This window comes from Canis aureus, chromosome 15 (assembly GCF_053574225.1).
Source record: "Canis aureus isolate CA01 chromosome 15, VMU_Caureus_v.1.0, whole genome shotgun sequence".
Lineage (NCBI taxonomy): Eukaryota > Metazoa > Chordata > Mammalia > Carnivora > Canidae > Canis > Canis aureus.
Window position 1 is genome coordinate 17856540 of NC_135625.1, and position 72089 is coordinate 17928628.

The following is a 72089-nucleotide window of genomic DNA, read 5'->3' on the forward strand; positions in this document are numbered from 1 at the left end:
GACCTTAATTGGGATAAAACAGAACACACCCAGAGAAAGTGAATTAAACCTAATCGGGAAAGTTTATTCACAGTTTGCATTTTATAATAGAAGATGATTTTAAAATAGTGATCATGGCATTTCAAAATGATTTCTATTCATTTTTAATTTCTTAATATTGAATAGCATATAGGAAAGTAAATGTCAGTGGGCTCTATAGGAGCTTAAACTTGGTGAAGTAATAATCCTGTTGGTAAGCAGCTTATTATGAAAAATACAAGTCAAAAAAAGGCAGAGCAAACAGAGACATCAATATGTTTTCCTCGAGTTTAGAATTATTATTTATTTTAGAAGTTTGAGTCAATTTCATTATTCTGTCTCCTTCTTGGTAGTCAATTTATTGTTTAGGGCTCTCTCGATTAAACCCTGTCACTTCAGGGGAAGTTCAAGAGAATAGTGCATTATTGATATTACAGAAACAGTTGTTACTGATCAATACATTTTGAACCACATACGGGTATATCTTTAAGGACATAATTCATCAAAAACAGGCTTACTGGGCCTCTTCATGCTATTTTCATTGATTTTTCCTTTTGTGGGAAGACATGGTAGATAGTCTATGTGTGACATAAGAGTTATATTCAAAATAAAGAAGTCAGTTGCTCAAAAAAATGCTCCGTTACAAAGAAAAAAAAATCAAGTGTAAGGATTTTAAAGGAGAAATAAAATTGAATTTAAGTTACTATTCTCACATTTTAATATCCTGTGCAGAAAATGTAATTGAATTACTTACATTTTTTTAAAAAAAGTTTACACATAAGGAATACCAAATTCAAAGTGTGAATTCCATTCTTGACTTACTGTATGAAATGGAGGTAGAAAATTACTTTTATTTAGTTTCTCATTGCCACTGCATAGCTTTCTTTTAAATTTAAAATCAAGTATAAGTATACATTGCTTTATGCTGTGTTCTACATATTTGTCTGTTAAGGCAAATTTTAAAAGAACAATTGAAATTCACATTGTAGGGCACCTGGATGGTTCAGTGGTTGAGCATCTGCCTTTGGCTCAGGGTGTGATCCCAGGGTCCTGGGATCGAGTCCCACATCGGGGACCCTGCATGGAGCCTGCTTCTCCCTCTGCCTATGTCTCTGCCTCTCTCTGTGTGTCTCTCATGAGTAAATACATAAAATCTAAAAAAAAAAAAAATTTTTTTTTCTAAATTGCAGTTTAAATGTTCCTCCATTGGTGAGTGGATACATAAATCAAATATATCCATCTAATGAAACATTGGTCATTGGTCATAATAAAAAGTAATGAGTTGCCAATACACATGACAAGGAGTAAATATTTATGGAAAACAACACACTAGAGTAATGTATCAGATGGCTAGGACTGATGAGGTTTTGGGATGAATGAGTGGGGGAGATCAGGTGATCAGTAAAGCCCTAAATGAAGACTGGACTAGAAGAGAGATAACCTCTAAAGTGGCAGATTGGACATTCGATGGCTATTTGAGTCAGTTGTCACATGTAGCTGTATACACAGCCTCTATTTTCCTCACAAACAGGATTTCTTTATGGCAATCCCAGAAGATGGGTCCAACAATGGTGGATTGCACTTTTAATGAAAAAAATTAGAATAATTGGCTATTTGGTCAAGTATTGGGGTTAAAATGCAGAATGTGGCCAACATATCTGGATTTCAGAAAATAAACAAAAAAACCACTTTTTGAAAAGCGAATAAACCTCACTTATAGATCAGCTCTTTCCCACTACTTCTTCTGCTGAGCTCTACTTATCTGTCTCATAAAACAATTTAAGATATGTCCTCTTTACCCCTCATTTAAGATTCTCTACAAATACTGAAAAGAATACAGTATCTTGATTTTATGCTAACATTATACATGAGAATGCAGGTTTGTAAGATGAGAAGGTTATTATTCTCTTAATAAATCAATTATTTGCTGTACACAAGGGTTCATTTAGGAGACTTTACAATGTGAATTTCTTTTCTTTTTTTAAGATTCTATTTATTTATCCATCAGAGACACAGAGAGGTAGAGACATCTGGAATTAAGATACTATTAACTATTTGAGAACAAGTGTTCATATAGACCTACACTTTTATTTCTCTTTGGTAAATATCTTGAAACTGGGATTTCTACGTAAAATATATATTTACTTTTAAGACATTGACAAATGGGGATCCCTGGGTAGCTCAGCAGTTTAGCGCCTACCTTTGGCCCAGGGTGTGATCCTGGAGTCCCAGGATCGAATCCCATATAGGACTCCTTGCATGGAGCCTGCTTCTCCCTCTGCCTGTGTCTCTGCTTCTCTCCTTCTCTCTTGTCTCTCATGAATAAATACATAAAAATCTTAAAAAAAAGAAAAGACATTGACAAATGGTTTTCCAAAGTGCTCATAGCATATTGCATTTGCATGACCAGTATATGAGACTTTGATTTGTACCGTATTTCCACCAAAACTTGGTACTACCAGTTCTTTCCATTTACGTCACTGAGGTGGTTATGTAGTGGTATCTCATCGAAATTTCAATTTGCATATCTGTAGTGGCTAGTGACATCAAACATTTTGTATGTGCTTATTGGATACTGGGATATCTTCTTTTATTTATTTTTTTAAGGAATTTTTTATTTATAAGAGAGAGAAAGAGAGAGAGACAGAGGAAGAAAGGAGAGAAACTTTAGCAGACTCCATGCTGAGCGCAGAGACTGATGTGGGGCTCAATTTCACGACCCTGAGATCATGACCTGAGCCAAAACCAAGAGAGTCCATTGCTTCACCAACTGTGCCCCTCAGGCACTACTGGAATATCTTCTTTTATAAAGCATCTATGTGTTCAAATATTTTGTCCTTTTAAAAATATAGTTATTTATCTTATTATTGAGTACTTTGTGTGTTCTGAGTAAATCTTTTGTCAGATATATGTTCTGCAAATATCTTTTCCCAGTGCATGACTTACCTTTTCATTTTCTTGATAGTGCCTTCTGAAAAGCACACATTTTAAATCTGAAGTAGAGTTTATCAATTTTTTCCATGATTCGGGATTTTTTGTATCCTATTAGAAAATCTTTGTCTAAAGTCACAAACATTTATGCCTCTGTTTCCTTTTAGACGTTACATAATTTTGGTTTTTATATTCAGATTTCTGATTTATTTCAGTTTTTACATATGGACATCCAATTGTCCCTGCACCATATATTCAAAAGTCATCTTTTCCTCACTGAATTACCTGGAACTTTGCCAAAAACCAATCACGTATATAAAAGTGGGTCTATTTATAGACTATTCTGTTCTGTCAATCTTTATCTTTATGCCAATAGCACATATTGTCTTAATTACTGTAGCTTTATAGCAAGTCTTGGAAATCACGTAATGCAAATCCTCCAACTTTGTTTTACTCTTTGGAAATTATTTTAGCTACTGTAGTTCCCTTGCATTGCCGTGTATACATTACAGCCTTTCAAACTCAAAAACCTGTTTGAATTTTGATTGGAATTGCATTGAAAAAATAAATCAATCTTGGGAGAATTGAGCCCGTAGCAGGATTAAATTTCTTTTCTTATTTGGCTCTTACATTCAGCAATATTTTGGAGTTTTCAGTATGAAGATCTTAGACATATTATTTTTTATTTATCTCTGCATATTTTATGATACTGATGCTATTTTAAGTGACATTTATTGTAGATTTTTATTTTCCAAATGTTTGTTGCTCATACCTAGGAATATAGTTGATATCTGTGTACTGATACTGTGTTCTGTGACATTGTGAAACTCATTTATTAGTTTTAGGAATTGTTTTGTGTATTCTGTAGTACAAATGAATAATCATTTCATCTGTAAATAAAGACAGTTGTATTTATTGCTTCCCATTTATGTTCTTCAGTACAAATCTGAATAGAGATGGAGAAAGCAGACAACAGTGCCTTTTTTTACTGATCTTAGGGATAAAGCATTCAGGCTTCTACCAGTAATAGGATTTATCTCTAGGTTTGTCATAAACAACGTATATCTGGGGTGTTGCTTTTTTATACAGTCTCACAATCTCTGTCTTTTAATTGGAGTCTATTTTTATTTATGTATTTATAGTTTAGGAAATATATATTTATACTTAATGCCATTATTGAAATGATCTGGTAAAAAGTTCCTAATTTATTTTTCCATCTGACCAGATGTTGTTTTCATCTTTTTTCCTGCTTTAATTTAGGTTAAAGGAGTATTTTTAGTATTCCATTTTATCTCTACTGTAGGCTTATTAGCTAGCTATCATCCTTTGTTTCTTTGTTTTTTAAGTGGTTGCTCCAGGGCTTACAGTATACACCTTTAAATTATCACAGACAACTTTTCAGCAGCATTCTTCTGCTTCATGTATACTGGGGAAAATGTGCAACTTCTACCTTTATTTCTTCTCTCATAGTTACCTTCTGTGCTAATGCTATCATACTTTTTACTTTTAAGTGTTATAAACTCCACAATACACTATGACAATGTTTTATTTTCAAGGGTTAACTACCTTCTAGAGAGACTGAAGGAAAGAAAACCAGATTGCTACTTACCTAAATACCATTTCCGGAAATGTTCTATCTCTGAACATCCAAATTTATCTTTTACCACTCTCCTTTTGTTTGAAAAGCATCCTTTACTGTAATTTGCAGTGCATATCTGCTGATGATGAATTCTCTCAGATTTTGTTTATCTGACAAAAGGTTTTATTTGACCAATGTTTGAAAAATGTTCTCACTAAATATAGAACTCTATGCTGACGTTTTTCTTGTGATTTAAGGATGTTGCTCATTTTTGGACTGTCATTACACTTCTATTGCAGTCATTTATGACAGTCTATTGCCATTCTTCCTCTATACCTGATGTATCTTTTTTTTCCTCTGGCTACTTTTAAGCTTTTTTTTTCCCATTCTTTATCATTGCTGTTGAGCAATTTGGTTATACTGTCCCCTGGTGTGTTCTTATTTGCATTTATTCTGTTTAAAATTTATTGATCTTCTTTGGTTTGAGGGATTATGGTTTTCATCAAATTTGGAAATATGTTAGAAATTTTAGGTATAATTTCTTCACGTTTGGTGTTTTGTTTTTTGTTTGTTTTTGTTTTTGTTTTTGTCCAGCTCCTCCTTTTCTAGAATTACCTAACAATTACATAAATTAGTTTGATGTTTTCCCACAGGTTATTAGTGCTCTCTTGATTTTTTTTCCCTCTGTCTTTTTTTCTCCACTTTATTTTGGATTATTTCCATTGCTATGTTTTTAGGGTCAGTCATCTTTCTCCGACACATAAAAAAAAAGCCATATATCTTTTAATGATACATTAAAGTGTATCATTTACTATTAAATTTATTCAGTTTACTTTTTTGCTTTAGATATTTTATCTTTAGAAGTCTCATTTCATTTTTTATAAGTCCCATTTCAGTTTCTTTTCATGATTTTCATATTTCTTCTCAAAATTCATAAGTTTATAGAGCATTTTATAGTGGCTGCTTTAATGCTCATTCCCATCTTTCATCTGAATTTGTTCCTTCAATTGTTGGATTTCTCTCCTAGTTATGACTCATATTTCCTGGTTGTTTTGCATGTCTACTAATTTTGGGTTGCATGGTAGACATTATTACATTTTTTGAATCTGAATCTTGTTTCATTCCTTTATAACAAAAGTATTGGACCATGTTCTCACATGCAGTTAGACTACTTGGATTTAGTTTGAGCCTTTCAATGCCTCCTTTTAAGATTTGCTAGAGAGGGTCCAGAGCATCTTTAGGACTAACGGAACCTCAATATTAAAATGCTACTTGATTTGAGAAATCTACAAAATTGTCCATATGTTATGATAACTTTCCATTCTAGTTGATGCCAACACAAACTCCTCTTAAACTTGTCTAATCTCTGGGTATCTCCAGTGGTAGTACTGTTTGTTTGTCTGTTTTCCAATAGTTCTTCCTCCAGCTTCAGGCAGTTTCTCCTTATGCATAGACAGAATAAAGATTCAAGGGAGTGGGACCCATCTACAGATCTCCAGAGTCCTCTCCAACACTCTGCTCTGTGTGTTATAGCTGCCCTGGACTCTATAAACTCATTCTGTGTCTCCTCTCCTTACTGCAGTGGCTGGACTTTTTTAGAATTCCTCCTTCTGTGCTGTGGCTTGGAAACTGCCTCCAGGCAGTAAATTGGGACAGTCTTGAGAATCATCTCATTACTTGTCTTAGGGATCAGAATCGTATGCTTCCCATCATACAATATCTGAAAACTATTATTTCAAGTATTGTGTCTGGTTTTATCATTAAGACAGGATGCTCTATCTTGTTCATTTTACTCGAATATTCTCAGAAGCAGAAAATTTTCTTTTCTTCTTTTATTTTTCTACTCCTTATTCTTATTCTTTTTTTGGGGGGGGGACGCATATTTCATGTGTCATTCCTACCAGGAAGCTACCACTGATTGCATTTCTCAAACTGAGTGCATCTCCATTCACAGTGATCCTATTTGTTATGACACTTATTTTACCTTGCATACTGAGTGTTGGCATCCTTTTGTGCCTCGCAAAATGGTCACCTTTGAGTATGTGGACTGGATCTTCTTCCATTTCCATGTCCTCATACAAGCACTTTACCAGTATTGGATTAAATCAATCAACTTTACTACTCCATAACAAACAGCTTGAATTTCTCTGCCCTGTTCACATATTACAAATATTTCTCACCTTGATTTTCTAGACTATCCATAATATGGACTATTCCAGTATCTGACCTTTTTCTGTAAGAGCCTCATTGCTTAGCAATGCTGTAGGGCTCAACATTTATAAAACTGCACAACCCACTTGCCTCTAGGCTTTTCCTAGGAAAATAGAATATCTTCTATTGGTAGAATTATAGAATATCCTCTTCCATCAACCCTACCAATAAAAACTCTGTCCTTCTTTTAACATACATATCAAACTCTCCATCTTCTTTGATTTTTCTGCTTGACCACCATTTTTAACTCCTTGGAAATTTATTCATACTTGTCATGTTGCCTACTTTATCTTTCCTATTTGATTTGATTCTATCCATTCCTCTCTATTCCATAGTATTCTGTGTATTTCCTATTTAAGACTATTTTATGTTTCATAACATTATTCTATGTTTAGATTAATCATACCCACAACCCAACCTAATTTTCCCAGTCTTATTCAACTAGGTTTTTTCTTTTCTTTTTAGAATAGAAGCAATGCATTTCTTCTTAAAAAAAAAAAAAAAAAAAAAAGCTTCTCTAAAAATACTGGGCATTCTATAATTATTTAATCAAAAATGGAAATAATAAAAGATTTTGGTTGTAATTATAAGTAGCAAATATTTTAATCTAATAACTTTATGAGGTATAATTCATGTACAAAATTCACCTTTCTAAATTGTACAATTTAGTACTTTTTAGTATGTTCACATTTTTAGCCACTCCCCACCCCAAATACGTCATAATTATTAGCAGTCACTTACTATCGTCTCCCTAGTTTCTGGGAGACTTTCTGTCTGCTTTCTGAGTCTACTTTCTGTTTCTGGATTTGCCTATTCTGTACAGTTTATACAAAGTTAATTATAGAACGTGTGGCTTTTTGTGACTTCTTTCACTTAGTATAATGTTTCCATAAAATTTCCAAGGTTTATCCATGTTGTAGCACATATTCCTTGTTAATTCCTTTTTATGGGCAAATAATATTCCCTTATATGAATATACCCTGGTTCGTTTAATCATTCATAAAGTGATGCACGTTTGGATTGTTTATACTTTTTGGTTATCATAAATAATTCTGCTGTGAACATTTGTGTATAAGTTTTTTTGTGTAAACATGTCTTCATGTCTCTAAAGTATATGCCTAGGAGTAGAACTGCTGGATCAATGGCAACTCACTGTTTAACTTTTTAAAAACTGTCAAAGTTCTTTAAAAGTAGTTATGTTATTTCACTATCCAACAAGCACCCTAGTTCACCAACAATTGTTATTATTTACCTTTTTTATTGTAGCAAATTCTAGTTGATTTGAAATGGTATTTAATGGTTGGTTTGATTTATATTTTCCTTGTAGATATTTAAATTGAGTACTTTTTCCTGCTTATTGGCCAACTACATATCTCCCTTTAAGAAAAATCTATTCACATTATTTACATTTTATTTTTAGGCTCTTTGTTGTTGATTTGTAAGAGTTATTTACGTATGCTGGATAAAATTTATCAGATATATGATTTGAAAAGGACTTATATCATTCTGTGAGTTGTCTTTTCACCTTCTTGATAGTCTTTGTTGAAGTAGAAATATTTTTAAGTTTTTAAAATTCCAGTTAATCTATTCTGTCATTTGGATTTTTGGGTGTCATAGCTAAGAAACCACTGTCTGACCCAAGCAAATTTTCTCCTATATTTTCTGCTAAAAATTTTACAGTTTTTAACCCTTACATTTGTGACTTTGATCCATTTTGAGTAATTTTTGTATGTAGTTTGAATAAGGATTTAATAACTTTGTTCTTTAAAGATAGGTTTTTCCAAAGAATGAAAATTTTGTGCCCATTTTTTAAAAAGAAGTTATTATTCTATTATCATGTTCTTTATTTTTTTTAAGAATTTTATGTATTGGGCAGCCCAGATTGCCCAGCAGTTTAGCACCACCTTCAGTCCAGGGTATGATGATCCTGGAGTCCCGGGATCTAGTCCCATGTCAGGCTCCCTGCATGGAGCCTGCTTCTTCCTCTGCCTGTGTCTCTGCCTCTCTCTCTCTCTCTCTCTCATAAATTAAAAAAAAAAAAAAGAATTTTATGTATTTATTTGACAGAGTGTGAGAGACAGAGCACGAGTTTGGTGAGGGGGAGAGAGTGAGGGACATGCAGACTCCCCTGGACCCAGGATCATGACCCAAGCCAAAGGCAGGTGCTCAACCAACTAGGACACCCAGGCACCCCAATTATCATGTTCTCTAGTAGGATCAACACATACGTGTGTTGAGGGAGAAAGAAAAACTGAACAAAAACTTGATGGACTCACATATTTATGACAGCTTCTGTATTTTTTTTATTTAGATATATTTTACTGAATAATACATGTCTCAGAGTTATCAACTGAGTGTTATGTTGCCTATGATTGCTTAAAAGCAAAGAGTACTTCTTAGAAATTATATTTTTATCAATTTCCCTTAAACTCCATTCCTCTGAAAATACATCATCCCAAAATGATAGTTGGAGGAAGCCAAACCCCTGAAATGAATAACTTTAGAATTACACACACACATACACACATATAGAAATATTTATATAAATGTTATATTTCTTTACTAGCAAGATTCTAGATACTATAAAAATTATGCTTTAAAAAGTAAGATGTTACAGGCATGTATTTTAAAAGATCACCAGGGGTGATATACCACTGCCCTGGAATAGTTCTGCAGTTTCTCCTCCCTCCACTTCAGTGTAGCACTTTCAGTGAGTGCTGAAGAGAGGAGAGTTCAGGGAAGAAAATGACAAGGACTGGGCCACAGAAGATGGCCATAAGCGCCTTCTAAATTGCCTTATTTTGAAACTCCACAGTTGACTCCACACTTCACCTTCAGATGGTGAATCAGATACAGCCTACATGCTATGGCTTATTCCAGGCAATCACACTCTTGACATCTGTGTCACCATGTGGGAGGACTGTGCTCATGTGGAAGAAGGTTCATTCTCATAGAATTTAAGGGTGGTGTTGCTATAAGGAAACCACATGCCACAGTGTGATGGCATCATGCTGTGTGAGCCGCCTACACTTTTCAGGAACTGATTGTGTGTATGCAATTTATTCTTTGAGAATCCATTATTATAATACAAGAAATTGTTGGAAAGGTAGAAGGAAGAACACATCACAGTCAGATTATAATAACTATTTAGACTATTTAAAATCACTCAGCTTGTTCTATATTAGAAAAACAAGCCCTCTACAATTATGTAGTTTATACATTTTATCTGGCTTTCTGATTTCATACTTGAGACAGAACATGTTATTACATATTTTAATGTTGATGTTTAGGAAAACAGTTGTTCAAAATGTGAAATATTGCCCCCAAACATTTATCGACTGAAGCAAAATATTTCTCTCAAATTGTTTAGGTTTCTTACACAAATTTTGAATATGTTGGTATATTATTTTATCCAATCCTTTTAAGAAATATCCCTGATTCATTCAGTAGTTCCTCCTTGCTACTCTCAAAATTCGTCATTGGCATTCTTAATTTAGATTTACATTATCATCTTCTTCAAGGTGTACATCTCTTACACCACAAATGCAGTATGATATATATCTCATTACTACACTGATTGCCTCCTTTTACTGGATTAAAAAAAAAAAATGAAGGGGCATGCCAAACAAACTGGGTAAAAAAAAAATACACCAAATTACAAAGTTCCTGTTAAGTAAGTAAGTAAGTAAATAAATAAATAAATAAATAAATAAGAGTGAGGGATAAAGGAAATGAGCATTAAGTATACAAGAACATTGTAAATCCAGGATCTGAGACAAAAGGAACAGGGGAAATAGCAAGGAATAAAAGAAGTTGGGGACTCACTGGCATTGACACAATTTTTAAATGTGATGCAAGTGACTCTTTGGTGTTAAAGAAAGAAAAATTAGTGATCTCTGTTTTGTTAGCTAACAATGACCGTTATTTTCAGTACTCTTATCACATTCAAGGAAGAAGATTGATCCTACATTATATATTTTCAAGATTTTCCTGGCTAGATAATTTAAAATTTACAGCCGGGAAAATTTTTTTAATTTAAAATTTGAATTTCTATTTCAAGTTCTATCATCAAGTGTATTTAACCAAATATAATGTGAAATCAAAACACGCACACACACACACAAAGGCAAAGTATTTCCTTAGTTAGACCACTCATTTTATTTCTTTCTCTTATTTCTCATTTACATGTTATCTTTATCCCAAATGTGCTTGAATTTTCTGCATTTCCCTTTACATAGTAAAGGACAAACACAGAGTGGTTTCTATTTCTGTATGCATCATCCCCAGATGGGAATTCCAGTCAACTTAAGTCACAACTGATCATGCATGTTTGGCCACCATCTGTAAAGTACTCTCTTAAACCCCTTCATCTTTGATTCCCTTCCCCTTCTTTTGCAACTACATTTATGTAGTATAACACATTAGTGCTGGAGCTTTTCTCCAGCTAGTATGCCTAGGATCTACAGCAGAAAAATGAAATCTCAGATCTGTTTCTCACTCTATCTTGCTGCCAAGTTCTTGAGGTGGATGCCTATCTTTTTATCATTCCAACCTAAGTTTCAACTTTTTATAAATGTTTGAGTTTTGCCAGCACTTTGCCTTTGGACTCACTGATTTAACATGCTTTTCACATGATATCCTCAGCTTTCCTTACAAATACAGCTTTTGGAAATGTCACTACATTTTCCTAACTTCTTTTGAATCCAGTGGACCCATTTGCCTCCTCTATGTAAATTTGCCTTTTGCTTCCTTTTGGTATATCAGCTTGTAAATCTAAGATGTCAAGTTGGATATCAGAAATTTTTTTTTAGTACATACATGAATTAATCACTAACTCTGTTAAATTGATAAATGGTTGACCTACAGGTGTCAGATCTAAAAATCTACCATAAAATGTTAAAAAGTTATTTTTTTTTAGTCAAGTGGCTCTTAATTGTCATGCAAAAACTTTTCCATTAGTTTACTCCAGGTGTATCATGAATTTTGATTTGGAGTGATACAATGTTATGCTTCCTGACATAGCAGTACAATATAAGCTTAGAATACATTACACCCTCATAATCAGATTTACTCAATCCTTTATATTTTCCCCCTTTCCATATATAATATGATTTGTGATTATGTCTACTTTTATCAATTATTATGGCAATTAGGAAACAGTCTAACTGGTTCAAATATCTTGTTTGGAAAGAAATGTAGGTACTTTACAGTCAATCAACTTTGAAGATATTTATTCATTAAAATCTTGTTCTGTTCTTAGAAATTGGGTTTAGACATAGTTTTGAATAGCATTAGACTTCAGTAAATAAGTAAGTCATGGCTCATGGCCAGAATAGTAAAACTGACAGAAAAATTGTTAGTAATTCCTAAACATCTGTAGTTTTACATGAATGTAACAAAATACCAATTCCAGAAAATTGTTGTGAGTAGTTAAATGAAAAACTAATTTCTTGGTCCTTTTTCTGTTACTTTAAAATAATAATTTATATATTTTCCTTTAACTGTCTTCTCATCCAAAAATGAACAAGTTCATAAAATTAGACTTCATTAAGTTGTTATGCTTGGGACTTGCTATCTTTACACTATACTCTTAGAAAAACTACTTCATTATAACCCCAGAGTCATTTTATGACATGTACACTATGAGAAAACAGAACCTCCATGATGTCTTATTATTAAGTTCGATTATTATGCACAGCATGCTATATTACTGCAGTAGATCTGATTCATCTCAGAACATAGCACATGGGATAATGAAATGTTTTCCTTCCCAAGATGTTAACTGTGTCTTCTTTCTGCCAATTCATAGTGTAAGATGTACTACTAATTGAGAAAAATGAAGGTAGCTTCACCAATGAGAGATTATAAAAATTATTTTAAATAAGCTATTTACCAATGTATTAAATAAATTATTTTGAGATCAAGTCAGGAGTCCTCAACCATATAATAAATTACCTCGTAAGAAAGAAAATAATTTAAAATATGCTTGGTTAGTTTTAGTTTGTTGGGTCTTTGTAGAGAATTGATGTTGAGGAAAGAGTATACCTAGGTGGTTTTTTCAAAGCTCTTTAAATTTTTTTCAGCCTTTATACACATAAATGCATATATATAAAACCAAAGTATTTGTTTCATACCACATAAATACTTGATGGTAACTGCTTGTACTATTTTGCTACCACTATGGTAGGGAAGCCGGGGTGTTGAAATAGGCCTGTAGGGTTGCTCTGTGAGTCAATGACAAACTTCCAAAAATATGTGTTCCCTAAGTCATTTCAGTCCTAGAGCTGTAAAACAGCATGTTCCCATAGTGATGGGAGCTTCCTGACGTATTTCTGGCTCCAGATTTCCATTCAAGTTTAGGGACCAAGTATTTCCTCTGTTAAAGAGCTGGGATTTAAACCTCTTTAGCCTTATCCTCTTTAGAAATACTCTAAATGAATCAGCCCATAGTAATAAGATCTGTCCAAAATACTTGTTATTGCCACTTTTTGTTCATCCTTAATTGCTTATAATTATTGACTTAGAAAAACAAATTCTGGCATCAGCATGTATATAAAATATGCCTACCAAATCATGATGCTATAGGTCATAAGGTGAAAAGTTCTATCAAATACCAATAATTTTACCCCTTGGTATGAAATAACTAATTTACCCAGTTGTTAACATGTCTTTGAGTATTTTTCATTTATTGCATAATTTTCTTGTTTTCTTGTTGATTAAAGAAAATAGACATCATTTAAAAGAGGTCCCATGAGCACTATGAGAACCAAAGCATTGCATGCTGATTTTTCAAGATATCCATTCCCTGACTAGCATAAAAAACTGCCTTATTAGCTTCCATACTGTTAATTTTAAAAGAAATTTCAGCAATGAATCTTTTTCTTAATATTAATAAAAATACTATCTGAAAAAAAGAAAAAAAAAGGAAACTGGAGTCCAGTGGAAACTACATCCACTTTGTTAGAAATTATCACATTCCTGGTTTTCTTTTATTATTATTAGTAGTAGTAGGAGTACTAGTACTAGTAGTAGTAGTAGTAGTAGTATCATCATTTTAATATTTCAGTTAAAGCATTATTTTGCAGCAATATATACAGAGATTCAGGAACTGGAATGACTCACTTTCCTTTGGGTGTAGAACTGGTAGTGGTAGGGGCTGCTGAGCTGGGCATTTAAATATAGCTCTGGTGAAATGAAGACAAACAAACAAATAAACAAAACTGTGGATTTGGTTTGTAGACATCTGGGTTCAAGCCTTAGATGCTAAGGTTGTTTAAGTCCCTAACCTCATCCAGCTTCAAACGTATATAGGAGGTGGTGCCCTCTAAGCCTAAAATGATTTTTTTTTATTTTTGAGGCTGTTGTTCACCTGCCCAGACATCTGTCTAAAAATCTGATATGCACAAGAGTTGGCTTATTTTTCCTTTGTCATTGATGTATAAGAGGAGGTGAGAGGCTATTGGACCCTGCTTGAGGAAGATGAGGGTGGAAATGAAGAGAGAACAAAAGGCATGTAATGCGGTAGTCGTATTCTAGCAGAAGGGGAAACAGCCCTTCAGACAGGAAATTCAAGTGACTGGAGAAGTTAGGGGCTTGGAGACAAAGTATGACATGTATGGGAAAGGGATTTGATCTTTTGTTCAACACAGGACATGAAGTCACTTGGGTAGACTAGAGCTGAGGAATGGGGGAGCACCAAAGGATGCCCCAGGCACAGAGCCTATTTCCAGGCCTCTCCATGCATGAGGAACCAGAACAGATGCCAATGAGACAGTTGGAGGCTGGGGGTAGGGCTAGGGAATCTTCCAGACATGGATGTGGGAGGTGAACATAAGTCCTTGTTCTTGGAGTTATTTAGGGCAGAGGGATTGTTTTTGTTTCTCATGTTTTGAGTAGTAGTGAAGCATAATCACTAAAAGCAAAGCATGGGCCCTGGATCCAGCCTGCCTGGCTTAAATCTGGGCTCTTATAGTTACTAAGTATGTACACCCTGGGAAGTTACCTATGCTCTCTGGGCCTCTGTGTAATAGTACCTACTTCCATAGGCTTGTTATGAGAATTAGGTGAGTTAATATATTTTAGAACAGTACTTCCACAAATCCTGGTCATAATAGTAGAGATAGTTTTGAATTTGGCTGATCTAATTTTGCTTAATTCTCCTTGTCATAGACATCCTCCTATCAGCCATGAAATATAACAGGCCCATGCCAAGAATTCAAGAATAGATATAAATAATATTTTAATGAAATACTTTTAAAAGCCAAAATTAATGTAAAAAAATCTATAATGGACAAAATATTAAATTTCAAAAGGCAACAAAATATTAAAATTGAAGGCAAGGATCCGTCAGCTTATTTATGTAGGTGCTTGTCACAGTTACAGATCATGCTACAATAATTGTGTCTCAAAGCCATCATTCTTGAATACATGTTGGACCATAGTGACAAAGGATCACTAGAAAGATAAGACATGCCTATCGGTTGCTCATTTTCAACTTATCTTTCTAACCCTGTAGCCATTTAACCCAATTGTACTTATGTAGTTATGTGTATGTGTGTGTATATATATATATCACTAGAATATTATGATAGATTCGGTTTTTAAAATTCAGTTTAAAATACAGTTCAATTTTTACAGCTTTTAAAATACTGTGATAAGTTCAATTTTAAAAGGGTTTTGCCAGTTAATTCTGATGTACCATGAAAGACTAGAAAATAATTCTAAAAAAAAAAAAAAAGGAAAAAGAAAATAATTCTAAGAAACATACCAAAAAGTTTGAATCATCCATCCAGCAAATATATATTGAGTGGCTACTCCATGCCGGATTCTGAATATGATAATGAAAGTTTTGATCTCTCTGTGCAGCGATTTTTAACTTTCTTCCTTGCATGGAAATCCAATACGCAAAGCTGATGAATTTTGAGTTGCTCTGGTTGAATGGGACACAGGGTGCCAATTGCCTGCCCTTGCCTTCCTAACATATAGCCTTCCACCTAGAGCCGTGGGTATTCAAGAGACCCTTGACTCCAAGGGTTTGAAAGAGTTTTAAACACGTGACTGTGCAATAAATATCTTAAAGTGAATAACAATGTAGTCCTCAAAAGACAGGGGAAAAATACAATTTCCTTAGGAATATTTTATCGGAGACTATAATGATCATTGTAAAATCATAAACTTTATATTTACACTTCTAATTTATAGTATATAATGAATACTGTAAAATTATACAATGACTATTATAAAAATATACTTTGTGTAGCAAAAGCTAATCTATTCTCTGGGAATTTTGCCCTGAATGAGGCACCGACTCATACCTGAATATCTTCTGATACCAGTGAATCGCAGCCTCTATTCCCTCTTTGGCGGAGCATTGGGAAGTTTTGTTTGGTGTCTTTATTTGGGCCCATGTAGACCATCAGGCTCCAATGTAACAAAGTCATGCAAATGAATTCTCTGTCTCTGCATTTATTAGCTGGTGCTCTTCCATGTGAAAACACTGTGAAGACAGGAAAGGAGTTCTGGGGGTTTTATTGAGCAATTGCTGTTAATTGACTGAAAGTGTGAGAATCAAGAATTCCGAAATCTGTTCCTTTGCTCTCTGGAGACAGTGGGGACGTCTATAGAATATTTTTGCCTCTGTGGCATATTTGAGATGTGAGACACATTAACAATGAGAAGAGTTCCGGGTCAGAATCACTCTGCATCATAGATGCCATTATCTGCTGATTTAGCGCAGCTGAAAACTGCTGAAAAATAATCCTTTTGTGTGCCCTTGTCAGTGACTTCAGCCTAGAGTTATAGAAAATCAGCTCCACCTGAGTCAGATAATCATTACAAAATGAATTTTGTTCTTGACTCAATGGAAGTAATTGGGGGGAAATATTTGATAGGCAAGACAGAGATTAGCTTCAGTTAAAGCTCTCGAGTACATAAAGTACTAAGTGCCGCTAATAATTGAGCCGGTGCTGGCATGGGCAAATTATCCTTCAAACTGAATGTGGGTGATCACTGAAAATGCATCGCTGCCCCCCAAAGCTCGCCGCTCTCCTTTCCCTGCACCCTGGCGAGGGGCACTTGGTTCATCCCGGCGAGGTCTCCCCTTGCAGCGCGGAGCTGATTCCCCTGCAGGTGGTGCGGTTCCAGCGGGGAAGCCAGGATGGGGCTGACTGTTCCCTGGGGAGGGACATCCTGTAAAAACACCAAGGTTGAGAACTGTCATATTCACAGCAGTAGGTGCATTTTCCTCAGAAATTAATGGAGCAAGCTGGGCAAAAATGTTTTTAAGCTACATCTTCCCTAGAGTAAGATGCAAATTCAAAGCTCTTTTGAAGCCCTGGAATGAAAGTTAAAGATAAGACTTTTTAGTTTTTTGACATTGATAATATAGGCAACCCTGGCACAACGAATGTGAAATGGAAATGCCTTAGATAAGTGGGGTAGATGTTATTCAGGCTGGCTCAGGATGCAGCCACAAATCCTTTCTGAGCCTGTTTACCTGTGCCACTTTTAATATATGATTATTGGGACTTTACTTGTATACGTCGTCTTCCAGTGAGCCACAGACAAGCAGTTCGATCAGATCATGCTGGTATATTTTTAGGGTGTAATAAATACATTCACTGAGTGCCTTTAACCCTGAAAATAACATCGGTGAGAGAAGCAGTAGCAGCCTTTGGAAGTTCTCTGTTCAGTGTTCTGCAGGGTGAGGGAGGTGGAAACAGCATTACTTTTCACTGCACAGCATGCAATAATCTTAAATTATACATCCCATTCAAGAAAGGGAAGAGAGAATTATGTGCTAAACTTAAAAGAATATACAGCTCTTTCTTAAAGAATGTGTCCGTAAATGTTTTGAATGAGTTTGTGACAGCCACAGTGAAGGTTTCTGAGGCTCCAAAACTACCTCTTCTATTCGTGTAATTTAAGTAAAGGAAAAATCTAATACAGAAGCCCTGTCCACCTTGGATGTTTGTGCATAAGGACAGTTCTCTGACTGGAACCTGGGCAGTCCTTTCCAGAAAGACATATTTGTCCAGCACCTTCTGGAAACACACACTCTAGGTACACATGCATCATCACATTGATCTGAAAAGCGCCAGAGACCCTTGTGTGTTTTTCTTTTTTTTTTTTTTTTTTTTTTTAGATTTATTTATTTATTCATGATAGACATAGAGAGAGAGAAAGAGGCAGAGACACAGGAGGAGGGAGAAGCAGGCTCCATGCACCGGGAGCCTGATATGGGATTCGATCCCGGGTCTCCAGGATCGCGCCCTGGGCCAAAGGCAGGCGCCAAACCGCTGCGCCACCCAGGGATCCCTGTTTTTCTTTTAAGATTTTATTTATTCATGAGAGACACACACACAGAGAGAGAAGCAGAGACACAGGCAGAGGGAGAAGCAGGCTCCCCATGGGGAGCTCGATGTGGGACTCGATCCCAGGACCCAGGATCACGCCCTGAGCTGAAGGCAGACGCTCAACCACTGAGCTACCCGGTTACCCTGGGACCCTTGTGTTTTTTGCTTCACTTTACGAACCAGGAATTGTGGCTTGCTGAGGTTAGGTAATTTGCCTAAGAGAAAAGAGGAAAACCGGACTAATTTTTTCCTGTTTGTATGTTTTGCATTAATTCATTCATCTATCCATTTAATCTCGTATGCAAAGAATATTTCTCGAGTTACTACTATGTGTCAGTCACACATACCTCCCAACCACTGGCTAGTTTTGTGGTGCTCAGTAAATCCCCAAATTCTTCTGTGATCTAGTTATCTCAAATGAGAACTTCAGAGGAGAAAATGCCCTGGAAATTGGAAGCTTGAATAAGTGATGTTTTAAGATCCCTTCTAAGCTGTTTTTGTATTTCCTTTTTTTTCTCTATTGACTTACTAATATTTACACCTCTAAGATCTGTGTCTCAGTTCTGTTTATTTTGTACTTGAAAGTTCCGGAAAAATTCAGAATAAATTAGGTCACTATCCTTTTTATATTTTTCTGATGAATACACACACACACACACACACACACACGCACACACACATGCATACACATCATGGCTAGCTAGCTAAGTGACTTTTCCCATATCCATATATTCAAGGCCAGACAAAATATGACCTGGCTATTGCTCCCAGGTGGAGCCTTTGTTTGAAAAAGAATTGCCTTATATACATAAAATATTTTTATCAGAACTTAAAATTTTCAGTCACCAAATTGCTGCCAGCAACCAAAAAATATTCGGATCCAACTAATTGGAAAGCATCGGAGCATGAGCATCTGGGTATGATTCATTATCTCTGATGATGTTTCCAATTACTCATATGTATTTATACATTCTGAATCATGTGAGTACTTACAAGGAAAAAAACAGGAGCCCACAATTTTGGTTTTATGTGTTTGAGTGAGGGTTAAGAGATTTCTAAGTGGCCTAACCAATCCTCTGCCCTTTGCAGGAGGACAGGGTAGTCTATTTAAATCATTAATGGTGGAATAAGATTTGCAGCTTGCTCTTATACATGAGCAATGAACTGGATTATATTAAAAGTTGTCTCCAAACATTCCATAAAAATTATAATCATATCAATTAAATGCTAGTGGCAAATATTTCAATTATCCTTAATGGGACAGAGCTTATAAATGAGCATATTGGGAGACTACTGGTATTTTATGTGTAACCATTCTCTTCAAAAAGCAACAATTATAGTTTCACTCATGAAAATCAGCCCATAAAATATAAATGTGCTACAAGCTTGGAGTTTATTTTAATGTAGCATTATCATACGGTATTGTAATAATCTTACTATTTCTCTCTGAAAAGGCTATAAAAACAAACATTTAAAACCATAAATTGGTGTGGTCTTTTATTAAAATGTCATCTCTAAGTAGACTCAGAATTTCTTTTCTAATTTTACTGCCTCTCCTTGCTGCCTGATAGATACAGCAAGTTGATTATGAACCTATTGTCACACCACGCTGCATTGGCCAACAGCAAAGATCACAATAGAAGTTCTGAACTTCCATTCTATCCATTTACATTTGCAAGACTCGAGTTAATTTTTTTTTTTTTTAATCATTGCTTTTAAAAGTACACTGGCCATTTCCAATCCGTCACTTTCAGTGAAGACAGAGAAGTTTATTAATTCTCTCGGTAAAAGAGCATTCCCTCTCTTCAACGTACTTTCTTTAGATATATCAAGAGATTTAAATTTAGATATCTGAAGCTCCCGCTAGATGACACGTTATTAAAACATCTGCCTTTCCATAAGCCATTCTGTTCCTTGCCATTCCACATGTCCTTTCTACTTCACCAGACAAAATTGCCCAATCTAAATTTCAGCTCAAGTGTTTGATGGTTTTCACGCTGAGCTCAAACTGTTAATGCTTCCCTGAGAGAATAGAATTGAAACGGGATTTAATCTAAAATAACAAAATAGAATAAAGGTTTTACATATAAATAAGTAATGCCCTGCACATTCTTATGCAAGTTTTTCTTTTCTAGATTTTGAATGTTGTAGGGTGAAATGACAAATTGCAGAGATTCAGAAATTGACCCGATTGCAAAGAGCACTCAAAATAAATGAACACCCTGTGTTGTCTGCCGTCCAATTAATGCACTTTGTTGAAGCCAAATTTAAAATTATTTTTAAAAGCTATTCCTAATATTAACTTTTAATTTCATATGGTTATTTTAAACAGTGACATTTTCAAATATCATGTTAGGTAACCATTATGAACATCTTGGAAAATGCTAATTGGTAGATAATACCTTTCCTGGTAGACATGTCACAAAAGACTTAACTTGCAACTGTGCATTCCCTTGTAGAACCCATACTTCAAGTGACTACGCATCACAAAGCAAATAACAGATTACCTATACATAGCACGGCTGCAAAAACTAGAAGCAGGATTTTGGAGAGAAACCCTGTGGTCTTTGCCAGAAGGAATTTAAAAACCTGTCTTTTAATAGAGTGGTCATAGCACCAGAGTGATCTGTCTGTCCAGCCCTCCTTTCTCTTAAAAAAGAGCCCACTGTTCCACTCTCACAAATGTGATCTCTCTCAGTTAAAAATAGGGAGAAATTGTAGTACCGTATGGAAAATGTTAATAGGAGCCATTTAAACATAAAATCATGATTTGTACTACTTTGTTGATACTGAAAAGATAAATCTCTTTTGACCTGTTTTCTATATGTATGTGTGTGTATATGTGTATGTGCATATTTATATATATTTGTTTTATAAACAGATTTTAAATGTACAAAAATTTTACATTTTAGGATGTAAGTTGAGTTCTTCAGCCATAGTGTGAGAAGAACAAACTGCTTTTAATCACCTCACAGGACAGATGTAAGACTGAAAGGGAGACAGAAGATTTTGAAAGTGCTATGTAAAATTTTAAACTCTAGGCCATTGTACAATTTCAGCTATTCCTTAGCAATCACATTATATATAGGTATGGTTAATTAACATCACTATGTGATCATATGAATAAATTTAAGTTACAGATAATCCCAATATTCTTGAAGGATTGGCTGTGAGTTTAACCACAATTACACTATACAGAAACCGAGCTGAACTCCTTTGCTGAATTGCTAAGAAAACCACTATATTTGTGTAAAATGTTTACTTTTCCCTTCTCTTCTCTACTATCCCTATGAAATAAAAACATATATGTTTAATTGAGATTAACACCTGAAAATAGTTGCTCAGGCACAAGGCCATTGAGAGCATAGAGCTTGTGTTTCTGTTTCAATGTGTCATTATTAGGAAAATGTTGAACAAGCTCAACTTGGGAAAGATTAAAGTCAACCATTAAATGAAGAAGTGGATTCATCTTTTATTGACATTTTTGTTGGCATGGTGTTTGATGTTAACCAAACATAAAATTCTATGTTAATTTAAGCATATTGAGCATTTTCATGCAGACCATATAATTGTAATATACATAATTAAGACATTTTATTTTCAAATTAACTGTTGATACTATTCTAGAATAGACATCCACTGTTGATGAATTGGCTGTATTATTGAGATAGCCAATGGTTTCAGGTCTTTCTGCTAAAATTAACATACCAGTATAAAGATAGAGAAACCATGAAACTTTCTAGTATGAGTTTAAAAGTCAAATGAAAGTTAAGATTTATATTGCATGGTTCATGGATGTTGGCAGCGTTATCCTGAGGATAAAAAATGGTGAGGGAAATCATTGTGATTTGAAAGTAAAAGTGACTCTTTAGAGTTGGAAATATTTTTTCTTTTTTATTAAGTTGGAGATTTTCCCTGTCACAGTAGTATCGTTAATAGTTCATATCATAATAATATCATTTTTCATACTATAATAGTTATTTGTCATGAAACCATGAGAATAAAACTAGCTTTTAGAAATTCTCCAGGAAAAGTCAAAATTAAGTAGTTAAAAGAAAGCATACTTACTTCAGGATGCTGCTTTAAGAATTGTGTAATTACTATTTGTATGAGAAAAAATAACAACCTAAAAATAATCTGTGATTTCTGGGTCACCTGGGTGGCTCAGTCAGTTAAGTGTCTGCCTTTGGCTCAGATCATGATCTCAGGGTCCTGGAATCAAAACACAAGTCAGGCTCTCTGCTCAGTGGGGAGTCTGCTTCACCCTCTCCCTCTTCCCCCCTACCACTCATGCTTGCTCTCTCTCTTTCTCTCAAATAAATAAATAAAATCATTTAAAAAATCAAAATGAAAAATCTATGAATATTTATTTCCTGGACTTTGTAAAAAAAAAAAAAAAGACTAAACTTTATTGTTTCTATATACATATCAGAAGTAATACAATCTACCTTAAAATATTTTCACAGTACTGAAATGTACCAAATAGAAACTTCCCACCATCACCATCTACCTTCCTGAAAGATAACACCTATGAACAGTTGAGCGCTGGCACAATCTTTCAGGCTCTTGTTTTCCTGTGAGTATAGAACTTCAAGTGACAATACATATAACCAGATGCCTTTTAAAGATCTCCTCCTTTCCATGTGTACATATGTCCACACTGGAGGGTATTTAGGTTGCTTATAAGTCTTCACTTTCATATGTTTCAGTAAATGTTCTCTATATGCTGAGGGAAGGAATAGGTGTAACCTTATGCTATAACCTTCTTGTGTTCAACAATCCTATGAAATACTTATTATTATCTCAATTTCCATAGCAATGAGACTAAGGCACAGAGAGGTTAATTTGAATAGAGAAGCTACATAACCACGAAGTTCTGGCTCTCCAGTCCATGCTTTCAAAGACAGGCTGTTTTCCAGCAGCCTGTGCAGAACCCCAGCTGTGAGGGGTTGGGTTCATTTCTTCTCCTCAATTTCTTTGTGTACCAAAGGAGAGAGAAGTATTCTATGTGTCTAGCACAAAGGAAGTGCTCAATAAATGTTAGCTATCATTATTCTTATCATGAATTTGATATCTATGTTCATATATTCTTACTGACATGTCTAGAAGACAGATTTCTAGAAGCAGTGCTGCTGGGTCACGTCGTTTCAAATTTGGATTTTTATTATGATGTTAGCAATTAGCATTGAAAAGGCATCAAACCCAATCCGATACAGGTAAACATCAAAGCAATGAGGAAGTATTTACTAATAATCAGCCCTTAAGAAAGTGAAGTTGAATGCCTTCCCAAGAGAGGGACAAGTTGTGGGGGGATACTTTTTAAAATGCAAGTGAGTTTCTCCTTTCAACATATAGGCTGAGAATCATTCTACAAATGTGTTCTCCCTCTTCCCACTGGGTTCACTCACAGAAATGCTACTCGTATTGACTTCCATATTTTGTGATTGTTTTGCTGTTCATGTGAGCATGGTTGCAATTTTTACTAGAGTCCACATGCTCATTTTGTCCATCCTCACCACTGAAACCATGCAGGGAAATGAGTGGTGTTGTTTGAACATTCCAAATGTACAGGTATGGACTGTAGATCTGCTGTGGAGAAATGCTTGATTGTTTCAGATTGTGAATTTCTAAATGGAAGTCATTGGTCTGTTTTCTTTTTTACATGCATTCACTGAAGGTGAAGCATCAAATGGAGGCTTTGTTGATGACTGTGGAAAATTCTTCTCTCTTTTCACCCTCCAAAAAAAGCTCTCTTACTAGCATGAAAGATATTCTCGCTTTTGCTTTTTGTTACTTTTTGTTACTTTTGCTTTTACTAAGTAGTTTCTAGAAGATCTATTGGATGTTTTGTGTCTCTGTATTTTGCCAGGCTTTTCTTTTATATGTCTGTACAATTTACCATTCTTTAATTATATCCCCATCCATTGACTAAAATCTCAAAGAAGCAGACATAAATAAAAAATGGAAGAAAGGCACAGACCATCCACAGGCAATAGTTCTTCCTGGCATATGATGTTCAAATGCCTAGAGTAAGATAGGAACGACCTACCTTTTGTACCACAAAACAGGGGGTATTCTGGATGCTAAAAATAATTGTCACTATTTTTTGTGTATATCATTGCCCTTTGCAGGTGAAAGCAGAAAATTTTTGCAAAAATATAGAAATACAACTGTTAGTGGCTAAGTCTGAATTTTTCGTCTTCAACTCAGTCTTAAAGAGAATTTTTCACTCTCCTAGAAAGACTTAATATCAAGTGGCAGGTTGAGACTGACCAGGTATTTCCTTGATGGTTTCAGAGGGAATTGTCCAGAAGCTGTATCTTTCTTGCCAGTTTAATATTGCTTTTTCAGAAAGGTATTTTTAATTACTATTTTCAGCTTGAGACTGCTGTGAGACTTAGCTATTGAGAGAGGTATAATTTTCCTGTTTGTTGTCAGGCATAGAATGTTCACACTATGATGCTAATTGGGTGAGCCTCATCAGAAAGGAAGGCAGAGACCATCATAATCGTTCCATGGATTAAATCCTTAGCTTTAATAAGGTAAACTCTTTCAAACTCACCTATAGGTCTTAGAAATAATACTGAGAGAAAGTTTGCTGAAATATACGTCAAGAATTAAAAACAAAAGATGTGGGATTACCTTCTCTTCTTACCACCACGTATACTTCTTTTTAAGACTGATTTACAGTTTAATTGTAAGCTAATTGCTTTTCTAGTTATAAATATTGTTTCTTTAAATTATCTTATGTATGTTTTTATGACATTCATGATTTGAGGATTTTACATTTGATTTGGTTCCTGGGCCCAAGCCTAAAGATCAGAGTCTGTAAAGAAAGGGGATGAAAATGCGGTCGACACAAGTCTCACTGTGTTCTTCATCTTATTATAAAAATCCTTCAAACTTCTCTTGTAAAATGCCATGCAAGTTCTTTATCAGCAAACCTACCCCCTCCAACCAGTTAATCAGTCCAGAGTTCTTTTCTGGGTACTCAAAGCTGATCCTGATCCCTTGATTTTTTTTTTAAATTTATTTCCTGTGCATAGAATATATATTTAAAGCAAAATGAAAGGTTCAGAAACTTTCAAGTATTTTCAATTTTATAGATATTTTTTCAATTAGAGGTACACTTTTAGTTTCTTTTTCTTTTTCTTTTTTCTTTTCTTTTTTTTTTTTTTTTTTTGTTTAAACTTTAAAGGATCTGCCTTGTGCTGCAAACGCAGCTTGTTTTGTATTTCCCAGCTCTAGCGTGTGTGCCGGCGTGTGTGTATTTTATCCCAGCTAGTTATAACCTGATAACCTGATTTCATACTGTGCTTTAGCACAACAATACAGTCATCAAACTAAAGCAACACAGTAAGCGGTCACATTAACCATCATTGTGCTTGATCACTCGGGAGAGATTAAATTTATTCATTTTTACTATAGATAATCAAATATTAAAACATGTTAAGGTAAAGAGAGGTAGAACTATTGAGCTGTGACGTGCTCATTGCCAAAACAATGTCCTATATGTGATGTGTGACGCTCTTGGCAAGATGTTTGGAGGAAATTTCATCAGGTCTTTCTGCTTCTCATTTGCATTTGGTTTATCTAAAGTGAAATCCATTCAATTTTATTGAACTGTAATTCTAGTAATTTACAATATTTACATGCTGCGGTTAGATTGAAATCAGTCCTTAATTCAAATTCAATCTAAATTTACTGCATAGTAATTAGGGCTTTGTAAGTGACACTAGGGGCCTATTGATTTAATGAAAAACTTAACCTTACAGTAAGTGTTTAATTAGTTGCTGCAGTAGATTCTGTTCTGTCCTAAATTGTGGACTTTAGAGAATCAGGTACTAATTTAAATTACACAACTATATAAAGATCAGAACTAATTTTTTTTTTTTTTTACATGTAGCCTAACAGATGAATTAATTTCTTCCTCTGAAAAGGATAGTGGAAAGAGGCGGTAATGAAAGTAATTTCCTACTCTGCCTAATTTTATGTAAGGCCGGGCTAGCTATCCTGGAAATGATTACCTAGCTCTGTTAAATATTGATATAAAGAGTTATGAAAATTAAAAGTCAATGAGATTTCTTACAGGATTATTTTGTAAATGGAAAACTGAAACAATATACATATCTGCTTAGGGAAGAAAGACTCTTAGTACAGAAAGAAAAATAAAAGATTACCCAAAAGAAAACCAAAGGTGTTTTTCTTCAGATAATGTTAATCGGCAGCCCCAAGTGTCATTTTTAGCAATCATATTAATTTTCTAGATGAGAATTTAAAACATTTAAATCGACCATGGTGATTTTTAAATGGTAGTCACTGTTTAAATGATGGTCTCTGTTTAAATAAACCTAAATCAAAACAAACTATTTTAATTGCAAGCGGTATTTTTTCCTAATCTAAGAATTAAAATAAAATGTTGAAATGAGGACACTTTTAAACTGAATTTTAACTTGTCTATAACCTGTCAGACCTATAACTCATTTCTTTTAGTATACATTTGTGTTCTCGAAGCTAGAAATAGTAATGTTTCTATATAAATCTAAGAGATTGATGCCAAAGGAAAGAAGATTCCTGCTGGCACATTATTCATTACTTGTCTAATTTATATTAGATGTACTAAAGGTACAGTGAAAGGAGACTTTTTTTTAAGCCAGTATCTTCTTTGATTTTCCATTTCTTGTGAGAAACAGAATTATTTGGTGGTTAAAAAAAAAAAAACAACAACAAAATATATATTCTAAAATGAAGACAAAGTATTTTAACATATATTTTCAAATAGTCAAGTAACTATTAAAAGCATTCTAGATAGATTACACGGGTAACATCACTTATATATAAAATTGGAATTGATTAATAATGATAAAGTTAATTCATTAATGCTACATTGATTCCTAATATTATAGTGAGTGAATCAAGCATTTCAATATTGATCAATACTGAATTAGTTCTAAAATAGTAAGCTATAGCTGCAAGGCAGGTAATATGAAATAAAATCTAGTTTATGCCTCAGAATGATTGGAACACCTGTCTCAAATGAACCAATTCTTACGAAAATTAAAAATGTTTAAAGAGATCTCATCTTAAACATTCCATTTTACTATAAAGCTGCGGGAGAAGGATTGTATTATAAAATACAAAATTCCTAATATGAATAGAGAAATTAGAATGGTACCCAGAAACTTGGGAGGGAAAAAAAAAACTGTAATATGTGTTTGAGTTTGTCTCAGACTTTATTTCGTGAAAACATTTTGCAAATACATCTTTCCTTTCTTGACAACACACAGATTCAGTCTTCACCGCCTTGACAATACACCAGATTCAGACCTCATTCCCCCAACACACCTCAGCATGGAAGCAATACACACCAGGTACAGAAGGTTGAAAACCACACACTCTTCTCTTTTTAATGCTCGCTCTGATGAATGGCACACACAGAAGCCATATTGCCCATCTCTCAGAGTGGCCTTCGGTGCCAGCACAGCTGAAATCTGGAGGCTTGCCGCATTCACATTGTCAGCTTAAATACCCAGTAAGGACTCAAACTGGGAATAAGACAAAGTACCATTGCATGTTGATCCACTTCACTGGCCCCACCAATTAGCTGTGAAGAATATGGCTCATTTAGAAGTGTATATGATAATACTGAAGCATAACTGAAAATTAGGTATATAAAAAAGGAGGTCATTAGCTTGCACTTGTCTTATCTTCAGCTAAATGAATCGCAGATAAAATCAAATAGGATAAGTTAAGTCTTCTTAAGCTTTTGAGCCCTTTCTCATGTACTTACATTAGATGGATCTCTATAAAGAAAGTTTATAGCATTGCTATTTACAACACCACAGTTAATGTTGTGTTACAGTTTTCATTACCAACCTCTATTTTCAGAGGTGCATAGCTTTAACATAAAAAGTTGTTCTAGGTTAAAAAGAAAAGCAGTGTGGTAGATTACATCTGGAAAATAAACCTACAAGCAGTATCTATTGAATTTTCAAAGTATTAGAATTCCAAGATAATGCACAATTACATTGGCACCCGGTATATCTTAACGAATTGCTATAGATTAAAAATGTAATCTTCTAATAGAAAATAAAAATGTAATTTCTCTGAAATATATACTTCGAGTATTTTTGTTTGTGAGGAAAAAAATTGAAATGCAACTCATTATTGGTGGGATTTAACCAAATAAAGAGAATAATGAAGTTTGCAATTATTTAAAATCATAATTATGAGTTACCTGCAGTTTTATGGATTATGCACTTACCATAAAAAACATTATGAGTACTATAAAGATTTATAAAGTATCATCTTTATTATAAAAAATATTGTCAATTAGAAAATGTAAAATATCTCCAGAAAGGGGGGGGGGTGGCGGGTCATAGCAGACTTGTAACAGATTCTAATATACACACTAGGTTGGATAGGTTGATAGATTAGTGGTGGCTGTTTTTTGTCTGTTTGACTATTAATTTTTCAATTCCTGACCCTGGCACTGTTTTGAGCAAGCCTGACAACCATAGCCTGAAACATCTTGATATATCTGACCTCCTCAAAATCTAGAATCCCTCAATTGAAGGCACAAGGTCCAGAAGACCCAATCTGGGAGACTTCTTTCAACATTTATCTGCTCCAGTGAGTCTCCATTATATCCAGACACCTGTATGTCTGTCCCTAAAGGATGCTAAAAAAAAAGGAATATGGTGTCCAGGCTTTGATAAATACCCCTTGATGACAGGATCTGCCTCTGGGGGACAACATGGCCATGAAAAAAACACTTCATTCTGCTAGTGTGGCTGTTGAAACTCTGGAAGTAAATGCTGATTCTTGAAACTCATGAGAATGTCAGGCTCCAGTCAAACAGATAATTGAATTGCCTATTGGGCTGAGCTACTTTAAGATGATCATAGATTGTCTCAGATAGAGTATCTGAGGGAAAGGCTGTGGAACAAACCCGAGCTTTGCAATCAGGCAGTCAGTGGGATTTTGGGCTTTACCATTGAGCCTCTGCTTGACTTCTCAGAGCTGTGTTTCCTCTAAATGAGAAAATTGATATTCACTTTGCATAGTAATGGCAAGAACTGAATGATATTTTATTAAATGCATGTCCTATACTGAGTACTCTGTAGATAGAAATGATGGTAATTATTATTATACTCATCAACAGTAGTACAATTGGTGAGTGTTTGGCAGCAAGCCTTTAGGTTTCCCTTGGGTTGATTCCAAGTTTCCCTATCTCTGACCTCCATGAATTCTCACCTGTGTGTCATTTTTAAGGTTACTAAGCAGCAAAATCAAGACAAGCCACAGGCTGAATATCACCTCTTTCTCTCTAAGGGTTTCATTTTTTTGATTCAGTAAGCAGCAGTATTAGAAATTTGATTTCAAATCAGAAAAATAATGTAGGAAATGTTTGTCGATTTTACCATGCTTTGGGCTGATATCCAGATTTTTTTTAAAGATTTTATTTATTTATTCATGAGAGACATACACAGAGAGAGACAGAGACAGAGACAAAGACACAGGTAGAGGTAGAAGCAGGCTCCATGCCGGGAGCCCGATGTTGGGACTCGATCCGGGGACTCCAGGATCACGCCCTGGGCCAAAGGCAGGTGCTAATCCGCTGAGCCACTCAAGGATCCCCTCCAGAATTGTTTTAAGTTGTGTTGACATCTTGTCATCTAAGGGACTCCTTCAAAATAACTGTATCTTTGGCTGTCTTGAATATATACATTGTTATCTAAGTGACTTTTTAAAAATAACTGCAGTATTTGGCTATCTTGGATATATACAGTCAATTAAACTGGATTTGATACAAATTTATCAGTCAGTTGGCCAAAAGGACTGTCTTGATCATTGTCTTATTTACTTGTACGGTTTTAAATAGATTTGTATTATATGTTATATGTATTATAGCAAGTATACCTATATATATTACAACAAATGTAAGCATAACACAAGATTTAGTGTTCTTATTTTTCAGGCTGAATGCACACAGTAGATAGTATTTGAGTCACCAAATCACACTGAATGGTAAATGTGTCATAAGGAAATATTTGCCAAATCCCCCAAGGCAATGGCATTTGCCTCATCAGAAACCTGGCTGAGCTTCCTCTCTAGCATTCTGTATGAGACAAAGATCACCTAGCAGCAGCACTTTCTTTCCATAGCTACTTTTGTTAACATCAAGGTCCTCAAAGCATTCAATAATATCCTCTCAAGAACGCTGCCAGACCCAGTGGCAAGTGACCAGAGGGGACTCTCCTGCAAATTGTCTAGATGCTGAGAAGCCCATTCATTCATTTGCAGGCAGTGCACTGCAATTCTGAAAATGCCCCATGTTTCTTCCCAAGGCAGCCTCTGTCCTGAAAACCTCTCTTCTGCTCCATGAACAATATTATTGAGTTTTAGGACTTTACTGTCTCTAGAAGAATCACAATTGTGCCACTTCTGGTTTCCTCTTCCGACAAACCTTTACTTGGCAATGGCTATCAGAAAGCTCAAGAATAAGCTAGCAAAGCAATTCTAAAAATACAGAAACCAGGGTGGGCTTTAAAAGTACAATTGTATGTGTTCCTGTGTGAGGTATGATGTGTGTGTGTGTGTGAGTGTGAAAGATAGTAAAAATCAGATAAGGCCGAGATTACAAATTTAAATCATAATATTGTGGGTTCTTTACTTTCAGTAATTTATTCTCAGTAATATTCCTAGTTTAGGAATTTTAATATTTAATCTGGGCACTATTAAAATCATCTGGAAGGCTGACTGTTTATTTTAAAAAGCTATAAAAATATCTACGCAAATCTAACTACACAAATAGAACAGTATAGTAGGAAGAACAATCTAATAATATGTATGTGTGTGTTTGTATAACTAGAAATTCCAGATATAGAAAGCTAAAATATATTAAGATTTTTCAAATAGCTAATTTTACCCTTTTTTTTTTTTTTTTTTTTTTTTGGTCAATCCTGGTTTTAAGCATAACCAAAAAGCAAAGTTCATGGAAAATTTGATTTCCCGATAATCACAGTACACATTTAATAATTATTTTCCATTTGTAAATTATCCATTAGGATACATTTCTGGTTCAGAAATGATATTTCATTTCATTTCATTTGAAAATGAAATATTTTCAAATCAATTGATCTGAGAATAGGTTGGTTCAATAAAGTTCTCGATCTTAATATAGCTATTTATATTATATTATGCTTGCATAGAGTTAAGATTATATTTTATATTTGGATAACCTATTTTTCGTTTGCATTTTGATGAGGGAATATTTTTAATGTATACCTGGGGATGACTCAGTATCACCAGATGGTATTTTGCCATCCACAGGTTCCACTTTGCCTGTTTTGCAAGTTTGTGACAGCCCACAGGGATACGCTGAGGCATCCATCCAGTCAATAATGTATCTGGGACAACTTTAATGCTGCAAACATCTTTATGAGTTTAAACAGCATCCGTTTGTCCTTCTACAATAAAATTGGTTAATACAATAAGGCATGGTATTCCATCCAGAAAGAATGCACTGTGCTGATTACCCTGATCTGGGCAAGAGGATGGAATTAATTATAATCATTTTTACAGAATTTTCAAATAAGACTAAAGAAACTCTTACTTGGTTTACGTTGACTCTTATCATGAGTACAGAAAATCATTTCAGTAAGAACACCCTACATATTGGTAAGAATTATAATAACAGCAATTGTTATCAATAATAACTTCTGTCATTATTAGCAGTCACGTTATTTTTAAAAATTAGAATCTATAATGTGATGTGTGCTGTGCAGAACTTTTACCCTTTGATGAGTCTCTAGAGTCTTGTGCTATGGAGCAAATAATTTTCCATCTGTCCTCAGATTTTTCAAGTATCGTGCTCTTGATGACTTGAAATTTTCTGGGCTTTTCCTCTCCAATCTTCCAAGAAATGGAATTTTACAGTTTTTATATAAAACAAACTTGCTATTTAACATCTTTTGAAGGTAAAATTATTTTTTATCTTAAAAGTTAATTTTGATTCTGTTTGTAAATTAGTTCTTTAAAATACCTTCTGAGACTTTATGGTTTAAGAATATCATTTATGGTCTTCCTGAAAAAAAAATTGTTCTTGAATTTTATGGAAAATCTGACACTTATTCACTTCAAGAAGGAATGGAATGGTAAATGCCCTTTTGAACAGAATAGGTTTTATTAAAGCCCAAGTATAAATTTTGCTTGATTATTGATTTTAGTTATAAAATAGGAATAAAAGTTGAATCACAATGAAAAAAATTAAGACATAATTCATGTTCACATTACAAACTTTCAAAGCATAAATATAGGACCACAAAAAAATGAATATATATTGATCATTCAAAATAAAATGGAATTTAATTTTATATGATTTTTCTCATACATGTTTCTTCATTTCTGTCAGCTTTTCCCACTCCAAATCTCAGGGGAAAAATCTTAAAAACAGATAATGAGAGTTGAGTTATTTATCACATTCCTGAAATAATTAATTAATTAATTTTAATGCTTTGGTTAAATAAGGAACAGGTAGTATTTCCCATTATGTGAGATATGTATTTTAGGAATTCCCTAAAAAGTAGATACAGAGATAGTCCTGCCAATTAATCACTTTTGAAGGATGTTGAATAGTGCTAAGTAATGATTCTCTTGAAAACTCATTGTTGAAAGTTCGTACAGATGACTGCTATTAAAGTATATTATTCTAGATGTGATTTCACTTTAAGCCAGAAAGTGGACATTAATTTGTAGTTTTCTACATTGGTAATTTATCTACTTATGTAAGTCAATTCATTTAATATATTCTGACAGTTTGGTCTTAATGGAGCACAAGTGAATACCACTTCCTTAACATATTATGTGAATTTTTAAAAAATTGAAATCATATGATAATGTTCTTTTTACCATTTCTTCTAACGAATGGCATTTTGGGAGCAAAAGTATGTAACTGAATATACCTGAGTTTATTATTAACCTACCTTTCTCCTTTGTAGGACTAGAGAAACTTTTTTGTCATTGTATTATTCCCCAGTTACTATTACACAAATATAGTGTGGCTTTATAGTCGCTTTATAGACCATTATTAATGATATTCTTTTAATGCTTGAAGCCTGACCTCTAGGTTTATGTGTATGCATTATCTGCATAGGAGGTCCATCCCACAATTCTTCAAAAAGACCTTCTTAATTTGAGGATTTTTAAAGTTGGAATAAAATTAAGCTTGTGGAGGATCCCTGGGTGGCTCAGCGGTTAAGCGCCTGCCTTCAACCCAGGGCCTGATCCTGGAGTCCCAGGTTCGAGTCCCACATCGGGTTCCCTGCATGGAGCCTGCTTCTCCCTCTGCCTGTGTCTCTGCCTTTCTCTCTCTGTGTCTCTCATGAGTAAATAAATTAAATCTTAAAAAAAATATTAAGCTTGTGTGTATCTTTGGGAAAAAGCTAAATACTGCTTCTCTTTTTTCCAAAATACCACATATTTTAGCAAGTCCCAAAAGAACAGGTTGTAGAAATTTAGTCCATCCCTTTTTAGCTAACAGAGTCACTGAGAAAGAAATGAAATAATAAATATATACTGACAGTATAAAAGCATAAGCATAACATATTAATTATTTTAATGATGTAGATTTTGTAAGATGGAAGTGAAATCAGAAAGTATAGGGATCTGGTCCTGATGAATTTGTTTGTTGTCTATTAGCATACACGTTTCTTGTTAAAGCAGCAATGAACATCTTTGGCTATGACAGAAATTATGATTTTTATGGTGAATATTTTCACTTAGACAGTGGGCATGAATTCTATCTTTGTATTACAGGTTTGGTATTCCAGCTACATTGAATTGTTAAATACAACACCAGACAAATTCTGGTGTGATCATAGGCACATCTCTTAATCTTCCTGGGTCCACTGTTCACATCTGAAATATGGAAGAGCTAGGTTAAATAATTTTTAGTTCTCTTGAAACTATGAATTTTTATGTATATCTATTTAATGTACTTTCTCTAGTTAGTAATGGAGATAAGCTCTTTTTAACTCAAGTTGGGATGGGGGAGAGATTAAATATATTGGCTACACTAACCCAAAAGAAATAGACTCCATCCATTTGATTATTACATCCATTTGATTATTTCCAAGTTCTCACTCCACCCCAAATTCAAATAGAAATAAAAGTCAGGAGTGCATAGTGAGAAAGAAAATTTTGAATGCCCAAACTCAGAGCAGTGAAGGTCATGCATAATGAAGAATAGACACTAGGGAGATTTTTGGTCTAAATATGTAAAGATTATCCTACCTAAATCAGAACTCACACTTCAACACATCCTAGATGAATTCTTTTTTTTTTTTTTTTTAATTTTTATTTATTTACGATAGTCACACAGAGAGAGAGAGAGAGGCAGAGACACAGGCAGAGGGAGAAGCAGGCTCCATGCACTGGGAGCCCGATGTGGGATTCGATCCAGGGTCTCCCGGATCGCGCCCTGGGCCAAAGGCAGGCGCCAAACCACTGCGCTACCCAGGGATCCCATCCTAGATGAATTCTGCAAACATAAGCATGCCAGAAGATTAAGATAACCAAAAGAGGATGGTGTTACTGGTTTCTTGATCCATGCAACTTTGGAGACTCTGGAAAGAAAGAGTGGTTTACAGTTATGCAGATAGGTTATATTTTGTATACTTTGATTTATTCCACCCCTAAAGCTTTGATAGGCATCTATATGCTAATACTCCAAAATTTGTATATCCATTCCAGATTTTTCTATAGATCTAAGTATCTCTAATAGACAAACAATAACAATAGCAGCAAAATATTGAGTTCTTTCATAGGGCTCCTTAGGTGCTAGGATTTATTCAAGGGGCCTCACATATGCCAACCAATTTAATACTCATAGCAACACTTTGAGGTAGATACTATTATTTTTCCCATTTGATATATGAGGAAACTGAAACCCAAAGCAGATAAGTCACTTGCCCAAGGTTACACAGGTCATATGTAGTAGAATCAAGATTTGAACCATTCTGGTTCTAGACTTTTTGCTGCTTATGATTGTGCTATATTTTCTCTGCTGGTCATAGATCATTTAATTGCTATAAACACCAACTAAGAGTTCAACATTTACAAATCTGAACCTATCAGAGTCTTGTGTTTTCCTTATCCTCACATCTAATCAGACAGTGAAGAATTTCCCTTGGGGGAAAAAAAAGTCCATTATCTGTCTCATTCACTTTTCTCTTGCCTCTCCATTAAAGGCTTTGTAATTTCTCTCCTGAACTAGTAAAATTTGTATAATTGTTTAATTTATCACCAGATGGCCACTCATTTCCTTCCAATCTCCCTTCCATACACATGCTTAGAGTCAACTTTATAAAATATACATAAAAATTAAAAAAAAAAAAAAAATGGGATCCCTGGGTGGCGCAGCGGTTTAGCGCCTGCCTTTGGCCCAGGGCGCGATTCTGGAGACCCGGGATCGAGTCCCACGTCAGGCTCCCGGTGCATGGAGCCTGCTTCTCCCTCTGCCTATGTCTCTGCCTCTCTCTCTCTCTCTGTGACTATCATGAATAAATAAAAATTAAAAAAAAAAAAATAAAATAAAATAAAATATACATATGCTCAAGTTATTCCCCCAATTAAACTTCTTCAGTGATTCCCCTTAATCCTCAAGATAGTGTCAACACTTTATCAGAAGTCCCTACTTTGCCATCCCAAGGGTCATCTTTCCAAAGTATCCCCTAATCTCCATCTCCTTCTTCTTCCTCAACTTTACATACCTTCTTGTTCTAACTAGTTATCTTTTATTTTTTTCTTGGGTGCTTAACTTGGGTGCTCAAATGTCATCTCTATTCACCCATTTAAAATGACTTATTGAGAGTATATTAAGTTTCGGAAATGTAGCTAAATATTAAGAATCCACAGATATTCAACTTGGAGATAAGTCTTTTTTTGCCCTGAGTATATGGTTAGTCAACTATAAACAAGTTTTCAGAGAGTAAGAGCTGGAAGGTAGAAGAACCGTGTTCTTTAAGCATGAATTTAGGAAGGAAGATTGAAGGCCTGATGACATAAAGAATAATAGAAATTAATTATGGTGTTGAGAATATAACCTTCTGGCATCAATGACAATGCCTCCAATGTTCTAGAGGCCTTTGGTATCTCAGAGGAAAGATGAGTGCAAAAGGGAAAACCATCTAGAAGGAATTTCCTTGCACTCCCCTCTTCTGTGCTCTAATGAGATACCAAAGCATCCATCCCTTGTTTCCCTCCATCTTGACAAAGGATCACTACATGGAGAAAACACTTACATGCCCACTAAACCTAAAGCCCATTATGACAGGCCCTCTGCAAACATTTTGTACGTATTGCAGAGATATATAAACTGATTTTTAAGATATTGAGATCTCAGCAATGTTGTATGATATTGAGGCTTTGTGTGTAAAGTTGATGTAGAATAAAAATAAAAACACAGATTTAAGGAGATTGAGGGGGACGATAGATTTTTGTGTCTGGTGTGCGTGTAAAATGAGGAAGGAGCTATATCTGTTCAAAGAATCAAGGTTAGCAATAACAAGAAAAATTACTATGAGAGAGAAGTGGAGTGGCTGAGAGAATGTTCTATTTAATATAAATATCTATCACACAAGGAATACGGAACCAACAACAAGCTAGAAAATGTCTAGTAATATACCAGATACTGTGGAAAGATAGGAGGATAGGAAAAGACAAAGAAAGAAACCCATGAAATGTGGCTCATCCAGTTTACTTGAGGGGCTTACTGTTCATTTTTGGAGATAGAATATCTCCCAAATAAATTCAGGGTGGCTACCAGCAAAATATCAGCAAGCTGCCAGAGCAAATGACCAGAAAATGACAAACTGTGGATGTGAAGTCCTAGTCATTAATGAGCAGGCATTGAATATATTTTGTGATCACTTAGAGCTGTCACAAAAATGAACACTGGGCCTCTGAGAAATCTGAGCAGGCCCAAGGTAAAAAATAATAAATAGAAGCATCTAAACTTGGAGAGCAGAAAACAAGGCTGGCATGGGCAAATGTGGTATCTATCTATTTGGTAGACAAAATTACATCTTTGACTATGTGATAATCTGAATGCTATTCAATATCCACCCTTCCCTGCGGTATTGAATGCACTTATCTACTTGTAATTAAAATCCTTCACTCTCCATCCACATATTATTTTATTCTGAACATTTTGTTCTCGATATGTGTATCTATTTAAGTGTACTTCTTTAGAGATCGGTTACCCAGAGGCCACACCTCATTAAGGATTTAATAAAATACATATTTTATGATAAAATAAAACTATTTCACTGCTCTTTATTTAGACTCTTTCTTGCCATAAAAATAAAATATCAATCTGTAACTTTTCATTGTTTGATTTTAAAGGTTCCTTTTTTTAAAAAAAAAATCATAGTTTATCTGAATTCAACACATTCATTAGCGCAGATTTACAATGGAGTGTGTTTGAAAGTGGATGCAATATGCACATGCCAAATGAATTCATTAAGGCCAGTGTGATTACAGTGAATGTCACATGAATTAATAATAATGGGACCTCTAAGTGTTACCATTACTTTCACAGTGTGTTACTGTTCTTATACTTATGAGCCCTGAGGATAAATGACACATATTACCCTCATATGTTAATTGTATCTTGATAATCAAAGGTTGGTCTAGCAATCTTGTGGGCAGTAAAAATTCCTAGCTCCCTATATATGGAGAAATTACTATTATTTACAAGTTTCAATGAAAGGTGATTCAGTATTTTAGATTCCAGTTATAAATGGCATTCATGTTAGGCCTCCCACACATTCACTGAAATGTTATAGCCTTTAGACATATGTTTTCCGTGGCCAATATTTACAATGAAGAATTTACATTGCTGAGGACTTTTTCCAGGAGTTTGTTTTTCATTTACTTGAGAACAGACATCTTATAAGAGATTCATACATATGTGCCTACATGCACGTTTACTTTGCATTCTAATAGATGTGTTCATACAGAGGCTCACACATGGACATGTACACTCATTGTGGCTCAGTTACATGATCTTGGGATACTTTTATCTTTGACAGAAGCTCCCTCATCAGCAAGATTATAATCATATACTTTTTAAAAATGAGCTTCGAAACATATGGCCATATAGGAGGTACACAACATCCCTCTTCCTTCCCATTCCTAACCCAGCTTTTCTTTTCTTTTCTTTTCTTTACTTTTCTTTTCTTTTCTTTTCTTTTCTTTTCTTTTCTTTTCTTTTCTTTTCTTTTCTTTCTTTTCTTTTCTTTTCTTCTTTTCTTTTCTTTTCTTTCTTTTCTTTTCTTTCTTTTCTTTCTTTTCTTTTCTCTTTTCTTTTCTTTTCTTTCTTTTTTTAATTTTTTTTCTTTTCTTTATTCTAGAGACAATTGTTTCAAATCCCAGGTGGTTAGGCTTTGGGATGGATGGAGAGGAAATGTCACTAGTGGTCTGCATCTCAAGTTTCTAGGTGCTAGGAAACTGTGACAAATAATTTTATTGATGGCAGCATCTAGATTCAAAAAGATCTGCACCAGTTTGAACAATAGGTCTATACTTTAATAACAGTTCTAAACCTATATTCACCCCCCAAAAAAATAAATATTTAAGCAAATCTCAGGGAAGAGTCAATGAAGCTTGGCAGAAATATTCATGAAAATTACATTTTAGTTGATGATAAACTCAGTAATGGTCAACTGTATAACACTAAAAATATTACTACCTTTGGACCATATTAATAGAGGTATGGTATCAAATTAAGGAGATGATACCCCGGTTTGGTAGGTCAAATATGAAGGACTGTACTCAGTACTAAGCATCCCATCTCAAGAAGGCATTGCCACACTTGCTGCTTCCAGACAAGGCAGTGTGATATGCTTAAGAGGATTATGAAAGGTGCCAGAGGAGAACTTGCTGTAGAAAACCAAGATAAGAGATAAAATTCAGGGGGAAATTTATAGCTGTCATCAAATACTTGAAGGACAAACATAGGAAAGGGGAAAAATTTAGTTTGCGTGCTCCAAAGATTAGAACCTCACTTAATAGGAAAAGATACAGTTTTTTGGCTTGCTTTAAGAAAAAAAAAAAAAAACTATAACTATTGGTGTTTTGGTGTTGAAAATGGAATTACCTATTACATGAATAGATAAATTCGTTACCTGGTAAGATTCAAGTAGATGTTTAAACACCTCCCTGTCAGGGGAAGGAAGCAGAGGTGCATTACATAGTGGAGTAAGGCATTACCTAGGATGGACAAGATAGCAAATTTTACTTATTTTTTGGAATTTTTTACTGTGACCCACAGTAAGAAAGACATTTTACATTATCAGTACTCACACATATAAGTACATATAACTTAAAATGTTTACAAAAATAATACCCATATTACACAGAATTCACTCATATATCCTCTCTAGTATGGTTAGGCTAATTTTAATTTTTTAATACTATTACATTTTGCTAGATTGATTTCACATCCCAATAATGGATGGTGATCCAGAATTTGAAAAACACTGAACTAGATGACCACTTCCAACTCTAAGAGTCTATCTTCCTGATAAATGTTACGGAGAGGGCTAAGCACCTCTGATGTTTAGAAGTGGATGCTCCCTCTGCATCCACTTCTAACCATAGGCGAATTGAGATCATTACCATGAATTTCCTGGAACTTCTCTCATGATTTGTTTCGATTTAAATTTGGAAATGTAATAATGAATATTATAATTTGGGCCACTTTTTAACACACACATAGCCTATTTTGATTTTATGATAATGCCTAGCAGTAAAATCTAGTACGTCAAGGAAAAGGATGCAACAGAGGCTTTTACCTATTTCTTGATAATTCTGTGTAACTGAATTTATCACTAACAAAGAAAATGTGGTGCCATGAGAAGGCATGGCTGGTGACAGTAAGGGATGCAGGTGGAAGATGATGAGGGATGGCAAATCGGACAGTAATACTTGAAAATTTACCTGTGACTTGGCCTAGGTACCAACAAGTGTCTGTGAGTATATGATTCAAAGACAACAATCCCACAAGGAGAATCTCAGACAATGAGGAAGAGGCTTGGTGAAGTAAAGGGACTTGCAACCAGAACTTGGTGTAATTGCTGTAGCATTAAGAACATTATAAAAAAAAAGGGTAGAGGCTTGAATATATCCCTTATGGGCCTCAAGCCCCTCATCCTAACCCACCCTTGGGATATAGAATAAGGAGTTTTTTTAGCTAGGAGATTTTTCCAGAGAGGGGAAAAAGAATTATAGTAGTGATACAGCATAGAAAGTTAGAGTCATCGCAGTACTTATTTCCAAGCACTTTCTATATTTAGTTTTCGTGATTTTGAATTATATTTCTTTAAAGAGATCATTTTCACTGAGACATTTGAAGAAACAAAATCCACATCTTCTCGGGGAAAAAAATTATGCGGACGCAGATAGCTCTTAAAACATACACCCGCCCTAGTCACTGTGTGCTCTGTCGCCATGGTTGAAGAAACTGCAAATCTACACAGGTTGGTCTCTCTGTATAATCAATCAGATATTCATACACTTGAGATGTTTATACCCTATAAATTTCAGTTGCTTCCATTTTGTAAATCAAATGTTTATTATATATTGCTGAGAAATATAGGTAGAAAGGAAACATAAAACAGTCATCTTCTCTGCTTAGTATAATCAAATTTGCTCTCACAGATACCGTATTCACGTATTTATACCCTCTGTTTGTCCCCATATGTATTTATTTTTACGTATAACAGTAGACAGCTACTCTACTCAGAAATGCATTTTTTTATTCTTTCAGGAAACATTAGAACTGAATTGCCCTGGGTACCTTCCAGAGACTGCTGGTTTGTTCTATTAAGCTCATGCAACCCTGGCAGGGCCTGACCCATCTTTAGTCACTGGGAGATAGATTTATTTTCAGAGACAAACCTAAACATGTAGGGCTGGCCTGACCATTTGGACACGGGGAATCCCTGCCCCACCTTTCAGTACCCCTTATCTCTTGGCACTTTTCACCTGGGGGCTTCACAGCTAACGACCTGTCCACCTGCCCACACCTGGCTCCTGGCCTACCTCATAGAGTCACCAGCTGCCCTCTCTGGGCCAATCAAAGAAAAGAAATTACTATAGCAGAAAATGACTTAGGGACTTGGCTGCAAGTGGTGACTTAAAGATTTGGCACCATGTTTGGGCCTTGCTGGTGGTGGCAGGTGGTAAGAGAAGGCAGCTGTTTCAGACCTCCATCAGGGATGGCTTTGGGGCCCAGAGGCAGTGTAGAAATGGGAGATGTCCCAACACTGTGAAAGTAGATTTTCTTGCTCAGGCTCCAAGCCCTAAAACTTTCTTTCAGTGCTAGTGGAGGAATTAATTATTCCATCTAGGCATGGGACCGCTCATGACCATAGGCATCTCAAACATCTCCCTAAATATCTGTGAGTTCTAAGGGGAAAACAGCAATTTAATTAATTGGTCAGAAAAGCCAGTTCAACCCAATGTGAAAATGAATTGAGCCTGTGATGATGAGCTCAATTATTGCAAGCCAGTGCTAGGGAGTCTGAGGACGTGCATGCTATAACTCATGCAGCTTCAGCTACAGGGCAAGTGGGGCATAAGTAAGAAGAGAAAGAAAGCAAGATGAGCTGCAGGTCTGTCTGCAGGCCTAATCAGTGCCTAATAATTTCAAGTATCTAGAGTAACAGGCCTATTCCTGGTCCAGTCCATAGCCTCTAGTGGAATCCAGGAAGATGGGGGCATATCAGCCAGGACCTCAGAGCATCCTTGATTCTTAGGTGACAGCATTACCATTCTGGGGGGGCTCAGTCAATCTGATGCAAAATGTCACTTGGTAGGTGAAGTGCAGGAGACTTTTATGGAATGAAACTATTCTGTATAATACTGGAATGGTGGACACATCGTGGACATTTATCAACATGAGTGAGACTGTGATTCCCCAGCTGCCCCCTGCTGCGTCGCACGTCCTGGAAGAGTGCAATGCCATTGACCAAAGAGAGCGCACCTTGCTTCTAACCTCTGTTGTGGTGGACACTGGGTCCCACGTCTGCAAGCCCACCTGCTAGAGCTGCACGCCTGGCCCGGGAGAGGATAGAGGGAGGTAGGAGCTAGCCCAGTCCCTGCAGTGGAGAGAGTGCAAGTCCAGCCTGATGGTGGGTTAGGGTGCTCATTCCCGAGTGCTCAGTTCATTCAGAAACTCTTGCATGGCGGAGTCGGGTAGGTGATCTCCTGGGCGTGCTGTCTAGTGAAGAGGAGGGGTGAGGGAGTCCAGCAATAGTGCCACTGCTGCTCACAAAGTAGCATAAAGCGTGTTTTGGGGTTTTTTGTTTTTGTTTGTTTGTATGTTTTGTTTTCCACTGGCTATAATTAGTATAGGAAGTCTCTACCGTTTGGGGGCATAAGGTGTGGGCGTGGGGGCCACTGGGTAGTCTGGACTGCTCATAGGCTGTGACCACTTACAGCTTCCCGTCTCTGACCTTCAGTTTCTTCTTCGAAATGCGAGGGCCCTTTGGAAACTCTACTGCAGAGATTAAATAGTTATCACATATAGCATGAAGCATATTTAATAGGTTAGGAAAATTTTCTTGCTTTTCCGCATTTTTTAGGTGCAGGATTGCAAAAGCGAATGACTAAGGTTGCCCTCGGAAAGAGTGATCTGCAGAGAATAATGGGTCAGATAACTACCTCTAAAGCTGATCGCATGTGAGGCAGGTTATCAGGGCTTTCTGCCCTCTTGGAGCAAACTGTCTGGACCCAAAGAGAGAGTAGCATTTCCTCCAGGGGTGCACAGAGAACATCCGATGTCAGCGCTCCCTTCTTCACTTCTCTTTCATCTGGAGCACTTTCTCCCCTCAAAGGCAGTGATCCCCAAATGATCTGTCTACACTAGTGGGAACAGAAGCTCTTCCCCTGCCAGGGTTCTCCACTGAGATCGTAGCACTGAAACCCTCTCCTTTCTGGGGGCAGCAGCTGTGTTTGCTCTGCAGCACCTGCTCGGAAGGAGGCTGTCAGGCTCCCCAGAAGCCAGCCCCTCCTGGCTGGAAACACCCTCAAGCGGGCGAGGGCACTGCTTTAGACCCTATTCTTTTCTCCAAGCCAGCAGCATCCCCACTTTTCTTGCTGTCTAATCCAGGGCTTTAGTGGCACAGCAGGCTTCCCTGTCGCTCTCTGCCTTAATCGTGCTGTAGGTTACCTGGCTGACACTTGAGCTGCACTGGAGCAGAGTTGGAAGGGTTAACCATGGCATTTTCCTGATAGGCCCCACTGTCAAGTGCAAGGAAACCAGGGACGCCTTTCTGAACACCAGCAACCCCTTGACTTGGAAGCACCCAACTAGGGTTACCCACGATGGGCCCACGCTTGCTCAAGATCACAGAATGCACCTCTTCCCCTCCACCCCACCCCCAAACACACACATAGAAGCCATACTTACTTGGCAGCCATCCCTCACTTCTGCATTTCTTCTTCTCCTTATCTGGTTCTTTCCCTTCAGGCCTCCCTGGGACAGATCCCTTTGGACAGAGCAAGAGAGCAACGCAGGAGAAAAAGGGACACCTGCTGGCTTGAATTACTTCTGCAGGGAAAAGGGGAATGAAAATTCCTGCCCCCACCCCCCCCACCCCCCCCACCCCCCCCCCGCTCCTCTTTGACTTTCTCATTCCCTCTCCGCCCTCTCCATGTCTTCACCCTCTTATTCTCACTACATGACCTTCATTCTGAGGACCCAGAATTCAGGGTAATTCTGGTAGTAGCACCGTTCGATGCAATGCCCTGGACTAAACACACTTTGGGGGAACAGCCTAAGAACCAAGCCATTTTGATAAGGTGGTTACGTGGGAAATACACTTGAAGTTCCAAACAACCCACTGTTACGTTGGGGACAGCTTCGAGAGCCGTGTGTACCTTTAATTTTTTTTATTGAAGTATAGTTGGCATACATTATTATTAATTTCAGGTGTACAACATCGTGATTCGACAATTTTATGCTGTGCTCACCATGATCAGTGTAGTTACCATCTGTCACCATACAGTTATTACAATATTGCGTGTAGTCCCTATATGAGGAATACTTTTCATCCATGACTGTGACTTATTTTGTAACTAGAAGTTTGTACCTCTTAATTTCCTTCACCTCGTTTGCTTATCCTCCCAATCCCTTCCCTTCTGGCAAATACCAGTTTGTTCTCTGTATTTATAATTCTATTTCTGTTTTTTGTTTGTTCGTTTCCTTGTGTGTTTTGGTTTTTACATTCCGCATACGAGGGAAATCATATGGTATTTGTCTTTCTTTGATTTAATTCACTTAGCATAGTACCCTTTAGGTGCATCCAAGTTATCACAAATGGCAAAATCTCATTTTCTTGTGACTGAGTCATATCCCATCGTGTGTGTGTGTGTGTGTGTGTGTGTGTGTGTGTATACAAAGACATGCACACCGTATTTTCCTTATCCATTCATCTATTAATGGACACTTGGGTTGCTTTCATATCTTGCCTATTGTAAATAATGCTGCAATAAATATTGAGGTGCATGTATCTTTTCAAATTAAGTGTTTTTGCTTCCTTTGGGTAAATACCCCCCAGTGGAATTGCTGGATCCTATAGTATTTCTACTTTTAAGGTTTTTGTTTGTTTGCTTGTTTAAAGATTTTATGTATCCATTCATGAGAGACACAGGGAGAGACACAGGCAGAGGGAGAAGCAGGCTCCATGCAGGGAGCCCGATGTGGGACTCGATCCCAGGACTCGGGGATCATGCCCTGAGCTGAAGGCCAGCGCTTTAACCTCTGAGCCATCTAGGCATCCCTACTTTTAAGTTTTTTGAGGAATCTGCATAGTGTCTTCCACAGTTGCACCACTTTACATTCCCGCTGGCAGTGTACGAAGATTCCTTTCTCTCCACATCCTCACCTACACTTGTTATTTCTTGTCTTTTTGATACTAGCCATTCGGACAGCTGTGAGGTGATATCACATTGTGGTTTGGTTTGCATTTCCCTGATGATGAGTGATGTTGAGCATCTTTTCAGGTGTCTTTTTGCCGTCAGTATGGTCTTCTTTGGAACAACGTCTATTTAGGCCCTCCTCCTATTTTAATTGGATTTTTTTCTCTTTTTTTGGTCGTTGAGTTGTTCAAGTTTTTTTTAATATATTTTGGATATTGACCCCTTATCAGATATATCATTTGGAAATATTGTCTCCTATTCATTAGGTTGTTTTTTTCTTAGTCGATGCTTTTCTTTGTTGTGCAAATGCTTTTTATTTTGGTAGTCCCAATAGTTTATTATTGCTTTTGTATCCCTTGCCTGAGCAGACATCTAGAAAAATGCAGACATCACCAATGCTAAGATTGGTGTCCTAGATATTAGTACTTATGTTTTCCTTAAGCATTTTTGTGGTTTTAGGTCTCAAATTTAGGTCTTTAATCCATTTTGAGTTAATTTTTGTTATATACTGTAAGAAGTCCAGTTTCATTCTTTTGCACATAGCTCTCCAGGTTTCCCAGCACCATTTATTGAACAGACCATCTTTTCTGCATTGTATATCCTTGCCTCCTTTGTCATAGATTACTTAATTATGTATGTGTGGGTTTATTTCTGGGTTCTCTATCCCCTTTTGTTGATCTATATGTCTATTTTTATACCAGTACCATACTGTTTTGAATACTATGTTTTTTTGTTTTGTTTTGTTTTTATTTTTTATTTCTTATTGGTGTTCAATTTGCCAACATATAGAATAACACCCAGTGCTCATCCCATCCAGTGCCCCCCTCAGGGCCCATCACCAAGTCACCCCAACCCCCTGCCCACCTCCCCTTCCCCCACCCCTAGTTCGTTTCCCAGAGTTAGGAGTCTCTCTTGTTCTGTCTTCCTTTCTGATACTTCCCACTCATTTTTAATACTATGGTTTTTTTAGCATGTTACAAAATCTGAGATTATGATATCTCCAGTTTTGTCCTTCTTCTGCAAGATTTCTATGGCTCTTTGGAGTCTTCTGTGGTTCCATAAAAATTTTAGGATTATTTGTTGTTGTTTTCTGAAAAGTAGTATTGGTATTTTGATAGAGAAAGCTTTGAATCTGTAAATTGCTTTAGGTAGTTTGGACATTTAAACAATATTAATTTTCCTACTTCATGAGCATGGAATGTCTTTCTATTTGTGTCATCTTCAATTTATTTCATCATTATTTTATAGTTTTTGGAGTACAGTTCTTTCCCCACCTTGGTTAAAGTTATTTGTAGGTATATTCTTTTTGGCACAATAGTAAATGAGATTGATTTCTTAATTTCTCTTTCTGCTGCTTTGTCACTATAGAAATGCAGCACATTTCTCAATGTTAATTTTGTATCCTATAACTTTACTGAATTAATTTATCAGTGTTAATTGTTTTTGGGGGAGTCCTTAGGGTTTTCTATTGTAGCATCTGCAAAGAATGACTTTTTTACTTCTTCCTTTTATTTATTTTTCTTGTCCAATTGCTGTGGTTAGGCCTTCTAATACTATGTTGAATAAAAGTGGCAAGAGTGGACATTCTTGTCTTATTTCTGATTTTAGAGGAAAAACTCTAAGCTTTTCACCATTGAATCATTGAATATAATTTTAGCTGTGGGTTTGTCATATATGGCCTTTATTATGTTGAGGTATGTTCCCTTTAAAACCACTTTGTTTAGAGTTTTTATGAATGGCTGTTACGTTTTCTCAAATGCTTTTTCTTCATCTATTGACATGATTATATGGCTTTTATCCTTTATTCTGTTAATGTGATATATCACGTTGATTGATTTAGAGATTTTGAACTATCCTTGCATCCTTGGAATAAATCCCACTTGATCCTAGTGAATGACCCTTTTAATGTTGTTGAATTCGATTTGCTAATATTTTGTTGAGGGTTTTGCATTTATATTCACCAGGGCTATTGGCCCGTAGCACTTTTTTTGTGTACATTCTTTGTCTGATTTTGGTATCATGGTAATGATGACTTCATAGAATTCAAATGCTCCCTTCCCTCTTACATTGTTTGGAATAGTTTGTGGAAAAGAAGTATCAGATCTTCTTTCAATGTTTGGTAGAATTTATCCATGAATCTACCTGGTCCCAAACTTTAACTTGTTAGTGGCATAATTTTGTTACTGGTTATTAATATCTTCAGATTTTTTCTTCCTTCCTGATTAAGCTTTAGATTATATTTTTCTAGGGATTTATCAATTTCTTCTAGGTTGTCCAATTTGTTGTCATATAATTTGTCATAGTAGTCTCTTATAGTCCTTTGTGTTTCTATGATGTCAGTTGTTACTTCTCTTTCATTTCTGTTTATTTAAATACTCCCTCTTTTTTTTTTAATTTTTATTTATTTATGATAGTCACAGAGAGAGAGAGAAAGGCAGAGACACAGGCAGAGGGAGAAGCAGGCTCCATGCACCAGGAGCCCGATGTGGGATTCGATCCCGGGTCTCCAGGATCGCGCCCTGGGCCAAAGGCAGGCGCCAAACCGCTGCGCCACCCAGGGATCCCTTTTTTTTTTTCTTGATGAGTTTGACTAAAAGCAAATCATTTTTGTTTATATTTTCAGAGAATCAGAACATGGTTTCACTAATCTTTTTTTTTTTTTTTTTTTAAGTCTCTACTTCATTTATTTCCCCTCTGACTTTTATTTGTCCTTCCTTCTACTAATTTGGGGTTTTGTTTACTTTTCTTTTTCTAATTTCTTTAGATGAAAAGTTGGATTTTTTATTTGAGATTTGTTTGTTTCTTGAGTTAGGCCTGTATTGCTACAAACTTCTTAGAATTGTTTAGTTATATCCCAAAGATTTTCCTTTTTGATTTTGTTATTGGCTCATTGGTTGTTTAATAGCATGTTTTTTAGACTCCATGTATTTGTGGGTTTTTTCTTCCAAGTTGTTTTTGTTATGACTGATTTCTAGTTTCATACTGTTGTGGTTCAAAAAGATACTTGATAAAGGGTACCTGGCTGGCTGAGTCAGAGGAGCATGACTCCTGACATCGGAGTTGTGAGTTCAAGGGCCATGTTGGGTGTAGAGATTACTAAAAAATAAAATTAAAAAAAAAAAAAAGATGCTTGATATGATTTCAATCTTCTTAAATTTATTGAAAATTATTTTATGGCTTAACCTGTGACCTATATTGGAAACTGTTACATGTTCACTTGAAAAGAATATGTATTGATTCTGCTGTTCTGGATGAAATGTACTGTATATATTTCCAGTCTAATATGTCATTCAAAATACCATTTACTTACTGAAAGTTTGTCTGGATGTTCTATCCATTGATATAAGTCCCCTACTATTATTGTATTACTGTCAATTTCTCCTTTATTTCTATTTGTTTTATATATTTAGGTGCTCCTATGTTGGGTGCATAGGTGTTTACAATTATTATAACATCTCGTTGGATTGTTCTCTTTATTATTAGGTAATACACTTCTTTGTCTCTTGGTATAGCCCTTGTTTTAAAGACTATTTTGTCAGATACAAGTCCTACTACTCACTGGCTTTTTTTTCTTTCATTTGCATAGAATATCTTTTTCCATCCCTTCTTTTTCAGTCTCTATGTTTCTTTACGCTTGAGGTAAGTATCTTATAGGCAGCATATTGTTTGTTGTTGTTATCCATTTATTTATCTCATGCCTTTTGATTGGAGCTTTTTTTTTTTTTTTTCTTTTCTTAGAGAGGGGTAAGGGGCAGAGGAGGAGAGGCAATCTTAAGCAGGCTCCATGCCCAGCAAAGAGCCTGACACTGGGCTCAATCTCACAACCCTGAGATCATGACCTGAGCTGAAATCAAGAGTTAAACACTTAATTCACTAAACCAACATGGCATCCCTGGATTAAAGCATTTAGACTATTTATATTTAAAGTCATTATTTATAGGTATGTACTTATTACTATATTGTTAAATTTTTTGGTTGTTTTTGTAATTCTTCTCTGTCTCTTTTTCCTCTTGCCCTTTCCTGTGATTAGTGACAAGTAAATGCTTACATTCCTTTCTCTATGTTTTTACATACCTATTATAGGTTTTGGCTTATCTCTAGCATCTTAAATATATAGGAATCCATATTAAGTCAATCACTTAAATTTGAACACATCCTAAAAGAACTTTAGAATCTTTGCTTCCACTTTTCATAATTTTCTTAATTTTCTTACCTCTGATTATGGCCTTTTCTTTTCCACTTAAAAGTACGCCCTTTAACATTACTTGTAAGGCTGGTTTAGTCATGATGGACTCCTTTAACTTTTATCTGGGAATTTCTTTTCTCTCTCCCTAAATTCTGAATAATTTTGTCAGGTAGAGTATTCTTTCTTATAGTTTGTTGTTGTTGTTGCTCATTTGTCCCCCCCCCCCTTCAACACTTGATATATTAAGCTACTTTCTTCTGTCTTCAAAGTTTCTACTGGAAAACATCTGATAGCCTGATGGAGTTTTCCTTGTATGTAACCAGTTGCTTCTCTCTTTCTGCTTTTAAGATTATCTTTAATTTCTGACATTTTAATTACTGTGCATCTTGGTGTGACCTCCTTGCATTCACTTGTTTAGGGACATCTATGCTTCCTGTTTCCTTCCCTAGGTTAGGGAAGTTTTCAGCTATTATTTCTTTAAATAAGGTTTTTACGTGCTTCTCTCTCTCTTCTCATTTTTGGACTTCCATAATGTGAATGTTAGTATACTTGATATTGTCTTAGAGGTCCCTTAAACGATCACTATTTTATTTTATTTTTTTTCTGTTCAGCTTGGATGCTTTCAATTTCCCTTTCATATTGCTTTACGCTTGAGGATACAGTTTTCTGTATCCTCTAATCTGCCATTAATTCCCTCTAGTGTATTTTTTTCATTTTGCTTATTGTTTACCTCAATGTTATTAGTTCTTTTTGATATTTTCTATCTCTTTGTTTAAGTTCTTACTGAATATATCCACTTTTCTCTCCAGTGAGGTACACATCTTGATAACCATTATTTTAAACTCTTTATCAGGCAGATTGCTTATCTCCATTTCATTTAGCTCTTTTTCTGAGTTTTCCTTTTCTTGTTCTTTCATTTGGAGCATTTCTCTGTCTCCTCATTTTGTTTGACTTTCTGTGTTTGTTTCTATTATTTAGGCATATCAGCTACATTTTATAAACTAGAGAGAATGACCTTGTGTACAAATGTCCCCTTTGTAGATTATGTGTTCCTGGCAGCTTTGGCTGGCCGACTGGAGCTGTAGTGAACTGAGACTGAGAGGTCCTAAGTTATTTTCTATTATGGACACAAAGTGGGATGTCTGGAGCCAAAGCAGGAGCTGGGCATGGAGAGTCCCAGGGTGTTCTGTGTGGTGGCACCTTTGCAGGACATCCAGAGACAAAGCAGGCACTGGTCAGGAAGTCTGTGGTTTCACTACACGTGAGAGGGCTATGGCAGGACAACTGGACCTGATGTAAGTATGGGTTAGGTAGTCTCCAGGGTGCTCAGAACAAGGGGTGCCTTGCTAAGTTGTCTAGAGCTGAAGAACATATAGGCCTGAAGTGTCCTAGGGTGCTTTGCACCTATGTCACCTTGGTGAGATGGCTAGAGCTGTAATGGGTTCTGTCCAGGGGTGACCAAGCAGGTGCCACACTGGGGATGCCTTGATGGGAACACTGGAGATGGTGAGGTATGATTGGGGGAGCTGCCTTTGGGGCATGTCTGGAGGTGATATGGGCTAGAGCCCAAAGCTCGATGAAGTGGCAAGCTGGCTGGGACACTCAGCCTGCTCCTGTCTGTGCTATCAAGGTGGAAGGGGAATATAAACAGTGGTATATACCAGCCCTTTTGACCGCAGAGAGTGTTCTATGGCTCCTTCCCCAGTTGGTAGACACTCAGGACTATAGCTTGTTAAATTCCAGTTGCTCTTTTAAGCTGTGATTTGTTTTTGTTTTTGTTTTTCCTGTGACCCAGGACAGACAAATCGGTCCCCAATCTCTTAGTACTATTCCAGTCTATTGCAATTTGCAGCCTTGGGGGTGGATGTTCCCACTGTAACATTGTCTCTGTCTCTGCTACTGTTCTCCATGTGGACTCTCCACCTTTGCTATTCAGTCAACCTTCAGCTCTTCTTTTGGAGAATTGCTCTGTATGTAGGTAAAGATTTAATGTGTCCACAGTGGAGGTGAGTTCGGGGTCTTCCATGCCACCACCTGGGACCCTCCTCTAATGCTGTGTGGATTTTGGAATCCTGTCTCCTATAGTTAAGAAGTCAAGGTAATCCCCCAAGTATAGGAAAATATTGAACAGTTGCATATTTTGCTAAATCATATTAATCTCTGATAACATCATAAATTTGTTTACTTAGCCCTGCCAGCCTGAATGATGACATGCAATTGATCTTTGTCTGACAGAGCCTGAAACACTGGCTCAAGACAACACACTGATATGACTCTGGAAAAAGCATTTGGGGTTAAACATGCCAGGTGTGGGCCAGGCAGATGGCATAGCAGCGGTGCCTTGTGTTGTCATGCACATAATCTGATTTTCTGAAATGACCTCGAGACACCAATTTGCTCTGCTCGATATCAGGTGTGCTGTGAGGAGCCCAGTCTCTGGGGAAGGCTCGCACCACTTTTCAGCACTTCTCATCTGTGGGCTAATGGACAGCACTCTCATTGGAAATGGCACTGTTTGCTCTTCGAACAGGAAAAAAATTGTTAAAATGCTGGTAGCTTTAGCAGGCACCAGGTGTGGCAGTAGATCCTGAATAGATAATTGAAAAGATTTTTTTTTTTTTTTAGTTGCAACTTTGGCACCCTGCAGTAAATAAATAATGCCATTAGGAGTTCCTACAATGCATAAAGATTGTTTAATTTTTGTTTGAACTATTGATATCCATTTTTCTTTCTGTTCTTTCTCTCTTTCTTTTCTGTCTTTTCTTCCTTTTTGTTTTCTAAAAGCTGTTTGCTATTTTTCCATATTCATCCTTGAAAAAAATTAAATTGTGCAGTGATATAGCATTATTTTCTGTTCAGTGAATGATAGTAATAATAATAATGACTTTTGCATTTATTTCTGGTCAACTTCCTATGACTTTCAGCAGGACAGGTTGTGTGAGAAAGGTATCTGTTTTTCTCTTACTCAGAAAATTGAGGGAACCAGATTCTTGAGCTGTCTAAATTTAAGTGACCCAAAGACATAGGATTTTGCAAAATTCCAGAAATTCACTTAGGAGACCTGTACCAACTTTCCCAACTTGACTTAAGTGCATTTCTGTATTTTGATGGAAAAATCAGATACTATGAAACTTTCAGCCAAAATTTTACTTCTGCATCCTAAACCATTTCTCTCTCTGGATTTATGAGATACTAAAAGCATATTATTTTATTGGTTGTCAAACACTTATTAATAGGTCAAACAATTACTTTAAGTCCTGAGAATTACAGACGGATTGGTAAGGATTTTAACTTTTTAACAACTTGGGTTGCTAACATGAAGACAAGATTTTATCATTAGCAGAAGCTTTCCATAATGCTAGAACTTAAAGTATGGGATTTTAAAGATAAATATATAAATAATGACCTAATTCAATAGTTTTAAATTATTGCCTCTAACAATGGAGGGCAATATTTCTCCCAAGAACTTTGAGCTCTAGGCAAGCCGTATACTGTAGGGATTTCTGGATGTAGAATATTGTTTTGATTTATCATAAAATCATTCTTACTTCCTAGAAAAAATATCTACTTTCAATATTTGACATTTTTACTTGATGATGTGCGTGGGGAGGCACTGCTTTGCCCACAAGTGGATATGATGTTCATTTCTATCTCTTAATTTCGGTGTCTTAATTTGGAAATTGACACCCTAGAATATATTCAAAGGAAAAGACTGAGATCTTGAAAAAGCTGGGAAAAAATTATTATCTGAAGAATGCCTGAGGGTAGTAGGAACTTAGCATGGAGAAAGGAAGGGCTAGGGGCAAGATAGAGATATGCTTTCAGGGACTGGAGGACTAGCCAGGAGGAAAAGATGTTAATCTTAGCTTGGCCCTCAAAGACAGAATTTACCACTGGAGATTAGAACTGAGAGAGGGGCAGTCTTTAATTCAGTAAAATAATGAAGTTACTCATCCTTGGAACTATCACATATAGTGTGTGCTTATGTATTATGTAGTCACCTTCACTGTTGCTGGAATTTGTGAATCAGTGATGCAAACCATTTATGGTGAGAACTTGGACCAGATCTCTTGGAAGTTCCCTTTTCCAAGTGTGGCTTCTCTTCTTCTGGGTGAATCTGCACACAGCCTTTATCTTTGCATACACATATGTTTCCATATCCATTCCTGACACTATGGCTCCCGGTCCAGCCTTAGACTTTTCCAGTACACACGTGCTCTCAACACTTCTGCCTCCAGTGTTGATTCCACAGGCTGATTCATCTGCATCCCGTGGAAGTATTTATTTTTTCCCATGCTTCCAGTTTTGGGGAGGGGGGTAGAAAACGCCAAAGTCAACACTTCTCAGAGTGTTCGGGAGGAGAATTTTCCTTTTGAAAAACTGAGAGTGTCTTAAAGAGTCGACAAGTTGCACGTGTGTCATCTAAAATTACATCACACCAGCCAATGGCACACTATTAAATGCATCTAAATTCCCTGCCTTCCTTCTCAGAATCTGTTTACAAAATGATTCCTAAACACAGATGGAGCCTTTTCTGCCTGCACATATTAATTTGTGTTTTTATTTATGCACTTCTGATCTTTGTGACGTTTTGTCCTTTAGCCTGACACCACGTCATTTTTTTATGCACGTCCTGTGGAAAGGTGGCCCTTGCCCTGCAGTCAACCTCGCAAATCCCTGACACACATGCATGCATTTTTTATTGTTCTCACATGTTGCTTAACAGCCTGCGTGATTACTGCTTTACAGCACAGCAGATGGGGTTCTTGCATAGCGGTGAAACAGATGAGATGCTCAAATCGATTGTTTTATCAACAATCAGTTGCAGATAAAAATCATTTTAATGAGAGAAATTAATGGTGTTTGCAAACATGATGTTAATTAAAGAACATTGCTCAGGCGGTTTTTTCCTTCGCCTCTCTCTCTTTTTTCTGCGCACAATTTTTTGTTACCCGTGACATCTTTCATTATTGACTCATGCCCCAAAGAAAAGGCGATTAAAATCTGCTTTTGTTTGATGTAGCTTTTATTGAAGAAAGAAATAGATCTTTCTGAAGCTTCCTGGTGAGATGAAAGTCTAATTATCTCCACAAATGAAAGGAAAAGCTTTAATTAGGCCTGTGCTGAATCCGCGCGCTGCGAATTTGTGCATCGTGATGGATGGAGGCCGCATCTCCTCCGTGGCTGCTGCGGGTATAATGAAGGAGGAGGCGAGGTAGCCGCTCCCCGATGCCGCTGGCAGAGGGGGGCCGGGGGCACACCTGGGCTGGGAGCCCGTGCCCAGAGCAGCTGCCACAGGCCAGGTTTCGGTGCCGGCGCTGGGCTGTTTCACGGTCTCCGTCTGAGCTTTGATCTCTTCTCAGACAGCAGGGGTCCTAACAAATCAAGCTTTTCATGTTTCACTCACTTTCACTCTCTTTTGCTTCGCCGTTCACACTCGCACTCCAAAGAGGATGGATAAAATATTGTCTTTTTCTGAAGCAATTAATGATCAGCAGCTGACATGATTGAAGTGGGTATTATGCCCTACAAGCAGTATTTTAAGGGTGACTGGAGGGAGGAGGCCAGGGAAGGGAATGAATTATTTATTTAACTTTTGAGTTGTTTACTTCGCTGTCTGTGATTTCACTAACCATTTGTGTGTAAGGCCTGATCGGCACGGAGGCTTTTGGAAATGCGCCCGACTGTCCACTTGGGTGTGGGGGGCGAGGGGTTGGCAGTGCGCCTTCTTTTAAACTGCTAATTGTCACGTGGGATCATTAGCTAAAAATCCCCAGGATGGCCAGATCCCTTATTCTGTCCCGCTTTTGCCACGGTGAATGGGGTTCGGTCTACTTTCAGGTTGTCCCTGCCGTCAATGCCGGGAAGGCCTCACTCCTACTTGCTCTCTCCTTGCTTGCTCTCAATTTATTTTTTTCGGGGAATCTGAAAGCACTTCTGACATCAAGTGATGATTAGGATTATTATTTCAAACACTGTTTTGTTTTTTTGGTCTTTTTTGTTTTTTTTTTTCCTGGCCACAGTTCACCAAGAAGTTAGGAAGGAAGCAGTTATAACAAAATAGAGCAGCATGTATAGGGGATTTGACTTCCCCCTACTGCCCACCCTTCTTTGGTGAGGAATTCCTATTTTGAAAAAATGATGAATTTATTTCCGAGGTTAAAAAAAAATGAAGCTGTCAACCCTACATCATAGGAAAAAGGAAATGGCGCGTAGAACATAGCACTTGCAGATACTCTAAGTGAGGGGGTGAACTGATAGGTTACTTTGGTGATCTAAAGACAAAACTACATTAGGCAGCCCTTTTTCTATTTTATAGAATGTCGAAACCTGGCAAAAAAGTTGTCCCGTGAATGGAATGTGGTCGAATTACGGAGGTGGGGTCTGACTTGCTCTGTGCGATGGACAATTTGAAAGGACTGCTTTCTTGAACAGAGTTTGTCACTCTCCTAAAATTAAGAAGATTAGTTTTTATGACTGTAGTGTGATGTTTGGTTTTTTTTGTTTTTTGTTTTTTTTTATAACACTTCTGGTTAATTGTTAGATCTCTTTGTAACTGTTGGTTACCTCCCTCCCTCTCTGCTTCCTCCTTGTCGCCTGCCAACTGTTTTCCTCATTTAGAGAAAGCTTGATAGCCTCCGTGTTTTGTCTTAGAGTACGATCGCTACTGTTTATAGATCTCATCCACAGCACTGACCTTCTTGCAGGTGGCTGGCACTCAGCAGGAGGGCCTTATTAAGGTCACAATAAGGAATCAGAGGGCTGGAAACAAAACTTGACAGCTGCCTTGCTCTCATTCCATACTGAAATGATGTCAGTTATGGTCAAAACAGCACAGAGGGAGGAAGGCATTTACAGAGGTGCTAAGGGGTGACAGATGATGTGGATTAGGGAAGAGTAGATGAAATCAAACACTTCATTCCACAGCACACGAGACTGCCCAGACTGTCCTTCTAAAATCAGAAGTGTCTAGGGAAGGGTGGGAACCTTCGTAACTCTGTAATTTATTTCAGTGGAATAGAGCATCAGAGTTAGATAGTAAAATACGACTAAAACGGAATGCCAGAGAACAGATGCAAGCAAACCCCCTAATTAAATGCTCACTTTCCTCCTTTCAAGCTTTATCTGCATCAACATTCAATTTCACTCTTTGGAGCTCAGCACCATCTCCTCCATATGTGAGTTCAGTAGTGATATAAATGTCTTACGTGGGAGTGTGTACAATGCTTATTACATGAAGTGGAAATAGTGACATCGTGGCCTCATGCAGCTATGAAGCCTAAGAAGTTAGACCATGGTTATTGGTAGTTAACTTTCGCAGCAAAAAATATTTTAAATGGACTCCCCCCCCCCCACTTCTTTTTAAAATTGGCGTGATATTTAAGGTCATTTAAAGCCAAAGCCATTACACTGATCCTTGAAAAGGTAGCAAGAATAATCCGAGATTCAAAAAGAGTGGGGAGATAAGTTTGCCTTTTGGAGATTTCCCCACTTTTACCAGAGCTAGCTATAATGTTTTGCTCAGTCCAGCCCTAATTCTCCAGAGGGGTAAAAGTGTCTTGGAAAAATAGGCCCAAAATAAACACTTCTTATGAAACACATAAATAAAACCTATTAAAGTTGGGTGAATGATGATTACTTAGTAAATGAATTATTAGTTGACTACTCATTGAGTATTCAAATGAGAATTCAGTAAGTTCATAATCACATTTGAAAAAGGCAAGTAAATAAGTAGGTAAATAGATGTATGTGTAAACAGCTTCAGAATTCAGAAATATCCAAGTAAAATACCCAAAGTAAGGTTCATGTAATAATACTCTGGAAGTGAGGAGAGAAGATTTCTGTTTAAAGAGGTTGTTATAGGGGCCCCTGGGTGGCTCAGTTAGTTAAGCATCTGACCCTTGGTCTCCATTCAGGTGTTCATCCCAGGGTTGTGAGTTCAAGCCCCGTGTTGGGCTCCATGCTCAAAAATATAGATAAATCAATAGATTGTTATAAACTATCCCCCACAAAAAAAAAAAAAAAAAAAAAAAAAAAGTGATTCATTGGAGGGTGAAAGGGAGAGTTAGGGAAGGCATTTGTGCTGGTGCCCAGGGCTTGGTGAGTACAGGTTGCATTCCAGAGACCTCAGAGACTCCACCCACCCCCCACCCCACTGGGCAAGTTCTCCATGCCTTAATTATCTTACTTGGTAAAGGGGATTCCAAAAAGCCTGCCATCTCCAGTGGCTGCTATGAGGTTTCAAAAACAGTAACCACGATCTCAGTGTAAATGTCTTTATTATATTCATCAGAATTGTTGTCGCTCTTGGGACTTAAGTTGAGTTGGTGTGGTAGGACTCTCCTGTCTGTGAAGACTCTTTCCTAAATGGAGGTCCTGCTTTCTCTTTGATTCTGGGATGAGAAGTAGCCAATAAGTACAAGATGTCTTTAGAAGAACTAATCCAGGGAGTGTTGCAGGAAGAGGGCATCTGGGGCTCGATAGCTGAGATCTTGGGTAGCCTGAAGGTCCAACGTGCCGGGGGTGGTCTCCAGCAGTGGGAGGTCCTCAGCAGTGGAGGGGAGCTCAAAAGGAAAGAGTACCATGAGACGGAGACCGCACAGGCCTAAAGGCCAGTTCTCTCCAGCCCTGTGCTAAGGATCGATCCACGTGCCTCCAAGAGTCTGCTTTGGGGTACCAAATGTCACATGTGGTCCAGAACCCTTCAGTGAACTCTCTGCCAGCTTCAGAGTGAATTTCAAAGTGCTCGGCACAGCTCTGTGAAGTCCTCCTTGAAAGCCTGTCTTTTGATTACCCACCATCATTTATTGCTCACTGGTTGCCCTCATGAGGCCAATGTCCCAGCCACCCCAAACTCTTTTTCAGACATGCCTTCCCCTGCTGGGTTTCCTCCTGCAGGCTGCCAGCCCAAGTCTACCTTCCCCATAACATTTCTGTGTAGCCTTATTGTGTATCATCGTCATCTGTTTGCCTCAGGTCTCCCTTGGAGAAGAATCTACCGCGTTCCCCATAGGCTGAAGACTGTGTCCTTTTCCTCTATATACCCAAGTCCTAGTGCAGTGGCTTGCAGGTGCCAGCAGTAGAAATAGAAGCCTTTTGCTGTTGTTGTTAATAAAAAATGGTACAAGAGAGTGAAGAAAGGTGTGGAATTGGTCGATCTGTATAGCATAAAGCCTGTATTTATGAGTTATTATAATTCAGACTTTCATACTGCCTTCGGTTCAGCGTGGTTTCCTCCCTTACATTGTAAATATGAAAGTTCATTTCTTCATAGGAAAAGCTCAATGCTTATAAACATCTAAATTTGACTTCTTGGCTAACCCATTTATCACCCAGGCTCATGTACTTCCACCTACATTCGAAACCAGGACATATTTCTGCTGCAGAGTCTATGAACCAGATTGTCTATTGCACTTAAAAGTGTTTTTATAGGAAACAACCAAACATAAATAATAAATAGTGAAGTACATTTTACTCTTCCATCATGGTATTAATTTGCCCTCCAGTTCCTATGTAATGCATCAGGTGCACAAGTCTAGACTCATTTAGATTAGAAATAGCCCAGAATGTGGATTAGACACATATTTATCATCTTGATTTATTAAGGAGCAGCTGTAGAATGATGCTAATTAAGTGTCTATGCTTTCTTTTTGAGACTATAATTGTTTTTGGAACAAGCAGAAATACAAGGAAACAAATAGTCAGGGTTACTTGAATACATTAAGTCTCTGTTGTAAGGATGATGTTCCCTTACATGTTCCTGAAACTTACACATTTAAGGAGGATATTCCCATGGCTTATAAAAAGTTGCATATAGTAGGCATTCTGCTGAAACATTTTTGTGGCATTATTTATACCATTTTGAATCATTTAGCCAATAGATCCTGAGTGTCCTCGGCCTGTTAGGTTCTCTGCTTGGTTTGCCGTGCTCTCATTGTCAAGTTTTCAATCATTCATTGTTTTAATCGAAGTGGTCTAAGTATTCACATGCAGGGGGGATGTGAGCATACTGTATGCTGAAAAGTATTGTTCTTCAGACTTTCTGTAGAAATTATATAGTCTACCTTTACTAGCTAGAAGCAGAGCAATTGTAACTTTTTTTTTTTTTTAAGATTAAACAGAAGCCGGGATCCCTGGGTGGCACAGCAGTTTGGCGCCTGCCTTTGGCCCAGGGCGTGATCCTGGAGACCCAGGATCGAATCCCACGTCGGGCTCCTGGTGCATGGAGCCTGCTTCTCCCTCTGCCTGTGTCTCTGCCTCTCTCTCTCTCTCTCTCTCTGTTACTATCATAAATAAATAAATAAATAAATAAATAAATAAATAAATAAATAAAATAAAATAAAAAAAAGATTAAACAGAAGCCCTCCTATCTCAAGGTCAGTTTCTTCATTAAGACTACCTAGAAAACACAAGTAAAAGTAAATGTATTTTTCTGCATTAGTTATGGCAATAACCTATATCCATAAAGTGAGAGGCATGGTTCCAAGAAGTTTACGGTAGGTAAGTCTAGTAAGAGAAAAAGAATAGGAGAACTTTCCATTGAAAACTTCTGGCCTGGGCAGCCCCGGTGGCCCAGCGGTTTAGGGCCGCCTTCAGCCCAGGGTGTGATCTTAGAGACCTGGGATCGAGTCCCACATCAGGCTCCCTGCATGGAGCCTGCTTCTCTCTCTGCCTGTGTCTCTGCTTCTCTCTCTGTCTGTGTCTGTTATGAATAAATAAATAAAATCTTTAAAAAAAAAAAAAAGAAAGAAAACTTCTGGCCTAATAAAGAAATACAATAAATAACCCCAAGTCCCTGCTTCCACACCATCCACAAAAGGAAATAGTTTTTTTTTTTTTTTTTTTTTAAAAAAAGGAGTTTATGGAGCCTGGGGGGCTCTGTGGGTTAAGCATCTCCCTTCGGCTCAGGTCATGATCCCAGGGTCCTGGGATCGAGTCCCATGATAGGCCCCCTGCTCAGCGGGGAGTCTGCTTCTCCTTCTGTCCCTCCCCCAGCTCGTGATCTTTCACATAAATAAATAAAATATTGTAAAAAATGAGTTTAAATAAAAATAAAAGTTTCACACAATTATAAAATACACAGGTTTCAGTAAGGTGTTCCCTGTATCTGATCCCGTTGTTTGCTTTCCTGTTCCTATAACTGTTCCGACTTAAAGGCCATGCTGTTTAAACATATCGTGAGTACAAGAACCTGCAAGCTAGCCTTATAAGGCTGGCCAGCTCCTGGTAAGTGGACTGCTCAGACCACAGCATTAGATCAGTTTTCTTCTTCTTCTTCTTTTTTTCTTTTTCCCCGTTTTCATTTTAGAGAAAACTGCAAAGCTGACTTTAAAAGAAGTTCACTCGGAAATAATTTTCAGCATCAACTAAGAGATGTATATAAATATTTAAAAACAAATAGAATAAAGAAAGTACACCAGCAGTAATCCTGTCAAGCACAGTAAATATGTTCTTCAGCTGCAATATGAACAAAAAAATCACAGTTTGGCAAAACAGTAAACATTATTACTACTCTAAAAACTTGACCCAGATAGGGTTCTTGAAAATCAGGGTTTGGCTCTTATTTTCAACTCAGACCTTTCCTGCAGCAGGGCTATATGTTCCTGTGAGGATATACAATTTATAATTCCATTTTTGAAATTGTAGTAGCAGTATTTTTTTTTTAATTTAAAGCTTTGGTTCACTAACTTATTCTGTGCCTACCTTATTAGCATCATATTAAAAATTCCAGGTTTGGAGGAAAGGTTGTCATATATTCAGAGCATTTGACTCCTCTCTTCAATTGGTCTAATCTGTACTTTTGCTATAAATTTTCTTATAGAAAAAAGGTGAAATAAAATTAGTAGCAGGTGGTTATAGTGTTCCCTTGGGGGAAAAAAAAAGTAAGACAAATTTGCAAATCTGAGGAATAGTTTTACGTTCAATTGTTTGACTTTGCAGAAATTTGTGAAAAGACAATGTTTTTGAAGTTGTAGAACATGTAACACTTCGAGACCAGTCGTGGGCACGTGAGGTCTGTTGTTAAGGCAGTGTGTGAGATGTGTTGGGAGTGAAGGGGGAGCTTCTGGCCAGATCTGTCCTCTCTAGGGTGTCAGGCATGACTGCCACTGATGGCGAGGGGATCCTCCATCCTGTCACTCTCTCCAGCAAAATCTAAAGACAGCAACAAAACAATGTTCTTAGAAAGGCAAAGCCTGCACTCCCCAGCATGAATGGAAAGGATCGTATAATAAATATTCTGACATCTACTAGTGCAAAGACTGGGGCCTAGTAGACACTAGAAAAAGTTGAGGAATGAATGTCAAGTGGACCCTCCATGCAACACTCTAGACATGTCCAATAGATTATGGTGCTACTTTAGAAAGACCTGTGAGACAGGTCTTGGTTATTCCCATTTAATAGATCAGGTAACTGAGGCCAAGAGAAGTGACATGAATGCCCCAGGGACACACAGCATAGTTAACAAGTGGTGGAGCCAGGGATGAAATCAACAACAAGCCAGCTTATTCTTAAAACCAACACTTGTTTAGTTGCATGACACTTTTACAAGCATAACCACATGCAAACATCTTTCTATGAGATAGAAGGCCCAGATGTAAAGTTCCAGCTCTTCTTTTACTCAAGTGTGTGAGAATTTTTAGCTGGAAGTGAATAGGGACTTGCATCTGTTCTCTCTGGCCTGCCTTTTTCTACTTGCAACACCCTCTTGTGTTAAGGTGTATAGCCCTGACTGCGCACTATTGTGGTCCTTATTAGCTCCATGCCTGCCCTTGAAGTGGGAAGTTTCTATCAAGTGTATTTCTAAGGTTCTTCTCCAATATGCTTTGAAAAGGCCTGTCAGTAACAACCCAGGAATGGTCTCTCTAGACACTGTCTCTTCGCCAGTTTGCCTTCTTTTTGCTGTCTCTGCCTTGTGCCCCATTATCATGGAAGCCCCACAGAAACAGAGTAAAGGGGCTTCTGCAAGCACTGTGCAATCACGATTGGGATTGAGAGTAGGTATCACCAGCCCACTCTTTAAAGTATGACTTTCACAAGACTTCGCCTGGAAGACTGTCACATACCCTTCCAGTAACTCAGTGTTTGGGAGCATTTCTGATTTCCTCTCATCCTTTGTTTGCTGATACCATGATAAGAAATTGGTCTAAATCTTTTTTTTTTTTTTTAAGATTTTAAAATTAATTTATTCACGGGAGACACACACAGAGAGGCAGAGACACAGGCAGAGGGAGAAACAGGCTCCCCAGGATCACGACCTGAGCCAAAGGCAGACACTCAACCACTGAGCCACCCAGAAACCCTGAAATTGTTCTAAATCTTGTAAAGAATGAACCATGATTCACGCAACGGTTTCAGAGTTAATCCTTCCTGTACTTTCTCTGCACCACTGGAGCCTCTCATTCTCCACAACCAATGCCCATCCTGAGCTTGCAGGTCTTGAAAAGACCAATTCTGAAAACTGATCAATGCTACAGCCCCTTGAGGAAAATTAATCGGGTCCCAGAGCAAAGACGGAGTAGATTGGACTCCAGGCAGCATGAACCTTGGGGGTCTTTGCTTTTAGCCTACAGAAACCCTATTGGCTCTTGGATGCTATGATTGTAACCACCCCTCCTTAGACTGATTATGCCTTCTCCCCACAGGTCTCGGAGCATGTCCAATATTTCCAGGTTTCTTCATGCTCACTACGCTCTCTTAAAAACAGCTGCTTAGAACTTCTATATTAGGACCAGGGAAGGGTGAGGGGAATGAGGCCCTGATCTCAGGCACAAAATTTAAGGGGCACCCAAAAAAGTCTGTAATCAAAATAAATGATATAGTAAAGCAATAACTTTAAAAATCAAAATTTGGGGATGCCTGGGTGGTTCAGCGGTTGAGCATCTGCCTTTGGCTCAGAGCGTGACCCCAGAGTCCCAGATTAAGTCCTGCATCAGGCTCCCTGCATGGAGCCTGCTTCTCCCTCTGCCTGTGTCTCTGCCTTTCTCTCTGTCTCTTGTGAATGAATAAATAAATAAATCTTTAAAAAAAATAAAAATTTGTACAATAATCCATGGCAAACAAGATATAAAGAGTTTCAATAAACACAGAATCAATATCACTGTTTCTTTATTTTTTTTTTTCCTAAAGCCTCAATAGGGTGCTAGCAGTGCCCTGCTCCAAATCAGTGCAGCCCTGGCATTCCATCTCATGGGGAACAAGAGCGTAGACCAAAGAGCTGGTTGCTTGATCCTTATCCCCTAAATACAGCTACTACTATGTATGGGCCTCTTACTATGTACCACTTTCTATGTATTATCTTATTTGACACATTGAAGGAGATATTACTATTATCTCTATTTTATATATAAGGAAACTAGGGCCCAGACTTACTAATAAGAGATGGAGTAAGGATTCATATCTCTGCAGCCTGTTCCCATGGTCCTGCGCTCAGCCACTAGCCTCATTTGCACTGACTTGCCATTCAATCGTGTTAGCCACCTTAAAAATCCTGTCTCCTCTGCTTTGTACGCTCTAACGTATTCAACAGCCAACGGGCTATAGTTATATTATTAACAAACGCAATTAGATGGAAACTAGGAAGTTGGAAAGAAATAAAAATTATCCTAGAGTCACTAAAAGTGAGGAAGACAGACTTGTTCTCAAACCAGATAATTAGGCTCTTTCAATTCATGACCCCCCCTTTTTTTTTATGTTTCAGGGAATGCATATTACTTTACTCAGTTTTCAGCCTCTAGAACCATATATACAACACCTGTGTATTCCTGACTCATATATCTTTTCTAAAGTCAAATAAAACTCCAATCAGGAAAGGAGATGCCCCAGAGTATGGAAAATAGGTACCTGCCGCATATCTAGAAGGTGGGGGCGCACAGGGATTGTGCTAAGCACAAAAACAGAGCATAAACATTACCGTGGGCCCCGCAGAGCTAGGCTGTGCCTCTGCAAAATGCTTTTATTACCCATTATTTAAAAGATGCTATAGGACTCAGGATATTAACAAAAAAAAAAAATAGCTTTCTTTACACTCACATGTCTATTGTAGGGTTTATTTCCCTAGCATATTCCAATTGTCTAACAATTGGTTTGTTCATTTATTTTCCAATAACCAGAAAGCTTTTTCCACTTCACAACTATTTCATAATAGGGCTGATGCCTAAACCATAGGGGAAAACCTGAATGGTTCGCATACACTATCTTATGTACTAAATTTTCTACCACATGGGGCTTTCCAAGTGATAATAGAATAATTCTCTACTTTTATCAAACATGGTTTTTTTTTTCCCCTTTGACTTCCCCCCCCCCCATTGGAACAATATTTTGGTGTGTCTCAGATTTTACCTAAGGAACAAGCATTGAATATTTTGCCAGTTTTAATTAAGTCCTTTCCAACACGCTCAGGTGCACTCATTCAAAGCTATCCATCACATCCAAGCGCATCAGGAGGAGGGTTTAACATGTGTTGAGTAGTAATCTCGTTGTATTTGTGTTCATCTGTTCATCAAGGAAAAAAAATAGTCAATTTAAGGCAACGTGGGAGTGGCAATCCTTGTCTTTAAGGCAACTGTTGTATAATTGACCTCCTTTAGCATTTAATTTCTCAAGTCTCTAGGAAGCTTAATTTTGAACATCAAAGGGGTACCTGTGGAAGAAAGTGTTCCAGACTGGTGAGTAAACAAATTAGAGTTAATAGGGTCATTAGCTTTTGTGGTAAAAATTTAGACTGGGTATTCCTCACTAATGGATGTGTAAACTGTCAGCATGTGTTTTTTTTTTTTTTTTAAGCCTTTTAAAATATAATTAGATCTGGAATTTGACAAAATGTTATATATACTCTTTGCTTCATGCATTCTCTTGGTTTAAATTGGGCTTGGTTTCTGTAATGCTAAAGTGTTTATGAAAATCCCTTCCTAGCCACATGTAATTCGTGCTGATAAATGTACCCCTGTATGTCCATGAATTATAGAGCTCCGTGATTCCAGCCACACGGTGAGAATCACACTCCACCATCCAGGGTGCCAGCTACGTAACAAAGTGTCTGGCTCCTAATTGCCCACAGCACAATATCAACAATGATCTGTTTAAACACATTGGGTAATTCATGAAGATACAATGTGGGGGGAGCAGAATTAATAAAACAGTTTGTTTTGCATTAAACCTCAAGACTGGTGAAGGAAAAAAAATAGATATGTTTAACATAGAGGAAAAGCAAATATTTGCTGGCTTTGACAGAGGAGACTTACAGCAGCTATTTAGACTGGAAATCTACAGCTGGGCAAGCACATCCAGTGGTAAACCACCTCCTTACTGTGAAAACTTATTGTACCAGCAGGATACGGGAAGAGAGAACAACAATGAAAGAGAAAGTTAAAAGTGAAAGAAAAATAGAGTAAGGCAGAGATCATGGGGTGCTCTGTGTTTTAAAATGTGTGTTTGGGAGCGACATAATATAATTTAATTATGAATGAAGATTTTCAAATGCACATTTACTCTTTCCCTTCTGAAAACATAACTTATTAAAGCCCTGTTGCAGCTTTTCTGATAACTGGTACAAGTCACTTTTACACTAAAAGTGTGTCTTCTTAATTCCCTTTTGTTCGTCTCCTATTATCTCCATCGAAAGAAGAATGTTGTATTTCCCATTACTGCTTGCATCAAAACAAAACACACATATAAAGATTTAAAATGCCATGATTAATATTCAGAGTTTTTAGAGGGACACAATTATTGTGGTGGGTTTTATACACCACTCAGAGATAATGATGGTGAGTTTTAGTAATTCCATGCTTATGGGTGATTATGTTAACATCATTTTTATCTCGTGTCAACTGGTTTTGTAGTTATGGAATTAAGATAGTTCATTACTTTCAAAGTCATATAGTGTGACTTTTTTGAATTTTTTCCTCCATATGGAGAAGGCGTGTTAGCCAATGAATTTCCAATGCTGGTACCTCTAGACCATAAAAGTCTAAAAAATGGAAATAGCACAATAGAGGCTGGTGAGCAAACCCGAGTGAGGGAAGTGCAGCAAAGCCTCCAGGACTCGAGCGCAGAGTGTCCCCATGAACTCACTCAGCACATGGAAGCTTTAGAATTGCTCAGTCAGAGTTTCTATCTTTGTTCCAAATACATGTAGCGATAAATACCCACATGGACCTCAAGCCCGTGAGGCTGCCCGGTTACTGAAGTTCATTCTAGGCCCAGGTCAGCAAATGAAGCATTAAGCTTTTCTATAATATGGTGGCAAAACCCCAAATCTTCTACTCTTTTCAAGCTTTGCCATCCTTAGGGAAATAAACTCTGAGGAGCCATAAAGGCCTTCAATTTACCACTTGTAAACAGCCTTATCATTTGCTGTGGTACTGACACACCACTTCCACACAATGCAGCAACAACCTGCGCCCGGCTAAGCCATGCTGCGCCGGCAAAAGAGAGAAAATGCTGATGTGCTTTCTGCACTGGATTTATAGGCTGAATTTTGGAATATTCCTACCTACACAATCCTGTGTCACTCCTTCACCTTTGCAGCTGTCAGAGGGGACCCGTACGTACGTGTGTGCGAGAGCGTGTATCCATGCACACATCTAATCTAAAGGGAAAGGGAAGGGTGTGGGAGAGAGACTATTTTGTGTAAGGATTAAACAAATAACTATGCATAAGCACAAAGCAAAACAAAGCCATATTTTCTGTAAGAGAGCAAAAATGGAAATTGCTTAAGTGGCTGTGTCCAAGGAAGCATCGGAGACGTTTCAGGAAATGCAAGGATGACAGAGATGAAAAATTGATCCTGAAAGAGAAAGAAAAGCCTTTCTTCGAACCAGATGGAGCCTTCTCTTTCAATATCCACCTAATGAAAATTATTCAGTGGATAATTTTGGCCACTGCAAATGCAGGTGTAGACTTCTGCTGGTCTGTGTTGTCGAACACGGAACAACTGCACGACCCCAGAAGTTCCAAGCATCTGTGTCTTTTACCTGAATTAATCACGGGGCACAAATTAAAAGTAAATCATCAATCATCATTAATTATCTGTTCAACCGAGGTCTGTACTTTCTTACACTTTAATCTTCATTAACATGTAGGAAAGAGAACGTCCCAGAGGGCAGGCCACAGGCCTGTGTGTGGTGCGTGTTTGTCCCTCCGGAACACGTAACTGCTCAGAAAAATTGCTCTCCTCATTGGGAACCCGATCCCACCAGGGCTCTTCCTCTGAATGCTTCAGATTAAATCAAAAGGCTCAGTTGGAGCAGCCATGGGCCAACCCAAGATTCAACTCTTTCTGCCTGAGACCCTGGTGTCCCATCACTTGAGTACCTCCTACTCTTGAGGATGGCACTCGGACCATCCCCCTGTATATCACACCCCTGCATCCTGGGGGAGTGCTGTGGCTTCTTCCTTCCAGATGTGTTTCCCTTACTCTGCTCTGAGCTGCTCGGAGCAAAAACAACTCTTCAGAATTCCATTAGCTTCTTTTAGTTCATGTCGCATATACAAGTAAGCGCCTGTCTGGTGTGTAAAAATTGCTTGCAGTTAGGTTACGTGAAATAGTTTACCTGTAAAGGGAAAGGTAAAATGCAAAGCAATTTTGATGAGCTGGGTAATGAATGATGGATTTTATGCAGAAGCTTCCCGTTTTGCATTGTATTGTTTCCTCTACTGAAGGATATAGACGTTCCTGGCATGGGCAATTATGACTCAATGACAAAAGATTCCTCTTATATGCCACAGCGTCCAGAAACACGGAAACAGCTTTGTCTCAGACTGTCCTCGTTGCTCAACGAGTCTCTCACTGTAAATTAGAAGCTATGCTGTCCTTCCCCAACATTCAACCGTGTCCCTTGCAATCCCCTCTCCCTTATTCCATGTCCATCATTACCAAGCAAGTATGCAATGGCCCATCTGATCCAGAATCTGCCCCAAAGAACCTGAGGAGCTAATGTGGGAAGCCCACATTCCTCAGGCTAGCTGCTCTTTCTAAGGGGAATGTATCATCGTACTTAAAATATTGGTGTTTTATAATGGACGTGATTTCACATCCATGAGAGGGTCTCGCAAAAATCCTAATAGTATTCCTTAGAGCTTGAAGATATTTTGTGTTTCTACACATAGCCCGAGAATGAGATTACTTTTATTATCGGTTCTCAAGCTTTTAAAATGTTCTGACATGATTAGAGTGATCTTATGAAAATTATGTAGTTGCACCCTGATTAGTTAAGCTAATCTCCCAGAAAGAGCCTCCAACCTTTTCTCTAAACATTTTTCTTAAAAAAAAAAAAATTGTTAATTAGAAAAACTGTTGTGATGTGTCTCTTATTAGCGATGGAAACATGAAGACTCAGTAGGTCTTCTTGCACAGAGCTGATATTAGAAAAACAGCAAATGTGGAGAAATAGGTGAATTTAGTCTGTTCCTCCGTCGGTTTGTAAAGGCCTCAGATTACAGTGCAGGGGTGGTTTCCAGAACTGTTTTCCGGGGGGCAAGGTGAAGACCCAAGCGCAGGTGCGGGAGAATGAAAGGACCAGAGATGAGAACCCATCTCTGATTCGGCTCTAAATGCTGCCTTATTGACAAATCAGTCTGCACCCTCAGGAAAATGGGATTGCATATTTTCCTTCTTCAGTTAATTCTAGAACTTGCTTTGCCTGTTCCCAAATGCCGTTGGCCAGCCATGTCTATGGCAAATTGGTAAACTAGCGTGGAAACGTATTTCCTTAAAGCAAGCTCTAACTGAGAGGAGAGTATGATGTTCTTCTCTCAAGGATCAGATACCCTCACAGAGGTCCCCCATGCACCACAAAGCAGTTTTTACCTTCAAAAGTAGCAGCGTCCTTTGGTGTACTTAGAGCAAAGCTACACAGAATGATGTCCTACAGGATTCAAACAGTAGCATACAAGAGCTCAATCATCTCTGAAGAGCTTTCATTTGACAAAGAAGGAAAAGGAAACAGGTCTTTGTTGGTTTTGCCTTTTTTAAGAAACAAAAGGCCGTTCAATTCTCTTTTCCCTTTCCTCTTCCTATTACACTCCCAGAATTCTGTATGGTTTGCTGCTGTGGAAGACAAAGGTGGCTAGCTCCTTTGTCATCCCCCTAAACACTCACCTCTTTAAAATCATGCAAATCTTTCTTAAGAAAGATTCACTTGCGAAAATGTGGGTGAACAGCACTTACAGTCATTTCCATGGTCTTGTTGGTTTTAGGAATATGGAATGTTTTTTTCTTCCAATTCTGCTTTAGAGCGTGAATCCAGATGGGACAATGACTCATCAGATTTATCACAGGACAAGTAGAAATCGTGTCTAATAAATTGGCGGCTTCTTTCCCTACTGGATTTCTTAGGACAGGGTTCCCTTCCCAGAAAATCTCCTTAGCAGATACGGATGCTGTTGGAATGGAGAGGAAAGGTTGAAAAGGAGCAAAACTAAACTCGGAGTCATTTCCTCGTCTTTGGGATGAGGCACAGGTCTGCAGTCAGCAGTATGTAGGCTATGCCCCGACTTAACTATGAGTAAAGAAGCTATTTGATTAATCAGTTCCTAGCAGGTTTTACACATTAAATTTACTTTTACAAAATCCAAAAGTTATTCTTATCCATACCTCTCAGTTTGACTGATTAATTATCTATGGTTCCCCAGCATATACCATGATCACAGTAATGTTCTTTGGAGATATAATCATCAAAGAGCATCCCTTGGTTAGTGTGGTACATGAGAAGGGCATAAATAATGAAACAGAACAGGGGCCATTAATTCGTTCTGTTTTGTTTTCAGTGCTTGGAGGTTGGTTTACTAGGTAGGGGGTATGGAGTAGATGGCAAGTCAGGGGAAGCTGGAGAGTAGGGTTTCTGTATCAGAATTTTGCACTGTGCCTTTCAGCCAGTCCTTCTCTTTGGGCCATGAGCCCTGGAGCCCTGGCAAGCCTTGAGGGCTTCGAAAGTTCTCATTTTGACTTGCCAAGCCTTGGGTATTCCTGCGGCACAGAACTCTCATTTGGAGCTAAATATGTGCTTATGCAACATCAGATGATTAGAAGAAAGTGCTTGGCTGTGACTTACACGGTTTACGTTTTAACCCATTGTTTAATGCAGATTGTAAGCAGATTTTTTTTAAGATTTCGTTTATTTATTTGAGAGAGAGAGAGAGATAGCATGCGAGAGAGCACAAGCAGGGGGAGTGGCAGAGGAAGAGGGAGAAGCAGGCCCCCCGCTGAGCAGGGCTCCATCCCAGCACCCCGGGACCATGACCTGAGCCCAAGGCAGCTGCTTAACTAACTGACCCACCAGGTACCCCAAATAGTTTTTTTTTTTAAATTTAAAACGTGCTATTGCGAATTAATGATAAGAAGAACAGAGGGAAAAAGCAAAGCTTTTAAAAACAGTCTGCCCTTTCGTTTGATGGGTTTGAAGCGCTGCTAGCTGAGTGCACTTGGCACCTCTACTGTGCATCATTCTTCCCAAATACTTATGCTAGATAACATTGAAGTCAATAAATTCTGACAGTTTGGTTCTTTGTAATATCCCTTTTCCTATTTACGTTCTTTCCCCGTGTTGTCATTTTTCCCGGACTCGAATGTTTCCATTGTATAGATATTTTAGAACAAAATTATGGTTGACCAGCTAACTTATTGAATACTGATCTTTTCTCAAATGCAGTAGTCAAGGGCTGTGGCCTGGCAGGTGTTTTTACCACATACTAATGGGAGCAGCTGGGTTAGAGCCCTCGGGCAGAACTGAACCATGCATAGGGCCACTCCTCACATCTCCCCGTGGGTAATTAAGTGGTGTAGTGCTCCAGCCTGCTAAGGAAACGTCAGCCCTACTCCTGGGTTGATTTTTTTTCTCTCTCTCCTAGTGGAGAAGAGAACAGCACGATAGGTCTTAACCAAATAATGTAACAACAGGACGTTTGAGAGAGGCATGTTTTCTAGGATCTCCGCATTTAGCTTTCCCTGAATAGTCCTACACCAAAACATTCAATTGTAGCATCCCTCTAACAAGCCCAATGAACAAAGTTCTGAGAATGGAATACTGTGTTGTTATTTTCCTTTGTCGTAATCTTGTATGTAAGCGGTTGATCCATTTCCCTGGTTGAAGGAAATCATTCTTTCAACCTTCTGAAAAAAAAATGAATTCTATGAAATCTAATCATTTTTTGTTTGTTTGTTTTATAACTTTAAAACAGTTGAAAAGCAAGCAGGGTAGGGCAGGGGACAAACAAGTTAAAAAAAATGGTACTTTGGTCATAAAGACCCCACAGGGTACAAAATGTAAGATCTATCAGAAACATATTTCTGACCCCATCAAATTCATATTTGATAGATAAAACAGAATGTTGTGGGGCTTTTGTTTTGTTTTGTTTTGGGTTTTTTTTGTTGTTGTTGTTGTTCGTTTTTTCAGGTGTAAGCTCCACTTCAGTGGACTTGTTTTGTAGCCAGAACCAATTGGGATGTTTTACAATGTGACTCAAAAATAGAGCTCAGCCAAATGGGAATGGGTTTTGTCTGATTGCCATTTATTAAAGGGCTTTTCTTATTTATCCCTCTGGAGTACAATAGTAAGTATACCCCTTGCTCTTTTGCACTTTGTGCAAGGATTTCTCCTTACGGTGTTTAGAAATTCTTGTGGTGGTGGTGGTGGTGGTGGTGGTGTCTACCATTTGTGGTCGGGACTTTATAACTGAAGGATTAGTTGAGAGAAGCAAGTACAGTGGAGAGAGCTGTTTATAGTTTAACTATAGTTAATTTTCCCTCCATCTTCTCTGGAGACCCTCTTTCATACTTTCTCTCCTGCACGTCTGTCTCTGTTTCTGCTTCTCTCTGTATCTC